This window comes from Mesoplodon mirus (assembly GCF_964341445.2).
Source record: "Mesoplodon mirus genome assembly, chromosome: 3".
Classification (NCBI taxonomy): Eukaryota; Metazoa; Chordata; class Mammalia; order Artiodactyla; family Ziphiidae; genus Mesoplodon; species Mesoplodon mirus.
The window spans coordinates 18,700,897-18,771,855 of record NC_138978.1 but is presented as its reverse complement, the minus strand read 5'-3'; the positions used below and the strand labels follow the sequence as shown (position 1 = coordinate 18,771,855).

Genomic DNA, 70,959 nt, shown 5'->3' with positions numbered 1-70,959 from the left:
CTGGGGACCAGGAGAGAGAGAGAAACCAATCAATCTGTCAACCAACCAGTAATTGGTCAACACAGAAAAGAGGAACAAGAGAGGGAGGTAGAGACAAGGGAGCAAAGTGAAATAAGAGAGGCGGTGGAGAGAGTTTGAGGATGGAGATGAGGAGTGAGGGGAGAAAGAAGGAGAGATCAGAGACAGAGACTGCGAGGGAAAGAGAACGCACCAAACAGGGATGGAGTAGTTCTGGGAAGGTCGTCTTGAGGAACGGCAGTTCTGGCCATCTGACAGCCAGGAAATGATTCCCCAGCCATTCTTGGAGGGGCTCTGAGGGGGTCACCAGAAAACCTGAGCACATCTCACAGGTGTTGAGGGTGGTAGTGGGAAACCTACTCCCCCCCAACTCTCCTCGCTGCCATCTGGGGTTCAGAGCTTCAGCTGCTGGGAAAGGATCCCTTCCCTGCAGCTTCCCAGACCTCAATCAATTCAGGATTAATTCCCTGCCTGATTGGGATGGCCTGGCCACTCCCGAGGTCTCACCTGGACTCAAGGGCCACCTATTCCTGGCTTCCATCACTGTACAGTGTTAAAGCACGTGAAACAGGTGAGGCTGGAGGTGGTCAGAAAAGGTGGTCACCCCTGGGCTCTACTTTATTTTATTCAGAACTCAAGACCTGATGTGTAGTGGCCCCTGAGGCCCTCTGTATCGGGACAGGCCACTAGGCCTGTAGCAGATGAACTGGCAGTCATCCAAGCCAGAGCTGACCCCTTATAGGCAAAGGGTGAGGCTGATGGGTCATTCTCAGTCTCCCCAGCTACTAAATGAGGGCATGGGACCAGAGATCATACCTTTAATTATTAATATGGAGCTCCTGCTATGTGTCAGACTCCTTCTGCAGACATTCTAGGACTCCATCCTGACTTGGCCATACTCACCATTCCAACCTCAGCCCTGCCACTTTCCCCACCACTCCCTGTCTTCAGCCTTACCAGCCTCCTAGACACCGAGCCCATTGCCTCCTCTGGGCCTTTGCACATGCTGTGCCCTCTGCAGAATGTCTCTCCAGGTCTTTGCGTGGCTGACTCTTCTTGTCATTTGTCTCTTCAGAGAAGGCTTGCATGATCACCCTATCTCAGTCACTTGCCATTATGTCGCCCAGTTTTATTTTTTGTCACTCTGCTTTCCCCACCCCCAGCATGTGCAGACCATTAAAGCAGGGACCTTGGCCTTTTTAGACTCAGGGGTATTCAACCCCCACCCCCACGTCTAGCTCAGTGCCAGGCACACATAGACACTGTGTCTGTTTTCTAAATAAAATGAATGAATGAAGGAATGCAGGTGGAGTAGTTGGTACTTAATTTGTGTAATTTCATGGAAATATCAGGAATCCCTACTTCCATTAGGTATCGAGGGGAATGTTATTGTCAGCAGTCTACACCAGAGGACACTGAGGTTCTGAGAGGTGAGGTCATGCAGCTGCGACCCGGACCCAGGATTCTGCCCCCAAAGCCCTCAGTCTTTCCTCACCCCAGGCTGCTCCTTTGCTGAGCCAGGAGGAGACACCAGCAGTGAGAAGGTTATTATTTGCGTTTAGAGATGGGGAGGTGGTGGCTCAGGGTTCAGTTGCAGGCTCCTAGTTGGTGGCACTCAGCACTGCCACCTACAGGCCTTTGGTGGTGATGATTTTCCTGCCTGTTCCTAGTTCCCACCTTCGGCCACTCCGTGATTCTGGGAGGCCCAGGGCAGGGCTGTGGGGAAACGGCTGCTGCGTAGTCTGGATTCAAGTCCCAGCTCTACCATTTACTGGCTGTGTGATGTTAAGCAAGTCACATAACTCTCTGAGCCTCAGTTTCCCCACTGTACAAGAGACAGTGCTTATTGAAGTGCCCCATCCACAGTAAGTCATGCGAGAGGCATCATCTCACCATCTGGCCACACTCTCACCTCGGGCCACTCCCAGCCAGTTCCTCCCCTGTACCTTTGCACACACTGTTCTCTGCCTGGATGCCTTGCCCTGCCTTGCCCGCTGGGCAAAGGTCTCATCCTCCTGCAGGGCAGGCACCTCCTCAGGGAAGCTTCCCCCAGACAAATCAGTCCGGGCTTCTCTGGCCCCCATGGTGCTCTGGGCTGATGGGGTTATAAGGGTCAGTGTCCTTGAGGACCTGGCCTGTGTTTTGTTCATCCGTGTCCCCAGTGCCCAACACAGGACTCAGCACAGAGCAGGAGCAAAAGGAATATCCCTTTAACAAATAGATGGAAGAAGAATTAAAAATAGGAATGAATTAATGTGCAAAGGAAGGAATGCTGGAAGGCAAAGAGGAGGAAAAGAGGGAAGAGGGAAAAAAGAAAAAATGAAAGAAAAGGAGAAGGAAGGACAAGGAAAAGGAGGGAAGAAAACAGAAGGAATAAAGAAGCAATGAGAGGGCGAGAAGGCACGGAGGGAGGATGGGTTCCAGGCTCGTCCCTCAGGCGCCGCTTTCTTCCTCACCCTGCAGCGCTGACACGTCTCCCCTGCCTCTTCCTGTCTGCCTGTCAACAGAGATCTTCAGTTGCCTCTGGCTCCCACAAAATATTCATTGTTCTCTTGCCTGCCCCATCTCTCCCTGCCTCTTAGGTGCCAAAAACTGGTGGAATTATCAGAGGTAAAATAGGTCTGTCACCAGGCCTGGTGGGTGGGGTGCTGCTACCGGCTGATTCCTTGAAAGATGCTCCTGTCCCTTGTCTAAGGGTGCAGAGGCGGACTCAGGCCCGACTGAGTTTTCCCCAGAGGACCCAGAGAAAGTGGCAAAGACTGTGAAAAGGGACGGTCCCCAGGGCTGGAGAATTTCTTTTAGAGCAACTGGGGCCAAGAATCCTTGGCCAGGGGGCAGACCCCAGCCCATGGGGCTGTAGGGGGCTGGGGAGTGGTCCAGCCTGCAGTGGGGAGGGGTTGGAGGAGAGTGTGAACCCAGCTGGAGATCCTGGGGGAACCCTAAGGGCAGCTCCTTGAGCAGGATCTGGGGTGGCTGGTATCTTGGAATGGGCTTGTGCCAGGGGCAGGGCACACAGGGCACAGACTCTCCAAATGGGGCCAGAGACAGGGCTGGGAGAGCATGAGAGAGTGAAGACTACAGGCTGAGAGGCAGAGGCCAAGATTCAGGAAGGCCGCTGAGGTCTCAGCCAGCTTGGGTCTGAGATGACAGCCACACAAAATCCGGCTAATTGCTTCTGTTTACCGTGTGCCTACTATGCGCCAGGTCCCATGCTAGGTGCTCTAGGGGTTTTGTCTAATCCCATCTTCACACTAGGTGTCATCCCCATGCGAGGAAACCATGGCATAGAGGTCAAGGAAATCATCAGGCCCATGGCTAGAGGATGTCAGAGTCAGGATTTGAGCCAAGAACTGTCAAACCCTGTTGCCTCCCTGTCAAGGCACACATTAAAAATGATTTATTAATCTTTCTAGAATATAATAATACATGCTAGCTGTAGAGAGTTGGAAAGTAGAAATCAAGAAATAAAATAAAATTTACCCTAAACCAAGTTTTTTTGTTTTTTCTAGGCCCTTAAAAAAAAATCATACAGCACACACCGGTTGGCATCTTATGTCTTCTACTTAACGTTAAAGCATAAGCAATTTCCTGTGTGAGTAAAAACTCTCAGTAAGGGTAATTGTTAACGACTGTCACAATATCCTGGTTGGGGTTTGTACCCTAACTTCCTTAGGAATCCCCTTACATTAGGACACTTCGATGGACTCTAAGTTTTCCCTGATGTAAGCCTCAGAGTGATGCATTTCTTTGTGTTCAAGCTTTTTTTTTATGCTTTAGGTGATTTTCTGAGCATAGATTTCTGGAAGGGGAATTACTGAGTCAAAGGAAGGGCTGTTTTTAGGGATGGGTAGATGGGAAGAAGACCAAAGATTCCTGGCAGCCTCAGGGATGTAGTTTTTTTCTAAGAGAAACCAACTCATGAGGGAAGTTGGCTTCCTTGGACTAATACATTTCTGATTTCTGGCTGTGGGAATTAGAACTGAGACAGCTTTTGATAATACTCTTTGGACTGTTTTTTCACCCTCTCCCAGGAGCTGGTAGGTGAACGTTGAGGGGAACTTCATGCAGTCACCTAGCTACAGGAGGCATCCACCAATTTTATAGACCTCGGGGATCATCCCACCCAACCCTCCCACATTCACATAAATGTGCATTTGACAGGCTGGGCAGCTGAGTCCCAGCAGGGACAGGTAACTTGTCAGAGTCACTTTGCTTGATAGTGACTTTGCTGCGGCCAGAAGTGGGCCCCCTGAATCCCAGTCCAGTGCTCTTTCCAGGATGTTAGCTACTTCGCATTTTAAAATTCCAGGTCATATAATTCTATAAGCTGAGCATAGTGAGTACCAAGCGCTGGTACCATGGTTACCGTGGCAACATTGGCCCTGAATTTCCTCCCAGAGGTGCCTTGGGCAGTGAGAAGCCTGAGGCTGGGGTGGGGGCTGACCTGGATGAGGCTGGAGTCCACTGGTGTCTCAGGCCATTGAGATGACATCACCCTGATGCCCTCAAGGAAGCCCCAGGGCTGGGCCCTGAGCAGGGACTGTCACCAGTGATGCTCCAATTTGGTGCTGATGCTCGGTGTGAGAAGAGAAGCAGGATCTGTGTTTCGGGGTTTTTTTAAAGACCGGAAGATGAGAGGCACAGCTGAGTCCTAGAGCCGACTGAGCCACCTAAGCAGGGAGGAGGTGCTGGAGAGAAACCATGTCAGGCCCTTTTGGAAGATCCAGGGAGACAGCAAGGGAGCAGCGGTTCCTGGCAGTGGTGGGTGGCAGGCAGGCTGGTTTGTTCTGGGGAAACTGTACGAAAAGTGGCTGGAGAGAGGCGAGGCCCAGAATGGGGCTCTGGAGATGGAGGGGCCTGCAGGCAGGACCAGCTCCAGATCCTGCCCCCCGAGGTGTCCTCCAGAGCACTGCCCAGAGAGGGGTCCTCATCTGGGCTGTGGAGAAGGGTGGTGCTTTCATGGAGGAGGATGGGGGAAAGTGGGGGCTTTGGAGGAAGTGGGGGGAGGACCCCAGGAACAGGAGCCGAGGGGAGGAGGTCTTTTTCTGTTCCCCCCTTTTCTCCCCTCCTTATCCATCTATGTCCTTTCCTTCCTTCCTTCTCTCTCGAGCTCGTTCTTTCTCCTCTGTTGCCCTCTTTCTCTCTCTTCCACCTCCTCTCTTCTCCTTCCCTCCTTCTCCAGCCACTCTCCTCTCCTTTCTCCTGCCACTATTTGATCAGTGAATTGAAACACAGCCCAAAGCCAGCAAAATTGAAAAGGAAAATCTATTGCTAAAATTTCCAAAGCTAAATAGACATGCATTTCCCACACTGTGGCCTATGAACTCCAGGTCCTCAGGTGGGACGTGGTTAAAGCACAGACTTTGGAGCCTGTCTGACTAGGTTAACAAATCCCTGCTCGGCAGCATACTAGCCATGTGACCTTGGATAAGTATTTGATCCCCCCGGTGCCTCAGTTTCCCTTTCTGCAAAATGGTAACAATAATAACACCTGCTTCATAGGTTGTTGTGAAGAAAAAAATGCCTTAAAATGGAAAGATCTCTTAGCTAGTGGGAAGCAGCCTCATAGCACAGGGAGATCAGCTCGGTGCTTTGTGACCACCTAGAGGGGTGGAATAGGGAGGGTGGGAGGGAGGGAGACGCAAGAGGGAAGAGATATGGGAACATATGTATATGTGTAACTGATTCACTTTGTTATAAAGCAGAAAATAACACACCATTGTAATGCAATTATACTCCAATAAAGATGTTAAAAAGAAAAAAAAAAACAAAAAAGGAAAGATCTTAGAGCAGTGCCTGGCATGTAATAAGTGCTGAATGACTTAGCTATTCCTATAGATGTTCCATGAGAGAAAGTCTGAGAAACACTGAGCACTTCTCCCCCATCATCTTGGAAATAATCAACACACAATAGCACATTAGAAGCCCTAGAAGTCCTACAGCAAAAAGATCTGTTTGCCTTTGCTTACCTTTGGGCATCTCAAAATGCTCCCTCTTCCTTCTTTGTAAGCACAAAACACCTGTCTCTTAGGACATGCCCACTTCTGAAGGTCGTAGTTTGACAAATACTGGTTTGGGATTACTCACTGTTTCCAGACAATGGTGAATGAGGTAGAGAGAGAGAGCGTTATCTGAGTCATCAGAAAGATCTGAAGTCAACCCCCAGCTTTACCCTACCAGCCACAGGGCTCAGGAAATGTCAGTCAGGCCCAGAGAGAAGTGGCTTGCCCAAGGCTGTACAGTGAGCTAGAGCGAGACCTAAGACTAATACGCCGAACTCCCAGCCCAGGACTCCTTCACTTCCCTCCTCCCTTCTCCCCCATTGTCAAGTAGAAGCAGGAGGTCTTTTCTGGGGGGGGGAGGAGAGAGAGTCCCTCAATCTTCAAGACTGATGTGATCCTCTCCGCCCCACTTCCATCAGCTTTTCATGCCCTGCTAGGCTTGAGCCACAGTGGCCGTAAAGGAGGTGTGATTTCCTCTCCACCAGGGAGAGTGATGAGGTGAGAAGTTCCACTTTTCTCCCCCTACCAAAAAAGGTAAAGGAGCTAAACTACCCCCCCCCACCCCGCCCGTACAGGCAGAGTGACCAGGCACTTTTGAGAGAGCCAACGTGTGTGTCCCTGTCCCTGGTGCTGAAATATGGCTAGTACCTGGGCAGGGGTCCCCAACTCCTGACCAGGCTGGAATGGCTGCAGCAAAATCTCTTGGGGGAGAGCCCATCATCACGGTGATTCCTAGGCCTTGCATCTCATTGGTTGAATCAGAATCTCCTAGGGTCACTGCCCAGTTTCTATACATTTGAAAATCTTTCAAGGTGTGGTTTGGGACCCCACTTCTTTGGGGAATATTTGCGTATCCCAACGCTAGCCCACCTCTCCCATGGATCATTGTTTTTCAGTGATATTATTTTCTGATTTTTCTTAATAAATTTGTAATTTTCATACTGTGGTAGAAAAACAAATCATTTTATATGCTTCATATTAATGGAACAGATTTTACGGGTGGTTGGCAATTTGAGTTTTTTTTATAGTAGTAGCAATATTTTTTCTACTCTGGGAGTTTGAGGGTGCATGTTCCCTCCTGCTCCAATATTTGTGGTCCTCTGAAGTCCACTCCATTCTTTCCCTCTGCCTTCAGGCCTGGAGATTTAGGGTGCTGGAGTGGTTTCAATTATGTTCATGTGCTCTCCGTCCCCACGTTGAAGTGCTCCAGCCATAGTGAGATGCCTTTATTGTGGTATTTACTCTTTCAGATACTTCTCTTTCCCTCTGAGACCCTGAGGAAAATCCCCAATGGAGAAATAGTCGCACTGGAGATTCTACCAAGACAGATGCCAGCAGGATTGGGCCAGAGAGCTTCACTAGCTTCTGACAACCCCCTTGGGCTCTAATGCTGTGGGAGTGGGTGGGTTGGGCCCATGCAGACTGCATGCCTCTCTTATTTGATTTCCAGATTCCAGAGCAGCTGGCTTTGAGGCTGTGAGGAGGTACAGAATAGTGATCACACGCACAGGCTTTGGTGTCACATCTGGATTCAAAGACTGGTTCTGCCTTTTGCTAGCTGTGCGATCTTGGACAAGTTGCTCCTACTTCCTGGGCCTCAGTTGCCTAATGTTTGAAATTGCGCGCTTGCTTGGTTGGCCAAAAAGGGCGTATGCGTTTTCTCCTGAATATATTCAGGAGAAAACGCATACGCCCTTTTTGGCCAAGTGGACAGCACCATTCATGCTTCGATAGGGTTGATGTAGAGATCACGTGAGAAAATGAACATCAAAGTGTCATCCTATAAGCCACCATAAGTTATTATAATCGTACAAAGGAATCTCTACCCATATGATGGCTGCAAACTTAAGGAGGGCATTTATTTGCATTTTATTATGATATTCTTGGTGTCCCGCAAACTTCCACTTCTCTCCCCTTCCTCTGGAGATCAAGATCTAAAAATGAAGTTGAGGGCCTTCTCTGGTGGTGCAGTGGTTGAGAGTCCGCCTGCCGATGCAGGGGACATGGGTTCGTGCCCCGGTCCGGGAAGATCCCACATGCTGCGGAGCGGCTGGGCCCGTGAGCCATGGCCGCTGAGCCTGTGCGTCCAGAGCCTGTGCTCCGCAACGGGAGAGGCCACAACAGTGAGAGGCCTGCATACCAAAAAATTTAAAAAAATAAATAAATAAAAATAAAAATAAGATAAAAATGAAGTTGAAGGTAGATGTTTGGGGTCACGGAAGGGCAGGGTTGTGTGTCCAGAGCAGAGTGTTGGTCATTGTCCCTTCTAAGGCATCTTCTTGAGGTGCCTCTAAAGGGCAGCTCCAGCCAGAGGAAGAAAGGAAACGGTCCCAGGGGTTGGGGAAGGTTGCTAAGTCTTCCCAGGCCCCAGCTGTGGAAGCCTTGTGCTAGTGTGGGCCTGGAGCTGCTCAGGCCTTAGGGTTGGCCTTAGGGAGCAGAACCAAAGGTCACGAATTGGGGTCCCCTCCCCACTTTGTGCAGATGGCAAAACAGAGGCCCCTACAGGTCAGGTGATTTGCTCCAGGCCACAGAGTTAGTTGGCAGCAGAACCTATGGAAGGAACCAAGTTTCCTTTCATTGTGTCGCGTGGCCTCCTGGGCACAGTGCAAGGAGTCCCGCCACGGCTTCTGTCCCGAGCAAAAAAGAAAAGACTTGAAGTGCTGTGGGTTAGTTTCTGGGAAGATGGATTGGGTTGGTTGTGTGTGGCTCCGGGGGGAGCCGTAAAGCTTAGGTGTTAGGAACAGAGCTTTCGGCATCAGACAGGCTGAAATGTGAGTTCTGACTCTGTTACTCACCACTGCTAGGGGCTTGGCCTCCAAGAGGCTGGGTTTCTTCACTCGCGCAGTGGGACTAATGAGAGATGCTGCCTTGGTGACGTTGTGAGTCAGTAAGACAGCCAGGAGCGACGTGTACGTCAGTGGTTTTACAATGATACCTCAGTTCTGTGTCTCTGCACGTGCTAAGGTGTTGAATGAGAAAGTGAAGAGGTCACAGCACAGCCAGGAACAGATAAAATTGTATGCAGACTGGTATGTGCAGACGTCCAGTGACAGAAGGAGCTGCCTGTGTGATAGCGAGCTCCTCATCACTGGAGGGCAGCAAGCCCCTGGTGTGGGTGCCCCTGGGAGGATTCAGGCATCTGCTGGAGAAACGGACCAGCGCCTCTGCCATTCCACGAAGCCCCCGTCTCCCCCTTCTCAAGTCCCTGGCCCCTGCTCACCGGGGGGGTCTCTGTTTTCCAAAGCAGCAAGCTGCCTGCATGGTAATTACTTTTGGACTTATTAAGCATAATTATCCCTAATCGCACACAACCAGCAATCACTGTGGCTGTTACTGGGGCCTACCCATACAGTACCACCCGCAGTCCTGGGGTTCCGACACCCAGCTGGGGCCTGAGGTGGAGCTGGTGCTCTCTGCCATGGGGTTGGGGGGCTCGGCAGAGATGGGGCTGCCGTATCCCCCACCAGTGCTCCTTCAGCCTGGGTACCAGGCTGGTGAGGAAGTTGCTCAAACACCCCAGCCCCAGGGCCTTCCTTCCAAGTACTCCCCACCCTGTATGCCTGCCCAGGCCACGTCCCTTTACCCACGCTGCTCCCTCCTCCTGGGACTCTCTTTCTCTCCTCTTTTATTCCCCTTCCTTCCCTCCCCTCCAACAAACTACCCTCCCTTCTTCCCTTCTTTCAAATATTTTTTTAAAATAAATTTATTTATTTACTTATTTTTGGCTGCATTGGGTCTTCGCTGCTGCGCACAAGCTCTCTCTAGTTGCAGCGAACGGGGGCTACTCTTCATTGCAGTGTGTAGCTTCTCACTGCGGTGGCTTCTCTTGTCGCGGAGCACGGGCTCTAGGCACGCGGGCTTCAGTAGTTGTGGTGCAGGGGCTTAGTTGCTCCACGGCATGTGGGATCTTCCTGGACCAAGGCTCAAACCCGCATCCCCTGCATTGGCAGGTGGATTCTTAACCACTGCGTCACCAGGGAAGTCTCCCTTCTTTCACATATTTTTGAGTCTCTTTTAGGTACCTGGCACTGTTCAAGGTACTGGAGATACAGCAGTGAGGGAGGGGGCTAAGGACAAAATCCATGCTTTCATGGAGCTTACTTTCTACTGAGGAAAGAGAGAGAGGCAAAGAACAGATAGGTAGTTATATAGCATATTAGAAGGGGTTGAGCGCTATGGAGGAATCAAGCAGAGTGATGAGGATGAGGTTTTCTTTGTTGGGGGGAGAGCACGTCACAATTTCAATAGAATGGCCATGGTTGGCCTCATGGAGAATGGGACACTTGAGCAAAGACCTGAAGGCTAAAGACTTGAAGACTTGAAGGTGATGGTTAAACTATGATGATATGCGGGGAAAGAATGTTCCAGGAAGAGGGAACAGCTAGTGCAAAGGTCCTGAGGTAGGAACAGGCTTGGGGTGTTCAAGGCACAGGGAAGAGGCCAGAATGGAGCAGAGGGAGTGAGGGCGGAGAAGTCGGGGCGGAGGTGGAGGGTAGACGGCGCAGGGCCTCATGGGCCATTTTAAGGATGTTGACTTTTCCTCCGAATGAAATATCTGAGCAGAGGAGTGGCTTAATCCGACTTGTTTTTTGTTGTGTTTTGTTTTGTTTTTTAAATCTCTATTCTGTCCATAGAGAGACTATGGGCATGGGGGAGCCCAATGAGGAGAAGCTGTTACAACAATCGGGTGAGAAATAATGGGAGTTTGGGCCAATTTGGCGGCCAGGGAGCTGGGAGGCATGGAAAGATTCCAGACCCATTTTCAAGGGAGAGAGGACAGGATTCTCTGATGGGCTGGATATGAGGTGTGAGAGAGAGGCAGCCGGAAGGGTTCCAAGGTTTTTGGTCTCAACAACTGGAAGGAGGGAGCTACCACTTATCCAACTGGGGAAGACTGGGGGGCAAAGCAGGTTTCAGAAGGGAGGGCTGATGTTAGGTTCCAGGCACGTTAAGGTCTGGACACCCAAGAGATGCAGGTTAGTCAGTGATTCAGAGAAGACAGGTCTGGCTGGAGTGTGAACGTGGGAGGCCACACACGGATGACAGTTAACACATCCAGATAGGATGCGCTCCTCTAGTGAGTAAATGAAGACAGGTAAGAGGCCCTGGGTCTGAGGGCTAGGGCCCCCCGGGGTTAAGGGGTTGAAGCCAGCAAAGGGCTGAGAAGGAGCCATCAGAGGTAGGAGAAGAATCCAAGGGAAGGAAGGACTCAAGTAGGAGAGAGGGAGCTCTCACTTCTATATCCTTGGGGCACTGGATTTTGCCTCTCGAGCTCCCCGACTTCTGTTCTCACTCCGCTTTCCGTCAATTTATTCCCTTTCCCTCCTCCCCTCCCCCCTCTCTTTCTCTTTCTCTGTCGCTTTGGATGTCTTTCTCAGCGTCTGTCTCTCCCCTGGGCCCCTTCGCTGGGGCTCTCCCTCCCCTCCTCCCTGCTCAGCCCCTGGCCGAGGTGGAGGCCCCTGGGGCGCGGGAACCCCTGGCAACCGCCGGCACGTGCCAATCTCCCGGCGTCTCAGAACCAGCTCGAGGCCCGTGCCACGCCTCCTGCCCGCGTAATGCGCTCTAATATTTATTTACATGCCTTTCAGACTATTATTTATTAAGGTATCGCTGCCAACCGTGCGCGGGCTAATTGCTCTTAATGTGCCCCCTCCCGGTTCCCACGGCGACGCCTCTGTGCCCGCGGAGTCAGCGCTGCAGGAGCGGGGAAACCGAGGACCAGAGCGCGGAGGGTGCCGGGAGTGCGGGTGCCCGCGCGGGGTGGGGGCGCGGGGGCGCGGGAAGTGCGCGGGTGAGGCGGAGAGGGTGCTCAGGGAGCGCGCAGTTGGAGAGTTGGGGACGAGGAGAGGGCGGCAGGGGGACCCCGGCGCCAGGGCATGAGAGGCGTGCCCGCGGCGCAGTTTGGAGTCTTGGAGTGGGGTGGAGGTGCAGGGGACCCAGCTGGGGGGTCTGGGAGCAGGTGGGGAACTCTGAGTGCGAGGCTGGATGGGACAGAGGTTCCGACGGGCTGCGCTCGGACCTTGCGCAGCTTGCTTGGCTGTGGGCAGACAGACCCATGATGGGGGGGGCGGGGAGGGGGGAGGGGGTCGGCCGGGAGGGGGCCGTAGCCTCCCCGCACCCCACCCACATAGGCGGTGGCCTCGCCTCGGCTGGTTCTCCCGACATCATCAGCAGCAGCAGTCGAAGCGGGAGGGAGCGGTTTAATTGGCAGGATTTTGGGTTAAGGACAGATGTGGCTTCGCTGGGTTTGGAGGCTGGGCGTGCGGGGGCGGGGAGGGTGCTGGTCGGAGCGGGCAAAACAGACTGAGAGAGACGCCGGCTAGGCGCCCCTGGAGAGAGGAGGACAAGAAAGGGGTGGCCCAAGATTGGGAGAGAGAAGCAGATGAAGAGGGACAGAAAATACAGCTGGGCAGAAACAGGCAAGATGGACTCTGCAGAGATGGCTGGAAGAGGGGCGCTGCCAGGCTGGCTTCTGCCCTCTGCCAGGTGGAGGCCCTCCCCCTTCTTGTCCGGGACCACCCCCTCCCTGTATTAGCACAGCCCCATCCCAGGCAGCAGTCTTCACTGGGGGGGACAGGGGGCTAACTTGGGGACATTTATTCATTTAATTTTATTATTGGTACTGTGTGTACAGTGTCTGCCAACTCCCAGGCCTTGTTGGTGTCACCCTAAAAATTGTCCTCTGGATTGGAGTTGCAGTTTAATAAAACCCAGGGTGCTGTGCCCCTCCCCCCCATAGAGACCGATTTAAAGCAGCTGAGCAGGGGCCTTTTAGGTCCCTCTTCTGAGCTGCACTGGGCCAAGTGCATTTCTCCCTGTGAACACCGCTGAGGTAGGTATGGTGATTTTCCAGATGGGCAAACAGGGTCTCTGAGAGGTGAAGTGACTCCCATAGCTAGTGACAAGCTGAAGCTAGAGGGAGTGGCCAGCCCAGAAACTCTACCCAGGGCCAAACCTCTGATTGCTGGTGGCTATAATTTCATCAAGCTTCTGGCCCCAAGGGCTGTTGAGGTGGCCACAGAGCTTTCCGGAACTGAACCCGGTCGATCTGCCTGGTTGGTGGTTGCTTGAGGCTCCGGGCTTGCTCTGTGCTCTGCACGTTCCCCAGATGCCCGGAGCTCATTTCTCCATCCCTGGACCAGATGTGGCCATGCTAGATGCTGCCGCCTGAACGCTGGGAGTCTTATGCCCCATGGGGGAAGAGTCCTCATCTCCAGGAGAGCTGACACAACCTCATAGGGGCTGAGAGTGGGATAGGGGCACTACCCTTTCATCCTGGAATGTTCTGGAGTCTGGAATCAGGATGTTAAACTCACCAGCTTCAGAGGTGGAGGGAACCTTGAGACTTATCCAGTCCACCACGTTCATTTAACAAATGGGGAAACTGAGGCCCAGAGAGAGAAAGGGACTTACCTAGGGGCACACAGTCTGTGCACCTGAAATGACCTCTGCCCTCACTGAATGATTGCTGGGAGGTGTTGATGGCCCCTCCCCCCAACTTATTTCAGCATCGGGGGTGTGGATTTTACTACAGAATTGGGAAAGCGGCAAGATTTGTTTTCTGTGTGTGCCAGCCTTCTTTCCAGCCCTTGCTCCCCCTCACCCAGTGCTCTCTGCTGCCCTAGGACCCGACTTCCCCAGCCTAAGTATCTAGCTTGTAGGTATTACTCCCTGAAGTCACGTGTCTCTAGTCCTTACCTACACACACGTATTTTCCCAGGGACCTTCTAATGACATCGCCTTAGAGTAGCTGTAGTGTGGGATCTTTAGACCCAACAAGGGCAGGTTTTAGGGGACCTGAGTGACCTTGGTGCAGGTCCTGTCCCTCCTGGGCCTCAGTGTCTCCATCTGTAAAGCGGGGGTGCTGCGGACATTTGGAGGTTCCTAGCATCCTTTCCAGCTCTGACCTGTCAGGACTGCCCACAGAAGGAGCAGCTGGGACCTGGGTCCCAGACCAGGGCCCATCTGCTGCTTCCCCTCCTTGGGGCAGGAGTAGGAGGGGGTTATGGGGCAAAAACAGTGGAGAAAAGGCAACGGTCTCTGGGCCCCGGTAAGCAGTGTCTGAAGAAGAGAGAAAGGCAGGAGGATTTGTCACCCATTCTCCTCCTGTGTCTGAAGCCTCCTGGCCCCTGACTGCCTTTCTGGGGAGGGACAGGAAGAGGGGGGCTATATTTGCTTTCTAGGGATGGTGTGGGGCAGAGCGGACTTGGTGGGCACAGGGGCAGTGAGCCTGCAGTCCCCGGACCTGAGCATGGCAGGGCAGTTCTTTGTCTAATGTGGGAGATATGTAATGCTCCGTAACAAACACTCCCCTCCCCTACTTGGCCTGGTTAGCCTAGCCTTGCAGTACCCGGCACACAGTAGACATGGGGTGAATTCACAGGTGGAGTGAATGAACGAATGAATGTCTTGAAGTAAAGAGGCCTGGCCCTAGAGTTGGGCCGACCTGGGTTTGGATCCTGCCCCACCAATTTCTGGCTGGCTGACCTTGAGCTGATTACTTCATGTCTCTGAACTTCAGTTTCCTCATCTATAACATCGAAAAGATACTTCTTCGAGTTGTGAGGAGCAAACGAGATGAATTAATGGGAAGGCCTTAGAATCGTGTCTGACATTTAGGACTCCCCAGATTAGAACTTCTGATTATTTTCACCAAAGAGAGAGTGACTGGGTCACCCTCTAACCTTGCACTTCAGCATGTGTTTACTGAGCTTCTACAATGTTCCAGGCACCACAGGGGGCCTAGAGGTGATTGAAGCCCAGTCTCTGCTCTCAGATTGCTTATAGTCTGAGAGGGGAGACACCTGACCACACAGCCTTGAAATACCCCTGAGAAGTGCTCATAACAGCTGTTACCTGGAGTATAAAGGGCTGTGGGAGAGGTCGAGTCTGCCCTGGGGTGGGGGTGCAGGTCAGGGAAGGCTTCCTGGAGGAGGTGAGCTCCACACTGAACTCTGAAGGACTTTCCTCCTGGTAAACACCTATCATAGGCGGAGAAAACATGGCAGACATGAACGGCTTGCTTGGGGAGCACTCAGAATCCAGTCTCTGCTCCTATGTCACTTTCTCAGGAAGTCTTCTCTAGCTGCTCTCGGATGCATAGCATCCTCCCTACTCTTTTTTTTTTTTTTTTTTGCGGTATGCAGGCCTCTCACTGTTGTGGCCTCTCCCGTTGCAGAGCACAGGCTCCGGACGCACAGACTCAGCGGCCATGGCTCACGGGCCCAGCCGCTCCGTGGCATGTGGGATCTTCCTGGACTGGGGCACGAACCCGTGTCCCCTGAATCGGCAGTCGTACTCTCAACCACTGTGCCACCAGGGAAGCCCCTCCCTACTCTTTTATCCGCTTCCCCTATAACTGCTTCATTTTTCTGCTTTACCTTTTACCCCAATATATATTTATTTGCTTTTGTGTTTCTTGTTTCTCTTTCCACTAGGGCATCAGCCCCATGAGTGCAGTGTTATGGATTTAATTGAATCTCCCCCTGCCAAACAGTCTTTGTATGTTGAATTCCTAACCCCTAGTACCTCATGATGTGACCATATTTGGAGACAGGCTCTTTACAGAGGTAATCAAGTTAAAATGAGGTCATTGTGGTGGGCCCTGATCCAATATGATTGGTGTCCTTATTAAAAGGGGAAATTTGGAGACAGGCACATACACAGGGAGGATGCCATGTGAGGATGGGGATTATGCTGCCCCAAGCCAAGGAACCACCAGAAGCTGGGAGAGAGGACTGGAACAGATCCTTCGCTCAGCCCTCAGAAGGAGTCAATGCTGCCGACACCTTGATGCTGGGCTTCTAGCCTCCAGAACTGTGAGACAATACATTTCTGTTCTTTAAGCTCCTGGTCTGTGGTCCTCTGTTATGGCAGCCCGAGCAAACTGATAGAGGCTGAGACTTTGTTCTGTTCATCGCTGTATCCCCAGTCTAGAATAGGGCCAGCGTTTAGTAGGCAACACAATTCATGTTTCTTGAAGGAATGAACCTTGGCTGTGATGTGCAGCGCGGAGGACCCGATCCTGGGTGACCGTGCAGATGGGAGAGAGGAGACGCAGGAACAGGGCGGAGGTGTGGTGCCGACAAGGGGGGCTGGTGGCTTCAGTCCCTTACAAGTCTCATCCACCCACTTTCTGTTCTTCTTTCCCAAAGTGGTGATCTTTTGCCTGATCAAATCCCATCTTTCTCTTACCCAGTGTGCAAAGCTCATGGGACTTGGGGGCAACTCAGATACCCCCTTGGGGGAGTGGGGAAGAGAGCTGTCCTCATCCGATCACCGTCTGTGAACAGAGTCCTAAAACAGGTGCTACAGGAGCCACACAAGACTTGCCGCCGAGAGTGTACAGTCTGTTGGAGGAGACAGAGCCCTATTTGAGAAAAACCCTGGTCTGCTGGAGGAGATAAGATATGTGCCCTTGGAGAGCCTCCAGTCTGGTGTGGGTACACAGCCCCTGCCCTGCGGGGAGAGATTGCCAAGTGTGATTGGGAGTTTCCAGTCTGATGGGGGAGACATACACACATACATACACTAATAAAATATCCCATAAGAAGCTGCTCCTGGGAGGCCTGGAAAGACCTCCTGAAAGAAGTGGGTTTGCACGGAGTTGGGGGAAGGAAGGGGGGTGGTTTCTATATGGTGGGGGGAGGAGGCGTGGGCAGAGAAGGGAGGGACCAAGTAGGTATCTCTCCTTTCCAGTCCCAGGTGAGCTAGCCTGGTATCTGGACACACACGGGTGAATACGTGACTGGCACAGCCTTTCAGTGGGCTTCCTAGCCATCACGAATCACCCATTTTTAGGAGAGAAAAAAGACTGTTGACAAGGGACGGGAATAGCTTCTAAAGCCTCCCTTCATCTCTGCTGCTCTTGTTTTCCCAAATGTTGTCTCCCCAGGCCCTGGATCTGGAAGGCAGTGCATGCCCACAGCGCCCTCTGCTGGACGGCATCAGAACAGGCTCTGAGCGCCCAGGCATTTGTGCAGGCAGCCCCCTGGTTTCCTGCCAAGGAAAAGAGATTCTGAAGTCAGGAATGAAGGATAGACAGGCCCTGGGTCAGTGTCTGGGAGGGTCCATATCTGCAACCTGGAGGATTTGGAACTTAAGAGTAGTGTAGGGGAAGGTTAGTTCTGCTTGTGGTGACTGAGGGAGCCATGATAGTTAACTTGCCCCCCAGATCTTATCAAGGGCTCAGGAGCTGGGGGTGGCCATCACCCTGGGTAACCAGGACCTCTCCTCCACCCCAGCGCATGGGAGGACCCCCTTCTAGCAGATTACCAATGTCTCATTATATCCTAGAGGATGTGTGTCCTGGAATTTGGGTGGGTGGTCTGCATGCTTCCAAGAGGGATTGATGGTTGAGAGACTCTAGGTGATGCTCAGATGGGACTGAGGGCCACTGTGCTGGAAGGCAGAAGAAGAGAGCTTGGTAGAGCTAGGCTGGGACTCAACTTAGTATTTTCTCCCTTTTTCAGACCAGGATAAAGATGAATTGAGTCTAAGGGAGCTCAGGGGGCCAGCAGTGCCTTGGAGTGGACAGGCAGCCATAGGACAGAGGACCCAGGAGGTCCAGAGACCCACTGGGCTCACTTCATTCTCTCCTTCTACAGAGTTCCTGGGGAGAACACGAGTCCCTGCTTTCCTGTGCGTGTTTTTCATGGTGTGAGAGACTAGGAGACCCTTACTGCCATCCCAGCAGGACGCGCACGCACACACCCGCCCCCAACCCCAGCTTTTGCAGGATGCACAATGCGAGAAGGGGACAAAGCAGCAAGTTGGAAGTTTCCTAGAAAGGTGGAGGTAGTGCCTAGCTCATGTAAGTCAGTGAGGTGTTAAAGGGACCTTGGGTCCCTCAGCAGCTTGGAGCTGTGGTGGGGATCAGAGAAAGGGCTTGTCTGTCTTAGTGAAGGCCATTACCTGGCTGAAAATCACCAATGAAGGCTGCCCGCGAACAGTATTTCTGTTGCCCATTTAATCTCAGCTTGTTGGCTCCTGGCATTTTTTTCTCTTAGGGGCTGTTAGCACGTTGTGGTGATGCTTTTGGCCTGTTGGGAATTCCTGTTTTAGTCACTGTTTTCCCCGACCGCGGCAAAGGGATGAATGATTTTGAGGAAACGAGGCAGGCTGCTAGAGGATTTCCAGATGAACCTTGTGTTTGGTTTTGGGGTCTGTCTGTGTAGATTCCAAGACGAAATGGTGGCTGGTGACGATTTTCAAAGAAATATATTTTGTGGAACCACTAATGGCTTCTGAGAAAACTCTGAAATGGGGAAAACAGCTCTGCAGAGATATTGCAGCAGGTGCTGCCAGGGCCTGGCTGTATCCCCTCAGCTCCATTCAGCTCAGTGCACAGGGGCTGAACACCTGCTGGCACCTGTCCTTTGCCAGTGGCTTTCTCCAGCTGCAGAAGTCAGCATGGCTGGTGCACCTGTGGCCAGCCACAAGTAATGCCCTTGGGAGGGAGGGACCCTCACCAGTGGCTGAATGGAGCTGATGCACATACACTCCATTCCTTCCCTGTGAGCTTTGAGATGTGCATCTACTCTTGTTCCGAGAGTTCCCCAGGGGGATGAGGGTCCACACCCATAGTAGTAAGCAGGTTAGTAACATTCCCTTTCTGGGTGTCCTTCCTGCAGCTATTTCAACTCCTCACTTGCCTAGGATGTTTCGTAGAATCACACAAATACATTATTTGCACTGAATCCTTATCTCAGGCTCTGCTTCTGGGGGAACTACTGTGACCAACTTGTCCCAATTTTCCTGGGATTGTCCCAGTTTTAAAACTCAAAGTCGGGGCTTCCCCGGTGGCGCAGTGGTTGAGAGTCCGCCTGCCGATGCAGGGGACACGGGTTCGTGCCCTGGTCCGGGAAGATCCCACATGCTGCAGAGCGGCTGGGCCCGTGAGCCATGGCTGCTGAGCCTGCGCGTCCGGAGCCTGTGCTCCGCAATGGGAGAGGCCACAACAGTGAGAGGCCCGTGTACTGGAAAAAAAAAAAACAAAAAACTCAAAGTCCCACCTCCTGGGACCCCATCCCCCACCAAGTTGCAGGCAAACTGGGGGACAGTTGGTTACCTGAGAGAGACAAACGTAAGACAGATGTAATCACACTAAGTGAGGCAAAAGGATCACTGAACCACTATTTTGAAAGCCAAGCACTGGCTTCGAGAACAAAAGAGCAGACACAAGTATAATTTCGTCCTATCATCAGGTTCAACAGTTTTTATGAGCTAAAAGCCTTTAAGAGAACAGTAGCCACCATTTACAAAGAAGCCATTCCTTTGAGAACAGGCACACGCATACAGCCCCAGGGTATGCTTTGCTAATTATTGGTGAACACTAGACGCTGGTGTCCAGGATTCCACAATGTCTACATAACTGGCTACCAGGCAGAAAGGTGATGTGTATTCCAAGAACAAGAAGTGTCACAGGCACCATGGGGACATTACAGGTGAGCAGGCAAGGAGGTGGGTAGCCCGTTGTAGGCACTTGAGGCTCTGAGGGGGACAAGCACCGGCCATGCCACTTGAGCCAAAGCCATCTGGGCAAATAGTGAAACTATGCCGCGGGTGTGCCCACATTCGGCCACAGTGAGAGGAGGCGCTTTGCCTTGGAAAGCGGCTGTAAGCTCAAGGCCGCTGGCTCTGAGCCAAAGAGATTTGCAGCATGAACAGGAGAAATCCCACTTTGTCAGGCTACCTGGGAGGCAGCGCTGTTGAGAGGCTGGGGGCCGGGTGAACACATGGGTCAGGGAGCTCCACAGTGGGGACTAGGGGCCTGGCCAGGAGATGCTGCCAAGCTCCTGACCTTGGGACAGATCTCTGCGGATCAGATTATCCAGCTGCAAAATGCCGCACGCGCCCCTGCCCTGTTTATTTTTACACTGGCACTGCAGAGCGTGCTACAGCTGAGGAATGTGCCCACTTTCATTGTTTTCTCTAGTCCTTGCTAGACTGGTGGGGAATAAAAGATCTTCCAAATGCCATGGCAGTGAACACACAACCTATTTCCTGGGGGTAGCAGAGCCCTTCTCTTTCCCTTCCCAGGGCATTAAGGATGCAGAATGCATTTGTGTCTGGGCACCACCTATACTCCAATATGAAAGTAGTGAGAGGCAGCCTTTGGACCCTGCCACGGCAGGTGCTGCAGTGTCACACAGGTTCCAGCCAGGCAGGTGAAGGAGGTGACAAGTCCCTTGGGGTAGGCTGCACACAGATCTCAGGAGACTCCTTCAAAGAAGGGTAGGGACCAACAGGGACAAGTCAGGATTTAAAGGAAACTTGAGAGGTCTTTTCTGACAGCTGTTCCACGTGAACAGCTGGAAGGGAAGAAGAGGAACCCTTGCTTTCTCAAATGTCTGAGGAGCAGGTGAAAACCCACCAGCAGGTGAAAACCCACCAGCAGCAAGCCACCAGTAGCTGGTCTTGGGACCAGCTACTCCATTCATCAGCCCTAGCAGTGGAGGACAGTAGATGCCATTGGTTTGGTCCACAGGCAAGGGACAGGTTGAGAAAACAACAGTGCTGGATGGAAACACATGCTGCTTATTTCCACGTCCAGTGTAAGTCTGCCTACGTGTGGGGTCCAGTTTTCCTGGGATCTGGAGTTGGTCTCCTCAGCCGAGGGGTCTGAGAGCGAGGGCTTTGCCTCTGGGTGTAGCCGCAGGTTGGACCCTTGAGGCAGGGACTCCCCCCGCCCCCGCCCCGCTTCCCTGGACAAGGAGGCCCACAGCTACCTCCGCCCTGGCTGAAGTGGTCAGTTTTATTCACACACCAATGAGTGTCAGAAAGCTTAGGGCGGTCTTCAGTGCCAATGGTGCCTGAGGCCACACCCACAGAGGGCAGGACCACAGGGTGGGGGTGTGGCCAGTCAAGACACACCCACCTGGGTGGCCAGGAAGTGAGGAAACGGTTCATGGAGCAGACATCCTTGAAATGCTTCTCACCAAGCTCCAAAAAGCACAGGAACACCACCTAATATGTTCACTACGCCTCCCCAGTGTGCCTGGCATACAGTAGGCTCTCAATAAAGGATTTTTGAATGTCAGTGCCTGAAGAACCCAGGGGGGATCTAGACCAGCATTTTCCCTACTGAATAACCCAGGGAGAGAGACCTGAATCACCCGATGGAGACTGACAATGCATATTTACATATTCATGGGACTGAGTTGTCCTGACTTCAAGAAATCTGTTTTGCTAGTGTTTTCCCAACATATTTGCCCACCAGACAGTTTCTCATGAATTGCTAATTCACATATCAACCAAGAAATAGTGCTGAAAATGCTGATCTAGTGTCACCTCATCCTACAAAATATGAAATGGGGCCCAGAGAAAGCAAGCAACTTGCCAGAAGTCACACAGCAAAGTAGTGGTGGAGTTTAGACCAACATTTAAATTCCCCAGCTTTTAGCTCCACGTTCTTTCCACTAAAGGCTGGGCTTTTTTGGACAACGCCATTAAGCATTTGTACCCTCCTGATTCTTCAGCCAGGCAGGGCATAAACGTCCTTCTGCATGACCTAGAAAGCAAGGGCTAGGTTAACAAAGAATCCAGATTAATCCAAATCAATCCCGATTGCTGGGGCATCGGTTCACCTACTCAAGAACCCTTGGAACCACTTTAGCTTCAATGTATGTGCTAATTACCTAAGGTTCTTCTCTCTTCCTTAAAGCAGGTCCCTTTGGTCCTCTGCTTGGCAATCCTGGGGACAGATTCCCGAGACCCATGTCCTCTCAATACCACTGGAGTTTTTAAACAATGTCTCTTACCCAGATGTCCCCCAAAGCCCTTGGGTTATCTGAAATCAAGGAGCATTTGTTCCTCTGCACCTTTGGGTGCTGAGCAGGGGAATCAGGGAGTGCACAAGTCAGCTACTTGCTTGTGCATCAGAGTTGTCCAGGGCTCCAGCGACTGCTACTGGGCAAGGGTCTGAGACAGTTCCCTGGAGAAGGGGGTGGTGTGCCCATCGCTCTGCTGGGCTTCTCAGTTCCTCCTTCCAGGGGTCTTGCAGCACTGGTTTTACACTGGGCAGGTACTGGACCACCTGAGCTCCGGTCATTGTCCACACTGAGCTTGGAGGCCCAGAAGCAGGTTAAGCAAGAGGCTGGCCAGCTCAGTTCCACCTGGTCACCTTAAGGGGGAAAGAGGCCCAGAAAGCACATGGGACTTGTTCAAGGTCACACAGACAATCAAGCAAGTCCATGGTCACTAAGAGGGAAACACCTCAGAGGCAGAGAATCTGGGAATATCAAAGCAGGGGGAACCCGCCCGCCAACCCTGGCTCCAGGGCACCCAGAGAGGGATAGCCACTTGCCCAAACTAGTGCCAGGCATTTCAGCTCTCAGCTTGACAATATTTCCATTCCTGGGGGACCAAGAAGGGGATGCCACGCCCCTTCCTCCTTCCCCTGAAGCTGGGGCTGCTGGCTGCATAGCTGCACAAGTGTTATTTTGTGGGGGAGGACGCATGCAGGGAGATGACAAGGTCTGGAGCCAGAGCCTCGAGCCATCATCCCTCCGTGTGGGCGACTGCCTGGCTGGGTTCCTCCCCAGGGTGGGGGTGGGGGTGGGGTCTGAAGCAGAACAGTCAGCCAAGCAGCAGTTGAGACTTGATCTGAAGTCTCCAGCCCCTTCCCCTCCATGCGGGATGGGTCACCGGCTTTTTGAGGAGAGCCTCAGAAGGGCTGGGGAGGTGAAATCCCCTCGTGGGAGATTTTACAGCACAGCAGGAGGGTTGGGCGGGGCTGTGCATTGGGGGCGGGTGGCGTGCGGGGTAGGGTACCGCATCCCGGTGGGGCTGCCTTTTCTCCATACGTGATGGGTGTTCTGCTGAAACACCCCTCTCTCTCACCCGCTGCTGAAGACTGGGCATTTCTTGAGTCTTCATGAGGCTTCATGAAGGTGTTTGATCCATGGGGTCCTCCACATATCCCTGAAGGGGGACATCTGGGGGGGAGGGTGCTTCTCGCCAGGGCCCTGGGGCCAGAAGGGAATCCTTTCCTTGGTTAGGAAAGGTTATGGCCCTGGAGAGGGGGCTGGGCAAGGGCATGGATTCAGTGTGGAGTCCCAAGCTGATGGGCTCCCTTGGTGAGGTCCAGACCCACCTCCAAGGGAGTCTGCAGGACAGAGGTGATGGGGCCCCAGCCACGAGGGAATCTGAGGCTGGGACACACCTGTCCCCACATGGTACACATGGTGGGCCTGAGAGAGGGACGTCCCCAGGGGCTTTCTGCTTTGAAGCTTCAAGAGTCTTTCATTTCATTGAATAAATCACGGCTCCCAGTGGAAGCTGCCATCCCCAGATGCACTGCAGCCAAGCAAGGTTCTCTTGCAAAAAAAGCCCCTCTGTCTCACAGTGTGCTGTGGCAAGGGAGGGCCCCCACTATCCCAAAATGCAGCTGACACAGGGTGGCTCTCTAGCCCCTCCACACAAGGGGATAGAGCTTGCATTACGCAATCCCTGAATGTCTGTAAAATTACTTCAGGTGTCCTCTGGTTTCTCTACTGACTTCTGTGACCATGGCTCTTCTTTGGGGACTGGTTTTGCACAGACTGCGGCTTAATGCTAACACCTTGGCTTGCAGGGTGCCTCCCCTTGTCCTGCCCGTCTCCTCTTTTTAGGTAGGAAGTCACAAATAGTCTGCAAACCAACACTAAAATATATGAAGGGCTTCCAAGCCAAAATAAAAGTTCCCCGGGTGACTCTTTTAAAGTGCTGGGAAGGATGGTTCTCCAGGCAGTTTGTAAGTGGGATTTAGGGTCCTGGACTGTCACCATGGAGACAAATGCTCATCCCATAACGCAGCTGGCAGAGGTGGTCTCCCTCTGCCTGGATGCAGGCTTGCGGATCTGGTTACTTTCAGGCTTTGGGGCCGCTCATCCACCCTTTATTTGAGGGGGGCATTGCCCATGTGATCCTCCTCCAGAGAGAACTCAGGCTTAAACTGTATGCTCTCTCTCCCCACCCCCCAGTGGCAGTAAATTCCACGGCTCTCCGGAAGGGAACCTTGGAACATTCTGGGGTTCTAGTCCAACGCCCTCACCTCCCCCACTTATTTTACAGGTGGCGAAACTGAGGCCCAGAAGGGAGGGAGGGAGGGGCTGGCCTAAAGTTGCACAGTTAGGTGGTAGCAAAGTTGGCATTGAACTCAGGCCTCCTGATTGCCAATCCAGGGCTCTTTCTAGCAACCAGTATATTGGCTACAGTTTCAAGAGTCCCCCTACCGGCCCATGTGGTCCCCTCCCCCAGCCCCCTCTCCCCCGCTACACATAAGCTGGGTTATAGCAGAGCATATTGAACTCCAGGCTCTCGTCCCAGTGTCGCAGGACCACAAACAGCTGGCGGGCGGCAGCCTTGAGCGCGCCCCGCGTGCGGCCCTCGGGCACCTCCTGCTGCTCCAGCCACGAGTTGGCCTTGGCGGCCACCAGCTCCCACTCAACGAAGTAGGAGGCGGAGCTGTGCTCCAGCCACGTCAGCGCCACCGCTGTGGCCCACAGCTGCCCTGTGCGCTCTACCGCAGCCCTGGGCCCCCAGCCCGGCTTGCCCTCGGCCAGAGGCTCCGGGGAGAAGCTGTCACAGGAGGGGTGCCGAGGTGAGGGGCTGGTGCACGTCTGGGGACTCGGGGGCTGGCGGGCAGTGAGGGACACGTGGTGGCAGGTGAAGGGTGAGGTCCACTTGAGCTTCTCCATGGGGATGTGGATGGCCTCGCAGAAGGCTTGGTTGAGCAGGAAGGCTCCGGAGGCCAGCTGCAGAGACACCTGTGTGTGGGGTAGCCCCTCAGTGGGCCTCAAACTTTTTAGCCCATGGAGCCCCAGGCCATGCCCAAGTCTGGGTGCACACAGCCCGCTGGTTCACACCTCCCCCAGCCAGCTCGCCCCACCTTCCCCGGGAGATTTGCGGGATACCCAGCCCAGCCGAGCACCGCCATGCTTTATCCCACTGGTACTTCAAGCTGATGACTTTCCAAGCCCAGCTCAACATCCTCACTCCAGACCTGCGTCTTGTCCTGGGCAGGTGGGCCCAGCTCGGCCACTGGGACCATCCACTGCCATCCAACCGACTCTGGGCAGCTAACCACCCTCTCCCTCCCTCCATGTCAATTGGTTACCAAGTCCCAACGGGTCCCACTTTCTGAACAGCTCTGCAGCCCACCATCTGCCACTTCATGTTGTCCCTGCCTCTACTTCCCTCCCCTGTCCCCCCACCTTCACTCCATCTTTCCTGCATCCTGAGGGGTCTTTGTAAGGCAGAGGCCTTGCCACTTTTTGGAGGCCACCAGCTCAGTAGTTTCAATTTTCTCCTAGGATAAATCCAAGCTATGATTTCCAAAGCGCTGGTTCGTCCTTGACTCTTTCCCCTCCACCCATTCTCCAGCCCCCAAGCTCGCTCTCTCATGTGTAAACTGTCTGCTTAACCATGTAACTTCAGCATGTAAACAATGGGCTTAACCATTACATTCTTCCAGAAGTCATGCGTCATTCCTCCCTGACCTCAAGCCTGGAGTAGGTTTCTCCCTCCCTCCCCATCTCCCCCACCAAACCCAACTGCTCCCATCACAGCACCTAATGATCAGAATTGCCCGGCTTCCTTGGCAGTGCCGTGAGCGCAGGGACCATGTTCACCTAGTTCAAGGTTGTCTCCCAGGGGCTAGCGCTGTGCCTGGCTCAACAAATCCTTGCTGAGTGAATACATGCCTCCTGCTCTATTGCCCGGGACATTTGGAAACTCCAAGTGACACTAAGCACTTGGGTGTGCAGGGGCTGCAGCGGGGCAGTGAAGCTCAAACCCTGTCCCTCCTTTCAGCACCTCTTGCTCCCCAACCTTGCTGAGCCCCCGATGTGGCAGGACCAGGCTCCCTTTCTCCTCGATTCAGAGACACCCACTCCCGACCTGGGTTTCTCTCCCTGCCCCGCATGCTGGGGCATCTGCAGAGCCACTTGCTAAACATGTTGCATGTCCCTGGGGTGTTCATTTTACTTGCCTGTGAGTCATTTCAAGGCTTATTTTTATGTATTGAAAAACAGACACACAGAGGTGGTGGAGTACAGTGCAAGATTCCCGTGAATTTTTAAAGCGAAGGTGGCAGATTGCAAAGAACGTTCACGGCGCTGGTGCTGGCTTTTAGCAACACTCCTAAACCCCAGATGGAGGGCTCAGGCAAACTCCCTCTGCCCGGCTGCTACTGCTACGTGGGCGGGAAGGTCTAGGTCTTCTTCCCTTGGTGGAGGGGCAGCAGGGGGCAGCCCCTCTGCTGAGTGTGGGCCTGAGGTCTGGGGCCTGGGGCACTCACCAGCGGGACGTAGTCTAAGCTCTGGCTCCCTGGGGCTGACTCTGGAGCCTTGGTCAGTGGCTTGCCCAGGAAGCCCTTGGCCGCTCGCGTCAGCAGCCTGGATTTGTTGAGATTCAGCCTGTGTGGGTGGAGCCGGGGAAGAGTGACCACCGCTGCGCCAGTGGTGTCCCTGGTCATCCCACCCCTGGAGAGCCCACTCAACAGCTTCTGAAAGCCAGGGCTGGAAAGGGATCTGACAGAGACCTCCTCATGTGACAGTGCATTTCCCCGGAGGCACTCAGTCAGTTAGCAGCTTCCCCGAGCGAGGGGCGAGGTAGTGTTATTTTTAGGACCCTCTTTTGATAGCATGTTCTTGTTCAGCCCAGTGGTCAGAGAGTCTCATGCTAGCCCTCTCAGGGGGACTTGCATTTGCAAAGACACCGTGAACCCGTGGGAAGTGAACTTGGGGCAGAGGTGGTTTCAGCAGGGTGATACCTTAAGACAGTGCTATCTCTGGGCAGGGGTCCTTCTTGGCATCCTTCAGATTGTTCATTTTTGTGTAAATGTCAGCCTGGGCCTGCCTTTGGCCTTCCAAGCTAGGGACAGTCCTGGGAAAACATGTGGTGGTAGAGTGAACCCCCAGTGGAAATCCCATGTACCTGGATCCAAAGAGAGTCTCTGAGGCCTTCAAGGAAGAAAGGGTGTTGGTGGCCAGACTGCGCAGGGGACCTGGAGAGCCAGAGAATGACAGTTAGGGCTTGACAGATGACCCTGTCCAGCTCTTCACTACCCAGATGGGGAAACAGAGGCCCAGAGAGGGCCAGGGGCTTGCCTACACCCCTAGGGATATGAGGTAATGATTGGGCTGCAGGGCTGTTTCCAATCCAGTTGATATGGGGAGGGGAGAAATACGTGGGTCCGTGTGTAAAGAAGCAGGCCTCCAAGTTCCCTTGGCTGGTGGCCCCTGGCATCTTCTGGAAGGTTACCTGTGAGGACAGTGACAACTTCACATCAACCCCCTTCAGCCCCGAGTAGGGACATTGAGTTTCCTCAATGGGCACATTGCTTGAAGATTCTTGGCAGAGGGAGGTGGTAGAATGGTCCCTCAGCTGGGAATTGGGATGCCTGATTCCTGGCCTAGCTCTGTCACCAACGTGCTGTGTGACCTTGGGCAAGTCACTTCACCTCTCTGGGCCTCAGTTTTCTTCCTTTAAAGTGTGGATACTCCTATTTATCGTACATGGAACTGTTTTGAGGAATAAAAGAACCAACAAGGACTTTGCTGCGTTAAGACACTCTCTTGGCCCAAAGATCTATCACTATTTTAATTAAAGGGAGAGCAGGCAGACTGCCCACTCACCTTCAGGACTAGCGTACTTCCCGCGGCCCAGGGATGTGTTCTCACTGACTGGCGCAGCGGGGCTTTCCTCCACATCTACAATAGAGGAAGCCAGTGAGGCCTGAGCTTCCCCAGCCCTCCTCCTTACCTCCCATCCTCCCAAGGAGAGTGCTGGTCTGAATTCACAGCACCTGGGGATGGGCTGGGAGAGAAAGGTCAGGGTTCCCATCCCTGCCTGGATGGGCCTTCATCTCCCAAAGATACCACCTGTGCTCCACTGTAAGGGTCGGACATGCCTGGGTTCAAATCCCACCTCCCCCAATGATTAGCTGTGTGACCCCAGGGAAAGTTACTTACTTTATAAGTTTCAATTGCAAATCGGGGATAATAGTATTGATCTGTGTTGTTGTAAAGATTAAATGAGATAATACACAGATAGTGCTTAGTGCCTGGTCCATGATAACTGCTCAGTAAAGCCGAGAGCTACAGACCCAGCAGGGAAGCAGGAGCAGGTCAGAGGCCTGAGCATGGTGTTTGGAGGTGGGCGGAAAGGTGGGTTCATGCCAGCTCTCCAGGAGGCATCAGAACATGGCATTGACATGTCAGAGGGCTCTGAGCCTCAGTTTCCCCATCTGTAAAATGGGGATAATACGTGCACATCGCTTGTTCATAATATATAATCAGGATGATTATTCTTATGACTATTATAATATTTCAATGGCTGGAGAGTGATGGACATATATACTATATAGGAATGATCCAAATTATGGAAAAAGCTTCATGCACAGATTTGTTCTGCAAAGCCTCTGTCTCTCTTATGAGACCGTTAGTAGCTTTGTGAGGGCAAGAAGCTCTGATTATCACTGGGTGCTCGGGGGGGCAGCACAAGAGTGAACCAGTGACTGAATGAATGAGGCAACCAGCAGGCAGAGAGCATGGTGGTTAGTTAACCTCATGGACTCTGGAGCCAGACACGGCTTGTTCAAACCTCCGTTCTCTCGTGCATCTGCGGTGTGACCTTGTGTAAGTCAATTAATCTCTCTGAGCCTAGGTTTCCTCATCTCTTAATGTGGAAAATAAAAGAAACACTCTCAGATGGGTGTGAGGAGTCATGGATAATTAAAGCAGTGCCCAGCACATAGAAAACCCTCAGTGAGTGTTAGCCATTGTCATCCTTGGGGAGAGAAAGGGCTTGGGATAGACTAAGAGTTTAGACGTCCTACACACTGTGTGTGAACCAGAGGACAACTCAAAAGAAGGGATTTGTGACTTTGATGGAAGCCATGGGCCACCAGTAGCTGAGCTACAGAGAAAGGAAAGAGTAGACCAGAAGTTTCCTCTAGACTGGTAAGCCAGCTTGGCTCAGGGGTAGAGAAGGTTCCCCTTGGTTTCGGAGGCTCTGAGGGACCAAGGAGCTGGCAGAACTCCTTAATTCTGAAGAGATCCTCCTCGGGATTTTCACCTCCTTACAAACTGTTCCTTTTTTAACCCACCAAAGTCTTTGAGCACTTTCTAATCCCTCAGGTAAAACATTGTTATGATCTGGGGGTCGGGGCTAGTGGCCCGGTGGGACCTCTGATGTCCTTCCCATGCACAGAAGAAGGCAGGAGATGCTCATTGTACACGTGAGGGCACGTAGGAAGGGGTTAGGACTAGTGCAGCAGTTAGGCTGTCTTTAGTAGGACAAAAAGACACACAGACATCCAAGACACAGGATGAAGGCCATCCTGTGAATTGGTGCAAGGTCACCAAATGGTCAAGTCATGGATCTTCAAGGACCCAAGTTGCAGGCACAATGAAATCAGGTGAAGGTGGAAAGGATGCTTTTGGGAATCCTGGAAGAAGCAGAAGGTGGGATGGAACCACCTCTTTGCTTTTCCCTTTATTAGGTTTCCTGGCATTCAGTGCCTGGGAGGACTCAGAGGTTGGAGGCGGGAAACAGACACTGGGGTTGGTGGACCTTGAAAAGAGAGAGGTGGGGGATGGTGTGGGCACGTGGGCAGGGAGGCCAGGCTGCTCTCTGGCACCTGGTGGCTCTCTCAGCAAAGCTGTGTAAATGATGCATGCCTGGGCCATGCTGAGCCCCGCTGCCCATCTCAGGCCTCAGAGAATCCAGGAAACCTGGCCTTGCTCTCGCCCCATAAGACCCAGAGTGAAGACTCAGAGGGAGTCCTTCGGGGCCTCGGACATGAGGGTGCAGTGGCTAGGGGCCCAGGCTTCAGAGTACACCGGAGGCGGCTCTTACTTAGGTTCTGAAATTTGCCATCTCCTGCAGCCAAGTCTTCCCCAGGCATCGTCTGGGACCGCCTGAAACCAGCAGAAGTGCCCCTCGACTGTCGGGTCAGCACCCGAGAGCTGACCATCTGCAACACAGCACCTTCATGAGGACAAGGAGAAGGGGTCAGATGGGTACAACTGTGCCAGTCTTTTGCCTCTTCCCCAAGGCTGGCAGGAATGATTCTGGCTTCACTCTGTCAATTATCTAAAGGCAGGGAGGCACTGCAGAAGGTAAGACCATGAGCTCTGAGCCAGAATGACCTGGGTTTGAACCCCAGCCCCACCTCTGACTAGCTGGATGGGGTACTGACCACTCTGAGCCTCAGTTTCTTTACCTGGAAAATGGGGAGAATAATGCTTACCTTGCCAGGTAAATTCTATTGCTGAGATAATGTTCAGAAAGCACCAATGTTTTCTAGGTAGTTAAAAGGCTGGTTTTCTCAGAAACACCCCATTTCCCTTCTCTCTCAGTTTGCTGTCTCAGAAACTGAGGTCCCAGTTTCCCCTCCCACAGGGCAGGGTCCTGAGTCCCAGAGCATCACCATCAGGGTATGAAGCTGAAGCTACAGCACCCAACAGTGTGTTTTGGGAAACTCTTTTCTCGGAGAACACTAGTTTGGAAGTTGTTCCTTAAAAAATGAAGAGTTCCATTGGAAAATAAGTCTTGAAGAAGCTTCATACTGTAGTCCATTCTCTGAGCCTCTTGATGTATACTAACACCCTAAAGGCTCTGAGAAGTCCTGCAGTAAAGAAAGCTTTTAAGTTTTATTTAATCCAGCCATTCAGAAATGTTTTTTCCTAGTCTGGTATTTCCTATTTTTGTGCTGAATGGCCATTAACAAGACACGGAACCAGGGTTCTAGTTTGGGAAGTGGAACACATTTTGGGAAGTGCTGATCCAGATCTTAGGGGGCTGTGGGACTTGGGTTAAGATATGTGCCTGGTCCTTAAAACTCCCAGACTGTGGCTACAGAAGCTAAAAAAAATGGTCAGAGATGAGTGGGAGGGGGTGACATCATTCAGGGTGACAGTGCCCAGTGGGTGAGAAGATCCAGTGGAGTGACAGCCTGGGCTGCTGGCCAGAACCTGAAATCAGAGGAACTGAGGCAGAGAGGGAGGGAGGGAGTGGGTTGTTGAATATTTTGGTACCAGATTTTTAAAAAGCAGGGTGGGGGGAGGGCAGAGGAATCAGAAAAGGCATATTTTGTTTCCAAACACAATTCTTTCAGGCGGTCTGCTTTAAAAAGAAAAAAGAAAAAGCTGCTGCAAAGAACAGAAAATGTATCGATAATTCAGGAAAGAAAAAGTACATATAGTCCATAAACATAGAAAAGTTTTCAACAAAGAAGCTAAAGAAATTCCCCGAAGATACTTTTCTCCCCTCTCAGTTTAGTAGGTTTAGAAAGATAAACAATTTTCAGTGGTGGTGAGGGTAGAAAACCTCCCTCATGAGGTTTTCTTTGGGGGCAGGGTCAGTTTGATAACATACATCACAATAATTTAAAATGGGCCAACTCTTTGATACACAATCTTAGTTCTGAATGTCAGCCCTGAGGAGATTACCAGACAGGTGCACAGAGATGTTCTTTGCAGCACAATTTACAATAATCAAAAGGGGAATAAACAGGGCTTCCCTGGTGGCGCAGTGGTTGAGAGTCCGCCTGCCGATGCAGGGGACACGGGTTCGTGCCCTGGTCCGGGAAGATCCCACATGCCATGGAGCGGCTGGGCCCGCGAGCCATGGTCGCTGAGCCTGCGCATCCGGAGCCTGTGCTCCGCAACGGGAGAGGTCACAACAGTGAGGGGCCCGCGTACCACAAAAAAAAAAAAAAAAAAAAAAAAAAAGGGAATAAACAGAAGGTCTAATAATAGGGGGCTACATTCTGATAAACCTTAAGAGGCAGTGGAGGGACTTCCCTGGTGGTCCAGTGGTAAAGAATCTTCCTTCCAATGCAGGGGATGTGGGTTCGATCCCTGGTTGGGGAACTAAGATCCCACATGCCACGGGTCACAACTACTGAGCCCACGCGCCTCGGCTAGAGAGCCTGCCTGCCGCAAACTATAGCGCCCACACGCTCTGGAGCCTGCACGCCACAACTAGAGAGAAGCCTGCACGCCACAACAAAGAGCCCGCGTGCTGCAACTAAGACCTGATGCAGCCAAAAATAATAAATAAATAAATAAATAAATAAATAAAACATTAAAAAAAAAAAAGAGGCAGTGGAGAGGAGTAGGAGGGAGCACAGACTCTGACACCAGGCTACTGGGAGTCAAAGCCTGACTCTACCCTTCATGGCTGTGTGACCGTGGGCAAGTTACTTACCCCCTTACTTCCCCCTCTGCCTCTGCTTCCCCAACTGTAAAATGGGGGAAACAGTATCTTTTTTGCAGAGCTGTTTTGAGGATTAAATGATTTAATGTATATAAAGGGCTTTGGAACACTGTCTAATTGGCTGTTATGATGATGATCGCTCCCTGCAGTGGGGTACCTGCTGCTGTTAAAATGAAAAGACGGAAAGATATTTCCCACACCCAGAGTTTGTAAGATAGAGCACATATTGGTATGATCCAGGTTATGCAAAATGATCTGTCTTTTGATTTCTCTACATGTAGACACCTGTAGAAAGAAGTCTGGCAGGATGGTCACACCAAGGGATTAATTAGTACTCATTTCTGGATGGCTGTCAGTTCCAGTCACTTTTGTTTATTTTATGTCTTTCTATATTTAATTTTTAATTTTAATTTTTATTTATTTTTTTATTGAAGTATAGTTGAGTTACAATAGTGTGTTAGTTTCAGGTATACAGCAAAGTGATTCAGATTTGTATATATATATATATATATATATGTATGTATATATACACACCCACGGATATATTCTTTTTCAGATTCTTTTCCCTTATAGGTTATTACAAGATGTTGAGTAGAGTTCCCTGTGCTATACAGTAGGTCCTTCTTGGTTACCTGTTTTATATATGTGTGTATATGTTGATCCCAAACTCCTAGTTTATCTCTCTCCCCCTTTCCCCTTTGGTAACCATAAGTTTGTTTTCTATGTCTGTGGGTCTATTTCTGTTTTGTAAATAAGTTCATTTGTATCTTTTTTTTTTTTTTAGATTCTACATATAAGTGATGTCCTATGATATTTGTCTTTCTCTGGCTTATTTCACTTCATATGATAATCTCGAGATCCATCCACATCTTTCTATATTTTAGACTTTTCTACAGTGAGCACATACCAATTGGAAAAATACAATCAAGTCATATTCATTCAGTGGGAAAAGGGGAGTGGGATGGTTTCAGAGCCCTCTGCAGAGCAGTGGGATGGGGGTTCATGTGCCCCCTACCCACTGGCAGCCAAACCATCTGCTGGGAAGCCTTTTAGCTTCAAGGCCCTTCCCTGAACCCCTCCCCACCAGTCTAGGCTGCTTTGTATCCCAGTCCCCTTCCTCTGGCCCACTTGGGAGTTGCTTGGTCCTCAGAAGAGCCCTGGCCGTGCACCTGCCTTACCAGAGTTGGGGTATCCCACGACAGTGGGCAGGTAACGGCTCTCGCTTCTGTCCACAGGCACGAAGGCTGTGTACTTGCTGATGACGTTGCAGGCCTTGCTGGTGTGCACGGCGTTCACTTGGTAGCGGCGGCTGGACCCTGCAGAGGGAGAAGGGGGGGTGGTCACTGTGTAGAGTGGGAAAGTCCTCCCTGACATGGAAGCTCTGGAAGCTAAATGGAGGGCTAGATCCATGGTGCCGGAATTAAATAAGCCCTTAAAATTAAGGAGCTACCAACTTGCCATTAAGGTCCTTTAAAAGAAACCCTCAAGATTATTAAAACCTCCACCATCACTTCATAAAATAAGGATATTTTAATGTAAAAGAGGTAAGACATCTAATAAAAAATGACAGTTGTGTTCCTTAAATATAGTGTTATTAAAAAAAAAACCCAAATCTCTGTGTTGTCAGTATCTTCTATTTTCATTTTGCAGCTCTGTGATGAGAATCTTGCTGCAGGATTTCACAGGTCCCCTGGCTGTGTGGGGACCACCGGTCTGGCCCATTGGGACAACCTTGCAGAGACAAACCAGAGAGGGAGAGTGGTGAGCATAGGGTCACACAGCAAGTTAGGAATGGACCTGAGATCAGGACTCAGGATGGTCCCCAAAGCCCAGGCTCTTCCTACTGAGCAGGTGAGCAGTCTCCTTGGCGTGAAGGATGGACAAATGTCCTGTAAACTGTAAGGTAAAGTGCTCATGGGAAGAAAAAAAAAACAACATTTACAAAAATACAAATAATATAAAATATAAACCATGTAGCATTGTTATATAAATAAAGCATAAACTATAACAAATAATGGAAATATTCTCTATTTATATCTCTATTTATCTGTTCTCCAGGTGTGTTCCATCAAGATCCCAGGAATCACTGTCTTGAAAGTTTGCCCCAATTCCTGAACTAAATTAGCCTCCCCACCATCCCTGTTATACAATTTCTTGGATCCCTGTGTTTCTTCTTAATAGCATTAGGACAAATGCACTCAATTAATTGTGTGTATTTGATTAATGTCGGCTGGCTTCCCTGCTAATCTGTGTCAAGCACTCATAAGTAAGGACAGGGATGGTGGTGGTCACTGCACTGCTCAGCCCTGAGCCTCGCCCCCAGCTGATCCGTACTCAATAAATGGCCTTGATTGGTTACTGGGTGGACCGATTAGATCTAGGGGTTCTGTGGAAAGATAGGTGTGGTCCCAGAGGAGCAAGGCAGGTGGAATAGGGCGATCCCCACGGTTCTGTCTCTGGAGCCCTACAGGGGCGCTGCAGGGAGCTGCCCTGGGAAGTGAGGAGGGGTGAGGGAGGTGTAGCAGAGGAAAAGGAGGGAGGAGAGGACTGGTCACCGGGTGGGTGTGGGAGGTGTGGAGGAGCGTGGGGCTGGGAGTAGGCAGATCAAGCAGGGGGTGGAGCCCTGAGCCGCTGTGTGTGTGTGTGTGTGTGTGTGTGTGGAGGGGACTGTGGGGGTCAAGGGAGGCACCTGGGGGCAGCGATGGGGAGGGGAGGCGGAGCATTGGGCGGTGGCAGGGCAGTGGGGGGAAGGAAGGGGGTGGAGCCAGGGGAGGAGGGCAGTCCCTGGGGGAGAGGCGGGGGAGGGGCATGGGGCGGGGCTTCTAGGAGGGGGCGGGCCCTAGGCCCTCACCTTGCTCGATCTCTCCCTCGCGCTCCGCCAGCTGCTCGAAGTCGCGGATGATGGCGCGGGCCGCCAGGTGGTGGAAGGTCTCGCTCCACAGGTCGGGCTCGCACGCGCTGCCCCTCTTGGGGCCGGGAGGCCCCAGCTCAAAGCTCACCTCCCACTGCAAAGGCTGGCTGTCGCGCAGGCCCTTGACCACGGCCTTGCCCAGCACGGGTCCTGGGCTGACGGGCCTGCGGGGACTGGCCTGCTCCTCGGACTCGGCTAGGGGCTCCCAGTCCGAGGACGTCTCGGTCTCGAAGGCGGAGGGGCGATGGGACAGCTCTGGGGGCGGAGGGACAAGCGGGCTGTGATCTGAGCTGCAGGACAGGGGGTCCATTCCCAGGCGACATCATCCCTCCCCAGGATGCAGACACCCCTAAGCAAGGACAGTCCCCCTCCCCCCTCCCACCCCCAGGGAACACACAACTCTTTCCTTAGGAGAGCAGGGGTGGCACTGGCTTGTCCCCAAGAGTAGGGCAGAGCCACCTCTCAGGAAGCCAGTACCTGAGGGGGCCAGATAGGGTGGCGGGTCACTCCACAGGTAGGACACCTGGGAGCCTCACAGGCAGCCCAAGGACCAGGTTGATTGGGAGAGAGGGATTGGTGAGGTCCTCTGGGAGGGATGGGCCACAGCAGATGCCCCCCTCCCAGGCTGGGCTACAGCCTAGGATTCCTCCCTGTCCCCAGTCAGGTCTTGGACCCTGTGGCACTTACTCAGGTCCCCAGGGCTGCAGCTGTCTGAGGCAGGCTTCAGGCCAGACCCAAGATCCAGCTCTTTCATGGGGCTCCAAGCCTGGGTCTCCTGGCCGGAGGGCAGGAAGGGCTGGCAGCCTTGGGGCAGCAGAGGGGGCCTGTGGGCCCGTGGACCCCAGAGTCTGGGGCCCTGGCTCAGGCCCGGGCCACTGTTCAGCAAGGGCTAAGAATGCAAGAGGAAGGGGGGGAGGCTGAGCTCCTGATGGCTGGCCCCCTACCCTCCACTTCCAGCCACAACTCTTCCCCTGGCTACCCCAGCTCCTCCCGGGGGACTGCCCCTGTAGTACCCAAGGACACATGACCTGCTCCCCATTCCCCATGAGAAACATCAACACAAGTAATCCCAAACCATGGATAAAGTCCAAACCAGGAAAACCGTGGAAAATCACATACCATGGATAATATTCTAAACCCACCTTTTTTGTTTTTGGCCATAAAGTTTAAAACTCTGTGTGTGTTTGTGGTTATAATTATCAGCCTTTTCCCTTATGTCTTCTCATTTGTCATGCTTAAAAAGTCTTTCCTACTAAAAAAAATTCTAGAATTTTTGTGACTCTATTTTTGTTTGTTTAAATCTTTGATTCCCAAAAAATTTGTTTTGATGTAAGGAAATAGAAAACAGCCTTTTCTTTGATTTTATGAAGAGTACAAACGTCATCACCATTTACTGAATACAGTTCATTCATTGAGTCCCTACGGCTTATCAGTTCTCTACCTCTATCCTGACAAAGCTGTCATATATATTTGGTTTTATTTCTGGACTTACTGTTCTGTTTTGTGGATTTAATCTGTTTAGTGCTAGTACAAAACACTTCAAAAGGCAAGGAATAAACTGGGAAATATATTTGCAACACGCATGACAAAGATCATTTTCAAGAAAATGCTCTTATAAATCACTGGGGTGGAGGAGAAGGGAGATAAATTCAATAGAACAATGGGTTAAGGGCATCTGCAGGCAGTTCATAGGGAGAGGATTCTATAAGCCCATGAAAAAATGCTCAGTCTCATGAGCATTGCTCTAAATTGAAATGTTATGATTTTTTAAATCTTCTGGATTAGCAAATATTTAAATGTGTGATGACAACCATAGTTGTCAACAAGAAGACAGTTTCTCATGGACTGTTGGTGGGACTGTGCACTGAAGCACACTTGTACAAGAATGATTTAGCCGTGTGCTATCTCTCAACAAGATGCACAATCTCCTTTGACCCATGGATTCCACTTTTAGGAATTTAATTCTGTGGTAATACACAAGGATGCAAATATCCGTGTGCCCATATTGTATATTTATTACGGTACTGTTTGTAAAAGTGAAAATCTGGAAACTGTCTAAATGTCCATCGCTAGGGGTTGGTAAATATGTTATGGTACATCCATGCAATGGAACACCATACAACAGTGAAATGAAAGAGGCAGATTTTTTCCAAACCAATATGGGAAGATGTCCAAGATAGAGTTTATTTCAAAAAAGTAAATTGCAACTGTTCTATATTTTGATTGTGGAGCGAGTTACATGACTACATGCATTTGTCAAAACTCACAGAGATGTTCACGGAAAAGAATAATGTTACTGCATATAAAAAGTGAATTAAAAAGACATTTAAAAAGTAAATTGGAGAGCAGTTTGTATATGTGATTGTTCAAAACATATATGTGTGTCGCATATGTGTGTTTTTTAATGTGTGTAGTATTTCTGGAAGGAAACACCCAAAACCAAGTGAGTCAGGGCACAGGGGAGGGGGACTTTTATTTTTACTTTATATTCAACTGAACTGTTCGAGAGTTTTTTTATTGAAAACTCTGAATACGTATTACTTTTGTAATTAAAGAATATTAAATTAGTTAAAAATAAATTTTGCGCCTCTGGGAACACATACATCTGCCTGGAAGGAGGAGGGGATGGGGGGACAAAGGCACTTATTAGGTGTAACAGAGAGGAAAAGTGCCTCTTAGTTTTTAGGCTAACAGTTAACCATGGGGTCTTTTTCATCTCTATCAAATATTTACTGGAAAGAGGACTGTGCCTCCCCATTAGATGGGGTCTCCTTGGGGCAGGGGCTAGATTCATCCTTCCTGTTTCCTCTGGGCCTGAGGTCCTGGGGATGGTACAAGGGTGTGGGAGATGAAAGGGACTGCTCCCTCTTAGGACGGCCTCAGTGGGAACTGGTACCCAGCCAACAACAGAGACTTTACCACAACAGAGACTGGGATTCCCCCTACCCCTGCCCCACCATCACCAGCACACTGAGAAGCAGAAGCTGCTACAGGTTCCATAGCAACAAGTTAGTCTAAGATTCAGCCCCCTTCACCCAGCCATAGGCTGCAGGGAGTGTATATGTATGTGTGTGTGTGTGTGTGTGTGTGTGTGTGTGTGTTTGTGTGTGTGTGTGTGCGTGCATGCATATACATTCACACAAGTGTATTGGAGATAGATAGATTATGGAAGAAGCCAAGCAGGGAATGGGGAGAGATGAACAAAGATGGGCCAGAAGTGAGGAGGAGAGCTGCCAAGCTGCCCAGAGCTCTCACCAAGTAGAGTTGCATTTAAAGGACACCTACCATGTGCCAGATGCTGCAGTAGGCACTTCATCTTTTATCAGCCAATGCTGCAAGAGCCCTCCACCTACAGTTGGCTTCCAGTAAACACCTGTTGATGACTGTTAGCTCAATCATCTGACAAGCTATTCTCATCATGTCGTAGATGAAGAAATTGGGGACTCAGAGAGGCTAAGCAACATGCTTGAGGAGCAGAGTCTGCCTGACTCCAAGGTCAGTATCTTCCAACTGCATCGGGTGGCTCCTGGCTAAGCACAGAGGAGAGCCTTCAGGGGCAAGGTGGCAGTGTCCCCGCCATTGGGGAGCATAGGGGGCTTATGTGTATTTGGAGGTGGGGAGGGATGGGGATTATGGGTGGGAATGGGAGAGCGAAAGGCTACTTTTATGGAACCACAGACTCACAATGACAAAGCTACATAAAGCCCATTCTTAAGAAAATGGGATAAGGCATACAGATAATAGCAAATACCAATTAGGTTTAGGACAGTGACTCTCTTTTGTCCCCCTCTCCTGGGGATATTTGGCAGTGTCTGCAGACATTTTTGGCTGTCCTGACTGGGGATGGTATTGTTCCTGGAATCCAGTGGATAGAGGCCAGGGAGGCTGCCCAACATTCCACAGTGCACAGGACAGCCTCCACAGCAAAGAATTCCCATGTCAATAGTGTGGGAGCTGAGAAACCCTGGTCTGGCCGGACACTGGATGACTGGTCCTGCTGTGCTTCTAACTCTGAGATGATCTCTGCCCTGGGTGAACATACAGCCTTGGGATTTTCAGAAGGTGCAGAAGGTGACAGAGAGGGGAAAGGAAGGGCTTTTCAGGAAGAAGATCTTTCGCTGCGATCCCCTGACTGGCTGTGTGACCCTGGGTAAGTCACTTTACCTCTCTGACCCTCAATTTCCACATCTGTATGGAGTGGGGGTGGCCGGCCCCCACATTCCCTCCTTTCCAAGGGGTGCTGTAAAATCAAATGAGAGTGTAGATGGGGGTGCTCCTTGCCAACTGGGAAGTTCTATGAGCAGAGAATGGGTGATGTCATTGACCAATGGGTATCATTATTAGGAAGTTGTCGTTGGAGGTCGGGCAAGTGAAGATCCAGAAAAAGGAGGAAGAAGTGACTCACCTCACTGTAAATTGTGGTCAAGCTCTATCCTTATGGCTGAAGCAGGAGACAGAGCTCTTCCCCATCTACGGCCACCCCCAACTCCAATATGCCCTACTTGGGTACCTGCAAATCAATCTGCCACCGCGGAGCATCCAGGCTGGTCTGCTTGGTGAGGTCCTGCAGCTTGGTTTTCCTCAGTGGGTATCTCCTGGCAGCTGTTGTGGGGTCGCTGGCCGTGAGGGCCCTTGGAGAGCGCTTGTGGTTGGTGATCTGGTTGGTGCTGTATGCCCGCCGTCGCTGGGAGAAGTCTAGACCTGGGCAGGAGTGGTGACAGGGAAGCCGTCAGGGTGGAGGACAGTGGGGAAAGAGAGAAGGGCTTGCATACCCCTTTCTTGCTTGGAAACTTCTTGAGTTTTCCACTGCTTACCTACTGAAATATGTGCAGATGCCTCATCTCACCTGGCATTCAAAGCCTTGCCTAACCTGGCTCTAATCTATCCATCCAGCTACTCTCCTTTCTGCTCATTTTTCAAGGTATAATGTGCTCCAAATATACCAGCTGTGTATGCGTTTTCTAGGTATGACACCTCCACATCTTTGCTCAGGCAGTTTCTGCTGCCTGGCATCTCCTCTCCCTTCCCACTTCTAAGAACCAGTGCCCTCATTATGTCTTTGTTAATATCCTCTACCAGATGTTCCTTTCCCTGGGATCCTTACAGTTTGTTAAACTTTCTTGTGGTCCATGTCATTCTGCTTTCTAAGAGAGTTAAGGCCTGTTGATTCTCTCTCGCTAGATGGAGAACTTCTGAGGGACAAGTGCCATGTTTGAGTCATCTTTGCTTCCCACACTGCACTCAGTACCTAGCCTTAGTAGGTCATCAATAATTACCCTCTGAATGGAAACTAAAACCATAAAGAGGTTTTGGAGGAAGACAGGTCTAAACTCTATCTGTACTCTACCTCTTTGAAGTTCCATGAGCTTAGTCACGTTGCTAAAATTCTCCAAGTTTCAGTTTCCTCATCTGTAAAGTTGGTATTATAGTACCCACCTCCACAGCTGCTAACCGTTCAATGAGATTGTAAAAAGTGCTTAACACATAATAAGTGTTCAGTAAAAATGTAGCAATCATGGCCTCCCTGGAGAAGGGAGTGAAGCACAAAGAGCAACTGACTGACCAGGACTGGTGGCGGAGTCTCCGCTGGATGGCTGGGCATCTTTGGCCTGCCTCAGGTTGAAGGGTGTCCCCAAGCTCTTGGCAGAGTCTCCACTGTCTGGGCTAGGCCCCTCATCCTGTGAGTGGTAGAAGACAGAGCTGCCGGACTCCTGAGAGTGTAGCATGCTGTATCGTCTTCTCTTGTCCTGGAGGGAGGGAGAGAAAAGAGGGCTTAGAGTGAGGCTGGATGTCAGGAAGGACATCCAAAGGGCAGCAAGGGGTGTGAGAGGAGATGGTGGAGGTTCTACCTTTGAAGAACCGAAATAATAAGAAAATTTTTTGCTTGCTTGGGGAATTTAGGCAGACTTCTGCCTAAATTTAAGGGATGGTGAATGGAGGTGGTTTTTCATATCACTTATGTTGTTTATATTTTTAATTATATTCTTTATTAAATGTTAAAAAAGTGTAATTCTAAATGCTACTGCTGTCTCCAAATAGATAACCAAAAATAACAGCATGAACCATCTGTTCCTTTCGTTTCATTCTCCATGATATAAACATATATAAAAATATAAGGGCTTTTTGGGGTCATCTTGTGCTACAAAAGCTGGACCGTATTACTTACATTTATCTGTAGCTTGAACTCTGCACTTAAAACATTTTGGAAATCTTTCACATCAACTATTCTTTTAAACATTTGGCTGTATGATATTCTACCACACTTTTTTATTAAGCATTCACTTTGTGGCCATTTATTTTTTGCCACCGTAAAAAATGCCACAATAAATCCTTGACCATGAATCTATTACATCACTTTTATTTCTATGTGTTTGATTCTTAGGAGGTTTTTCTGGGTTGAGAAGGTATATATTTCTAATTTTATTAGTTATTTCTAGATCACCTTCCGGGAGGGTAAGTCACGATTATACCCTTACCCAACAACTCTTCTAGTAGTAGGAGAAAGCGTTGCCAGTCTCATGGGTAAGGAAAGGAGAATAGATTTGACAGTCCCTGTTAGGAGTAAGGTCTGTGGATGATCTGCTACCTCTCAGGCCCCCAGGAAAGGCCTGGACTGTGCAAAGTCTTGACCAGCATTTTGTTTAGCATGTTCTCCCCGCAGTTGAACACTCTACTCTCCAAAACACTCTTACCATTGCTGACCATGGTCCTTAAGAGATTCCATAACATTTTAAAATCTGGAAATTTCAAATAAAATTCTAACTTCTCTTGAAAGATTGGAAACTCATTTAACATAGGGTCCACAATCTTGCATGATAACTGTTTGTTAGGGCCGAGTAGGGGCTGAGCATTTAGACAGAGTGTGTGCTCTCCAGTTTGCTGTATTCCTCACCACCCCTTATTTCCTCTATATGGGGGAATATCTGCTATCTCTCATGACATTTGTCCCTTTAATTTTTACAACAAGCCCATTTCGTTCATTTTATACCTGCCCAATCCCTCTAGGCATTGAGTTTGTGACTCCTGCTTAAAAACAAAACAAGATGACAAATCCTTTAAAGGGGAGTGGAGAGACTTACTAACGAGGGGAGCTAGATGAGGAAATAGCATCTCAGGCAATCTTCTACTTTTTAGCATGGATTCCACCTCCCTTTGAGAAGTTCCTCGCTTTTATTCCACTTCTGCCACCACATACAAGGGAATTATCCATGTAAATAAATAAAACACAAATTCATCTAAGGAGATATGATCTCTCTAGTGTGTTCAGGGAAAGAAATCTGAGTGCCATTGTTCTGAATTGAACTATTCACCAAAATCACTTGGAGTAGATTATGCAAAATGCAGGTTCCTGGGCCTTATCTTCAGAGATTTTTATTCAGGGGACCTGGGTTGGAGCTAGGGCTCTGCATTTTAAACATGTTCCCCAAGTTCTCCTCTTGCAGGGCATCTTGAGCACCACATATTGAGATGGTAGCATTTACCCAAGCAGTGTCACCATGACTGAATGCCCATAGCCTGACAACTATACCCCACAAGAGTAAACCCAGATCCAATTGGCTCCTAGCTGCCACAGATAAATTGTCTTTCCAGCCAAGGATGGCTTTGTGGGAAGGGTTCTGGACCCCCACTGACCCCTGGAATTTCTAAAGTACTTACTGTTCTGGGATTGGAGATGAATAAGGAGGCATCACATACAATGCCATACCCCACCAGCCGTTCTCCAGGGAAGAGGGAGCTGGTGCTGACAGGTGAGATCAGGACCTCGGTAGTCTCAGGGAAGACCCACTCCACAGTCACATCACTCAGGACTGGGGCCATGGCCTTCTTCAGGGATTTGACCATCTGTTGGACAGGGTCAGAGCACAGGTTGGGGGGATGTGTGAATGGGGATATGCACAGATGAGGAGCATGAAGACTATGTGGGTGTGAGCATGAGAAGAGGTATCAGGGAAGACGTGACAGTAGACTTTGGGCGGCTTGCTCAGCAGCAAACATGCCTCTGAGTTTCTTAGACTCCTAGAATATCAGAGTTGGAGCAGATCTTTGCTTTCACCTTCTCTAAGCTTAGCATTTTATAAATGAGAAAAACCCAAGACTTAGAGTAGGGCTGTGATGAGCCTGGGGCACACAGAAAGTTTGTCTCAAAACATGGACTGAATAGTGATCTTGAGCAAGTCAATTTACCTTCCTGGGCCTCCGTGTCCCCTTCTGTTAAAGGGAGTTAGTAATTCTCAACTTTCAGTGTAGTTGGGAAGATTACCTGTAGTTGGGAAGATACTGAATTGGAAGTATCTGCCCCATGATAGGCATTCAATAAATGACGGCTGGTTTAGCACTTAGACAGTGGTTTAACATCCCCTAGGATGATTTCCTCAAATGTACTGCAAAGCTGGAGAAAAATGATTTGAGGATTGTGGCAACCATAGAGGTGCACTCTCAAATTTCCCTTCGAGAAAGACTGTGTTCTTTTGCTGCAAGGAATGCAGTTAGATGACAGTTTCCATGTGCAGTGCCTCAGCTTTCAAACCAAGTTCACACCTCTCCCTGGAAGCCCCCAGGCAACAAATGAGCATGGCAGGGATATCCGTGCCTGGTCTTTCCACCCAACAGAGACAACCTAATGGGCATTTCTTGCTCCAGAGATCCCTGGTGGGTTGGTTGAGACCCTGTCAGACCTGCACTGCAGTCTGAGGCTCTCCCTGACCAATCCTGCTTCCCTCCTTCCCTTTCACAAGTGTTGCATCTGCACGTGGACTAAAAAGTTTTCCCTCCTGTTTCCTCCTCTTTTCCCTTCTACAGATTTTATCCCTCAAGAAAACTTTGCACTCTTAACTTCCGCTCTGTTTCTTGTTCCTGAAAAATCTGGACTGACACAGTGATTTTCTAAGTGTTGGATTATTTGTGCCAATTATGCAAGACATGGAGAGAAGACTATAACTGCCTTGATTTCTGGGTCCTTTAGATTCTTCTGAGCCATCATTTGTCATCATCAGGAACATGGCCAGAAATGACCCCAAGCGCAACTCCTATCCATAGAGGCAATGACTCCTTTGGGAACCCCAATCCTGCCCAGCCAGTGGATGGAACATATGAGCCAGTGGCTGGAGACCAGGGCATCTAGTGTCCTATACTAGCTCCAGGAAATGTCCACTCTGTGGCCTCCAACTCTGATTTCCACTGGGGTGCAGTGTAGCCTAGTGGAGTGCTCAGGCTTGGGGTGAAATCCCAGCTCCACCACTGAGTTGCTGTGTGACCAGTGTGGGCCTCTGAGGTCCCAGCACCAGAAGAGATGGAGGCCCTTCTGCCTACCTTGGGTTGCAGCCGCTCCCCCTCCACCAGGAACTCAGCACTGCCCTTGGACACAGTTGCCAACCCTTTCACCAGTCTGTGGCAGACGTTGGGTCCAATTCCAAAGCTATAGCACCTGGAAGAGGGGGACAAGAGAGGCTGCTACTTCCCATCCTCTCTGCCATTTTTGTCCCCTGATGGGGAAAGGGGTGGATCATGATCCAGCAGAGCTATCTCAGAGCTGGCCCCAGCTTCAGGTAGAGGGTGAGGGCGAAGAAAGAGGGCCATCAGTGGGCACTCACATTCACACATGGACAGCCCATCACCTCCCACCCCAGCACAGAGTCAAAGCAGGTAGGACTTCCTCTGCCTAGACTGCTCTCTGAGACCTGGATGCAGAGGTGTGGGCATCTTATCCCTCCTGAACCACTGTGGGGAAAAGGCAAACTTTGAATTTGGCCACACCATCCTGGAAACAAAGCTCTGTAGGAATTGTGGGTCCCCTCTTCTCCTCCTGGCATTTTCCACGTTGCCCCAGTTCTGACATCCCCAGCCCAGGGCAGCCCTAAACCTTCAGCCTGTGCCCACCTGGTGGAGAAGGCATGATTTCGCACCAGCTCCAGCACCTTCCCGGTATTGTTGACGGCACCATCTGTGATGAGGAAGAGGAGCCTTGGGTGGCCTCGGAGCACTGGCTGCCGGATGATCCACTTGAGCGGGGAGAGAATGTTGGTGCCACCCATGTCCGCTTGCATTCTCTGGATGTTGTCACAGGCCTTGGCCAAACTCTCCTGCAGAGAAGGGTCGTGGGCAGGGAGATCGTCCCCAGGGTCATTATATGGTGTGGAGACTCTAAGCCCCTTGGAGGATGAATCCTTTGTTTCCCTGGATCTTAGTTCAGCCTCACTGGAGCGGACTCATGTTCCCAGTTTCATCTCTGCCCCACGCCCAGGAAGAATAGGTGGCCACTTTTCGGTGTGAGTCTGCCCAATAACACCACCTACCAACGCCCCAAATGCCACCATTCATGATGTATTAACCTACTGTTGTCCTTTCTTTGTTCCTCTTTAAAAATAAAAACACCCCTGGAAAAGGTAGCGCATCAAGCCCTAACTGCCCAGCACAAATGAGGTTTCCTTTTCTGGTGAGTGAGGCAGGAGGTATGGTGGAAAGACCACTAGACTAGAAATCTTAAGACTTGAGTCCTGGCCTGACTGTTGCACTAAATCCCTATGATACTCTGAGGAAACCATTTCCCCAATCTGGGTTTCAGATTTCCTCCCTCCTGGACCAACACTGTGAGACTCAACTGGCCAAGGATTCCTGCCACTGGATGGATGTCACTGTAGCAAGGACAGATTCTCACTGGATATCAGATGTTTTCCTGCTCCTGACTCAGGAAGATGCTCTTCCAACATCCACACTTAGAGTAATGGAATATAACAAAAGTCTTAAAAAAATGTATATGTACCTTTGGAACCAGCAAGACGAGGCATTTATTCCAAGCAAATCATTAAGGATGTATGCAAAGTATTTGCTGCAAAGATAACTAAATAGAAAAAAATGGAGACAACTTAAATGCCCACCTGTAGCGGTTTAGTTAAATAAGTCGCAGCCTATCTGTGTAGTGAAATAGTAGGCAGCTATGGAAAATTATGTTGCAGATTAATACTTACTAGCATGGACATATGCTCATGATAGGCTGTTTTGTTAGAAAAATAGGTTACAGAAAGTATGGGAGGTCTAATCCTACCTTTACTGAAAATGTATGTAAATGCTTAGAGCAAGAAGGGATTTATACTAAGCTCTTAACAGTGGTTTTTCTTTTTTTCTGACTGATCATGGGAGATTTTCAAATTTTTCATTTTGATTATCTAGATTTAAAAATTGTGGGACAATCAATATATATTATTTCTGTATTTAAAAAACCGACAAATAAGTTATTTTTAATTGAAAAGTGGCTCCTATGCCCCTCTTTCCTCCCTTCCCACCCACCGTCTCTCTCTCTCTCCCTCCATCCCTCCCTCCCTTCCTTCCTTCCTGTTCCTAGACCTGGGTAAGATGTCCGCCACCCTCCCGCCTTTATTTTGGCTGTGCTTCATGGCTTGTGGGATCTCAGTTCCCCAACCAGGGATTGAACCTGGGCCACAACAGTGAAAGCCCAGAATCCTAACCACTAGGCCACCAGGGAACTCCCTAGGATGCTCCCATTTTAAACATCCTACTGGGGCCAAGGGTCCTCTTGTTACAAACTGTTACCTTGAGCCATATGAGTGCCCTTCTTAGTCCACTCGCCCACCTATTCACTCCTCTATCCCTTGCTATTCACTCCTTTAGCTCAACCTTGCATGAGTCTATCATTCGAATGAGATGGAGGCTTCAGTGAGTGGGAGGCCTAAGATATATCCTTTCCCTATCCCTTCCCTCTACCCGCTCCCAGTGTACATCCATACTTTGCCCCACATGATCTTTATTTTAAGGAGCGGGGAGGCCAGAAGACTGCCTACACGGAGATAGCCTCCCTTTGGTTCTCTGCTCCTGGCATCATCTAGGTTCTATATGTGTGAACAGGTTCTATGTGGGCAGGCCTCGGGGTTACCTCCTCTTTCCTTTTCCTTCCTTGCCTCTGTTTCTCACCACCTGACCCCTTCTGGTCCCAGGCATGCCCCCTCCTTACCTCACTGTAGGTCTGACTGGAAGGGAAGAGGGTCTTAAACGTGGATCCAAACCCAATGACGTTGAAGAGGCAGGCTGGCATGAGGCTCTTAAGAACCACCAGCATGGCATCCTGACAGGTAAGAAGGGAAGTTTTAGGACTCAGGAAGGAGTTCTTACCTTGGCCACCACACAGCATTGTTCTCATAGCAGCATGGAAGCATCCTCCAAGTGGGCCTTTCACCCTCTGTCTGCACCCAACATCACTTTCTCCCCCAGATAAAGAAATTCGCTGATGTTGACCAGAGGCTGAGCCAAAGCCATCATCATCAAACTCCTCCTCTGTGTAGCAAGTCCGATTTCTCAAAGCCATCCTATTACAGTTTTCCAGTTTTGTGTCACCTCCTACTGACCCTGAGCGGTGAGGAGAGCGGGGAGCGCGCACCCCCTTCCACCAAAACAAAATGGACGTCTAAGGGAGGCACGTGGCCTGGTCCAGGTCCCACTGGTGAGGAAGCAGCCTTCTGCTTCAAGGTCTGTGAGCATTAAAGAGTCTTAACCTATTTAACTGTGCAGCACCAGGAGACTTTGATCAAGGTATATTCTAAAAAATAATGACAAAGAGAGAAGGTGGAGGAGATGACAAGAGGGAAAATGATGATATTGATGATACTGATGATACAAGGCAATGATAAATGTCAAGCAATTGCTATATGCTAAGCACTTTGTATTCATTACCTCATTTAACCTCTATAACATGTACTATAGCATAGTGGTTAAGGAGATACACTTTTTTTTTTTTTTTTTTTTTTTTTTGCGGTACGCAGGCCTCTCACTGTTGTGGCCTCTCCCGTTGCGGAGCACAGGCTCCGGACGCGCAGGCTCAGCGGCCATGGCTCACGGGTCCAGCTGCTCCACGGCACGTGGGATCCTCCCGGACCAGGGCACGAACCCGTGTCCCCTGTATCGGCAGGCGGACTCTCAACCACTGCGCCACCAGGGAAGCCCAAGCAGATACACTTTGAAGTTAAACATATCTGGGTTTCAACCTCACCTTTGCTATTACTAACTTGACCTTGGGCTAGTTATATCACTCCTCGGAACCTCAGTGTGGCACACAGTAAACATTCAGTAAATGGTTATTATTACCAACCCCATGAGATACATATTAGTATCAATGCCTCTGTTTTACAGATAGGGAAACTGAAGCTGAGAGGGCTAAGGAATTGCACTGGATCATAAAACCTGAGAATAGGACTGAGGCTTTCAAAGCACAGCTCCGAGATCTTTATTTATGTTGGCTCTGCCTTGGCACAGGACTCAGGAATGAGTGGCTTTCCCTCATCCCTATAGAGTTTATTGATGGCACCCCAGGGACCTCAGCATGGCTTCAGAGAAACAAACTGTTATACTCCACAATCTTGAAGGAAACAGCAGCAAGTAGATCCTGACAACTTTTACACCATGTGGCCTTCCAGGCTCCGCAGCCCTGAAGCCCCTCTTCCATTCCCCTCTGTATATATTGACATTAATGTTCTGTCTGTCCCCTTTTGTTGCTTGTGTCAATATATTTGTTTTTCTGCAAAAGAAGTCAATATCTGTTTATTTTTTCATTAGTTACTGATGTGTATTGCTGCTAGGAGGAGACTCTGCTGATCCATACGGATTGTCTCTGCTCACACCTATTAGAATTTTAAAGCCATGTTTTTGGCAGCAAGTGGCAGCTGAAGAATGAGACCAGCTGCAGGAAATTAAATTGGCTGAACTTTCCCCTTTGGCATGGCTGTTTGGATTTCTATTCTCTCCTACCTCCCTAAGCCTAGTTTTTCCTAAAACTTCAACCTAATGAGCCACCTAATGACTCAAGCAACCCCTCAATGGCCTCATTGTCAGTGGGGAAAGGGATGTGTGGCCGGAGTAATTTCTGCGACTTTTTCTAAAAGGGACGTGTTTAGCATAATGGATTGTGCCAATGCAAAGCCATTTGTGAAAGGATGACCTCCAGCTCACTGAGCTGAACTGGAAAAGAAAGCAAGAGCGACTCCAAGGGGAAAGGGACTGAGACGTGAAGTAAGTTATTGTCAGAGAATTCTGACAATAGGTCTCTAGTTCAGGAGCTGGATTTCTACTCATAAACCAGCTCCATTTAACTGGTGGTAACTGCCTGGAACACCAAGGTGAGAAGGAGGTGGAGACTGAATCCAGGCTCAGCACTGAAAAAAAGTGTCATGGTCAATTATTGATGTCTGTCTGGGCTTGGAGGAGGGGAACAGAGGGATGTGTGACATATGTTTGCCTTCCCTGAATGAATCCTTCTTTCTTTTCTTACAGAAAGAATAAATGAAGCCAGAGTTGAGAATCAACTTGTCCAAAGCCACATAGTGAGTCAGTGGTAGAATGGACCCTGGAACCCAGGCATTGTTTTTCTCAGAGCCATGTAGCAGGAATGACAATCAGAGAAGAGAGGTTTTCTCAGTGGAAGAGTCTGTATAATTCCCTATTGGCAATGTAAGGAAAATGAGCCCTGAATTAAGATACAGAAGGTTCAGGTTCCCACACCAGCTCTGTGATGTTGGGAAGAACATTTAGCGTCCTGGGGACTGAGTTTCCTTACCTGGAAAATGGCAGGGAAAATGGATTAAATGCTCTCTGAGAGATGTTTTAGGTCTGTGATCCTATGATACGTTAGAGTAACTGAAGAGATGTCTTACAGATTGGTACAGCTGTGGCATGGAATATACATGGCCACACAGTCCTGGAGCATGCTTCAGCACTCCAGCACTGTGGACAGCTCCTCACTTCAATGCCTGCCTTTGATGGTGGGCAGGGATGGGGAAAAGGTACCAACCAGTCCTGCATCCCAATGTCAAGAGGCTCAAACAAGAACTTGGATCTCATATATGACTGCTCTGTCATACTTCAAGACCAAACCCAGTCATAGCAAGGCTTAGGAGATAGCTGCCATCACTGACCCCACTTAAGCCCATTCCTTCTGGCTCATTCTGTTGCTCCGGAAATAAGAGGGACAAGGTCGGGAGAGGGACAAAATTTCAGGTGACAGCAGAGCCCTCTCCTTGTTCTCTCATCCCTTGTTCTCTTGAACTATGATCCTTTACTCAGTTCAATAAACAGCAACCAAGGGCTTTTTACGCATAAACACAGAGCTAGACCCCATGGGGAGAGACAGATGAGAAAGATCTAGTCCTTTTCCTTAATGAGTGGATAATTCCAGAGGAGGAGACAGACATCTGCACAGCTAAAAATACAAGGAAGTGTTGGATAATGCCATAACTGTGGTGAATAATCTCCTCATGGAGATGGAATGCTTCTGGATGTGGGGGCAGGGTTTTATCACTCTTTCCCCTGAACTCCTTCAGAACCCTCCAAAGCATCAAGACCATGCTCCCAGGCAGGCTTGGTTAACAGGGCTATGCCCCTCACTTGACTGTGAGCTCCTTGAGGGCAGGAACTATGTTTACAAACTACCGTCTTTCCAGGAGGCCAAGCACAGGGCTTTGCACATATTAGGCATTTGAAAAAAAAAAAAAAAAGAATGAACCAAGTCATTTCTACTGGATTCTACACATCCCTTGGTGGCAGGGGCCATGTCCAATGAACCTCCAGTGTCACATGGTAGAAACGGTCAGACAGACAGATATGGGTTTAAGTTTAGACCATGATCTTGGGTACATTACTGAAACTCTCAGGATGGGTTTTCCTGTTTGGAAAATGGTGACAATTTGACAGACCTCCTAGGATTATTATCTGGATTAAACACCAAGCTGTGCATTCAGTGGCTGCACAGTATCTGACCCATAGTAGGCCCTCAGCAAATGTTCGTTCCCTTCCTTTTTTCTCTGTATCCCTCTCCACTTAGTACCTAGTGAGGTGTTTTAGCCAGAACAGGGACACAACAAAGGCGTGTAGAATGCCAAGGGAAGCTACTGATCACTTCATCCCTTGTAAACGGACAGCAGTTAACCTCTGCTCAGATCACTTCAGGGGTTTATTTTGGGAGCAAGTTGAGTTTGGGTGGGGTTTCTGTTTAAACTGACATACAAAAAAGTTGTTTGTGCTTTCTCTTAGCCATGGATAGTCATTTAAGGAACTGGTTCAGGTGTGGAAGGAGGGGTGCTTGGGACAGAAAGTGCTGAGAAGCTGGGTACCCTGGGACCCTAGATCCTGGGGGTAGGGGTCCTCTTAGAGGTACCTTGACTCGGTGGATGTTGGTCCCATTCATGCTGCCACTCCTGTCGATGAGGAAGATAAACTCGCCCTGGGTCTTTCTTAGGTTCGGCTGGACCGACTGGAGGTCAGGACAGAAGTTGAGCATGATGACCGAATGGTGGGGAATGTCCTTGTGGAGGCGTTTCCGGATGATTTCTGTCTGGAGGAGAAAGGGAAGCTCTCTCACCTGGGCGTTCAAGGGGTCCAGAGCTACTCCTGGGCGTCGTGCTGGCCCCCTATTACTCTCCGAGTCTTGTCAGGATCCCACTCAGCCTCTGTGTGAAAGACTTCCAGGTTGACCCTACCTGGCTCTTCTGCTAGACATTCACAGGTTGCAGCAACAGAAAGACCTAGGTTTGAATGCCAGCTCTGTCACCAGCCAGCTGTGTGATCTTGGGCAAGACCCTCCTCTGGGTCTGACTCTTCTTTGTGAAATGGGGCAAATAATGTCCATTTCTCAGGGTGGTCCTGAGGATGAACTGAGCTGGCATGCAAATGGGAAGGTCCTGGCACACAGGCAGGTCCTCAGTTGAATAGTGGTTTCTTTCCCTTTCACACCCAGGGGACAAGCCACGCTCTGGCTCGTTTTGGCTGTGAACTTGGCTTCTCTGGTTTACTGATTCTCTCCCACTGATAACTTCCTACTCATGCTTCAAATTTTACCTCTTTGGAAAACCTGCCCCCATCTTCCTGGTGGACTTAATTACTTAGTTTCCTCATCCGTGAAATGAGGACAAGAGTACATACCTCACTGAGTTGTATGGACTAAATGCAATGCCTGTGAGACGGCTTCCCAGCAGAGCAATTGTCTGCACAGCAACCAGCTACGCTCTTGCTGCTGCTGTTACTATTTGTCACGGGGACCCAGGCATTTCTCACACTGTGAGGTTTCGCTCATCTCTCTGTCTCCCCTCTAGCTTGGGGGCTACTTGAAGGCAGGTCATGCTTGAGTCTCTTGCACCTCCAGGGCTTAACACAGAGCTTGGTGCAGAGATGGGCTCAGTGAACATTAAAGGAAGGACAGCACCAGAGTTCTGCATCTTTTCATGTGTCCCCTTAGTTGGCCTTGTCACACCACTACTGGACTGTCCTTGACTCTCCGGTCACTTTGCACCGAATCTCATTTCCTCTCTCCTCACTCTGCCGCCCTCTCTCTCCACCCCTACTTTCTCTGTCTCTGTATCGGACTGTCTCTGCGTGTACATATCTCTCTTTGTCTATTTCTCAATTTCTCTCTATTTGGGTCCCTTCCTCAATTCAGTAGATGACGTCATCACCCGCTCAGGTGTTCAAACCAAAGACCTAAGAGTTGTCCTTGATTCCCCTCTTTTCCTCACCCCACGCATCCACTCCTTCAGCAGAGGGCTGCCTGTTCTGCAGCTAAAATACATTCTGAACATGTCCTCTTCTCTCTGTCTCCACTGCAATCACCCAAGCGCAGGACAGTACCATCTCTTGCCTGGATCTTTGCAATAGCTTCTTCCTGGCTTCATTCCTCTACTTTTATGTCCCCGTGGTCCCTTCTATAGAGAGCAGGCAGTGTGATCTTTCTTGTTACTCTCTTGCTTAAGCAATAGTTTCACCTCACACTTTGTACCAGGGCTCATGAAGCCCCCCTAAGGACTGACCCCTGCCTACCTGGCCACCTCATGTTTGCCCTGCATTTCAGCCATTCTGGGCATCTTTCTGTTTTCCAAACACATCACCATTATTCTGCTTCCAGTTCTTTGCATGTTCTTCCAATGCTTCACAACCCACCGGGTCTCACCTTCAGACAGATTTTCTCTAAACACCTGGCTAAACAGCAGCCAGTACTCATCACTCATTATCATATCGTCCTGTTTTGTGTTTCACAGTCCCCAGCCCTCACCTAAAGTGATCTTGCTCGTGCATTTGCTTCTTGTCTGTTTCCCTGCGCTAGAATCTAAGCGCCGCGAGGAAAGGATGTGTCATTCCCAGTGCTTTCTTCCTAGTGCCTAGAAGCTATTGGGCACTTAGTGTTTGTTGAATGAATAAATGAGAGGATGAATCTGTGTGGGTCTTTTTCTCTGCTGCTGACCTATGTGCATCAGTTTTTTTGTCTCTCTGTCTCTATTTGTCTCTGCTTCTCTCTGCATCTCCATCTCTCATACATAATGTCTCCCCCTGTGTCATTTGCCCCCTCTTTGCTAAATCGCAGTTTTTGACAGCTCGTCCCACTCATGCTTCCTGATTGACGCCTCTGGATGCCCTCCTCCCTCCCACCGGGAGCTCCTTTGCCAAAAGCCACTGCCCAGCCTGGCCCTTTTGACAACAGAGCCCAAGGCAGCAACAGCCACATCTAGTAGTGACAGGAGCCCGATTTTTGCCTCTCCGAGGCATGGAGTGGGGGTCCGCGCTCAGGATCCTCTGATGTCTCGAGCTCCCATTATCCAGTTACAATAAACTCATCACTTCTTAGCAGCTGTGGGTTGATGGCTGTCATCCCTGGAGCTCATGAGAATACAAGGTATTTGCATAACCAACCCAAGGTGGCAAATTAATTCTCATTTGCCTCAGTGGTCCCAGAGCTAATTGATTTAAGGCTTGGCCGGCAGGCCTGGGAGGCTCATTGCCGACACCCCTTGCCCACGTGCTGCAGTTCTCAGAGCTGAGTGGCACCCCCGGCATTCCCACTACCACTCTGAGAGCCTGTCTCCAGCCTCTTCTCCCAACTGACTCATCTGGGTGAGGGGGCACCTCTGGGAGGACAGGTGTTTCCAGTGGGGTCTCTAACGTGGGGATGGGCATTGAGCCACCTACATCTTCCCTTCACCATCTCCCCTACCCCCCACCAAGCACGGGCTTCCAGTGGGATCTCTACCAAAGGGAATGATGTCATCAGCTGTAAGTTATGTCATCAACTGTAAGTTATCTCCGCGTTCTTGTCTGTTCCTCTGCCAGTCAGGCCAGCAGGAACGGGGTGCCCTTACATCCAGCACAATTGCCCCACATGAGCAAGGCAAAGTCCTTAGCCTCTTTGTCACCAAAGCCAACTCCCTTTTCCCAGTTCACCAGTTATTTTGGGTGCTAAACCTCAGTTTTCTCATCTCAAAAGGGGAGACAATAAAAAGAAGTATCCCGCGATTCTTAAGCCCACCTTGGCACTCAGGACCCGGCTCCATGTGTAGGGTCACGAGCAGGAGGGAGACTGCGGGGGTGGCTTGTGGCTGTGGCTCAGCATCCTCTTACCCCCCTTCCCCACCCCCAGCCCCTTGCTGATGATGCCCTTATCCTTTCACTTCTTGGGACAGGGGCGGGCAGAGGGAAAGGATCTTTCTTGGGCTTTCCCTGCTCTGCCTTTATTCTTTACCTAATAGCAAGCAAGGATCCCAGAGGCAGGAAGAGCAAGAGACCCATTCAGCAGGTGGGAAAAGGGAGGCCCAGGAGTAGAGATGGAGCCGGGAGGGCACCCAGCTGTAGGGTCCTTGATGCCTCTTGGGGGTGGATTAGCCTGGAGGAGACCAAGGTTGTTTCTGCCACCAGCCTAGAATTTTGCCTGGCTTAGGCACCTTGGTGACACTAGGAGCAGGTGACCTGGCAGGAGGCAGGAGGGCAGTGCCAGGGTGACTGCCGCATCTGGACATCCACTTTCCCTCTGCCACCAGCTTGCTGTGTGACCTCGGGCAAGCCACACCCACCCCCAACCTCAGGTTCAGGCTCCTCATTGGTCCAGCCAAGACCAAGTCCCCAGTGCCACCCCGGTTCTGCCACCACTGATGTTGCTTCAGTCACCCTCACCTTTCGCTCTGCACTGCTGTCCTTCTTCATCCCTTTAATGAAATCTGTTCTTCCCTTCAAGTGCTGGTCAAACTCTCCCAGGGTCATGTCCCCTTTCTCCATCAGGACATGTGGCATGTAGGGCTCTGCAGAGATGAGATCAACTCTTGGCACTTGCCCGAGGGTGAGGGTGATGCTGGGGGCCTCGGTGGAGTGGAAGATCTTCACAGTGCGGAGGACTCCCAGTTGGAAGAGGGGGGATGGGATCCCTGGCTGCTTGAGGCAGTGTGGGACCCTGAGAAGACTCCTTAGCTGGGAGGCAGGAGAGCCTAGTGGCTGTGGGTGATTCACTGCCCCTCCCTGGGCCTCAGTTTACCCATCTGTAAAATGGGAGTGATTCTGGGCTCTGATCTTTTTGCATCTAAACATTCGATGAATTCTTAAAGAGACAAAAGAGTTGCTCCCTGACAGTTCAGAGCTGCCAGGGGCTCATGGAGCTTAGGGTTTCAAAGATCTCTGCTCAGCTGGCCTGGGGGCAAAGTGCACCACTGGGTGGATGAGACCCTGGGGTCTCAGGAGCTAGAATGGGGCAGGAGACACTCAATTCTTCCAGTTAGCGCTAAGTTTCCCAGGAGGCAGGTAGTTGGTCTCCTCTCCTCTGTCACGCGCCCCTACCCTCTCACTGGCCACTGGGTGGGGGGCCACGTGTCTATGCCCCATAGGATCAGCACCTCCTCCCTCCCACAGGCATCCTGGGGTCCCTGCCTGGTGCACAGTACCGCTGGGGTGGATGAGGATCTCCACGGGCCGGTCGAAGGTGTGCCTGTTGGCCAGGGTGATAATGATACTCTTGGCGGAGCATGCAGACGGGGCGGCGTCGGCTCGGATCTCGTGGGTGGGACTCTCCACCCCTGAGTGGCACAGAAAGTGGGATAGGCTCAGGAGTCCCCGGAGGGAGAGGGGCTTGGTGGGGGACCCTGAGACTCAGGCCAGAGATGACTGGCACTCCAGCCCCCTCAGGGGCTCCTGACCTGCTGTGTGAAACCATGGACAGACCTTCTCAATTTCCCCGTCTGCAAAAGGGGGGCTTAGCTAGATGGGGTCTAATGGCCTTTCCTGCCCTGACCTCAGGATCCAGTGGGGGTCAAAGGAATGGCTTCCTCACAGGGCACAGAAAGACAGAAAGAGCTCCATGCTCCATCGGCGGGCACTCCATAAATGCCTCTTGTGTTGGGATGTCCTGTTGCTCTGGGAGAACCCTTGCTGACAAGAAACCACATCCTAGTGTCTCTTTACAACCTTGACTGGGTGGGGGAGGGGAACCATCAGAACAATGGTACCTGCCTCTGGCTGCTTGTTAGAATCGCCTGGGAACTTTTAAATGTTCCAATGCCCAAGACTCACCCCAGACCAATGTCATCAGAAGCTCTGGGTGGGGGGGAATCGCCTGGGAACTTTTAAATGTTCCAATGCCCAGGACTCACCCCAGACCAATGTCATCAGAAGCTCTGGGGTGGGGTCTAGGTGGTGGGATTTGGAAAGTTCCCCAGCTGATTCTGCCATGCAAGGGGAAGAGCAGGAAGCAGCTCTGTGGCTGTGGCTCCAGAAGAAGACCGAGGACCACGGACTTCGGATGGCCGTGTCCTTGTGGGCATTTCCCCAGGGAAATTGAGGTGAGGGTGGGGACAAACCTGTCCTTGGGAAAGACTCATCTTGGGCCGCATGCTGGGGAGCAGGAAACGGGGTGGGGGGCATGAGCTTCAGGCTGTCTTCCATCTGGGCTGGCCAGCTGTCCCTCCCTCCCCTTCCTTTCCCCACCCCGCCGTGGCCTCGAATCTTCTTTCCAGCCCCATCCGGGTCTAGGCAGCTCCCTCTCACCTGCGAGCAGGCAGGGCCCACGGATCTCCAGCTGGAAGTTGAACTCGTATTCCATGGGGTTGGACACATCGGTGTCCAGGAGAGTCTCCAGGCTCAATTTGCTCCAGGAGTCCAGGGCCCGGGGGCCGAAGCAATGCTTGTCTTTGCTGGGAAGGGGGCCGAGAGGAGGAGGAGGCGGCCAGTCAGGGCTGAGGCAGGGGGCCAGCAAGAGAAGACATGGAGAAAACAGCAAGTCCCAGGCAGCCCTGGCACCCCTGCAGCCCCACCCAAAAAGGGGCTGAGGGGCTTCCTTCCACCCCAGATGCTGACAGCCCCACTCAGCCTGCCTGCAGGGAGAGCCTGGGTTCAGACGTAAGGTACCACTACCTACGATGGATGGGCCAGGCACCAGGCATGTGGGCTCACACTGTTCTCACCACGCCCCCAGAGGAGGGCCTCAGAGCCCTCATCTCCCGCCCCCCCCCCAACGTGGGGAAACTGAGGCTCAGCAAGATGAGGTCACTAGCCTAAGTTGCCACCCCTGGGACTCGGCAGAGTGTGCATCCCCACCCGGGTCTCTCTGGCTCGGCCGTGGAACATTTTACACTGTGTCACATCACTTCTGGAATACCTACTCTGTCTCTGCAAGCTGGGAACCTTTGCATAAAGCCACTTCTCTGAGTCTTGGTTTTCTCATCATTGAATGGGGATAATAATGACACAGCTGTCTTGAGCAAGCGCTTAGCAAAGTGTCACCTGCTGAACGCTCAAGTCTCTGGCCCCCTATCTTTGTCATCCCTCGCCCTGTCTCTGATCCTGCTCTATTTCCCTCCCCTCTGTGGTCATGCCTTCTGAGGTCTTTGATACAGGTTCTGAATATGCACATATTTTTGTAAAACACACCATGACTTTTGGTTGAAAAGAAAGCATTGTATTAGGAACCTCATTCAATTGCTCCCCTTTTCTTCACCCAACACTGTGTCTTTAAGCTCTGTCCAGGTGGCTGTCTGCAAAGCGAAGTCTTTGCTGCTGATGTGCTATGGCTTGGGGCCATCTGTTATATTGTACTTAGTTGTTCCTGCCTTCGCCTCCCTGTGTTCACAGATGCCAGCACCATGAATATCCTCATCCATGTGTTATTTTTGGATGTATAAAAGGATTTCTCTGGGATCCCTAGGTCAAAGGGCACACACCGAGTATTGCCCGAGATTGCTTTCCAGGGTGGCTGGGCCAGTTTCCACTTCCACAAGCAATGAACGAGAGTTTCCTTCTCTCATCCTCACGAACACTTGGTATTATCTATTTTTCTTATTTTTTCTCATGTCACTCTATCTAAGCAACTTTGAGGTTCATCAGAATTTGATGCAGGCATCTCCCAAGAGCATCTCTGTTAGCTCTGCCTGCTGGAACAGGCAGGAATTAGCTTATCAGGGCCACCTCAGGGGCACTGGGGACTCCTTGGCCTCTTGTTCCCTGATCCACCGAGGTCTTGAATGTCCCCAGGTCGGCTAGGTCCTGCCTCTCCCATGCACCTGGCTTGGCGCCTATGGCAGCATTTTCATAGATGACACACGAGCTGGTGTTCCCTGGCCTGAGACTGGCTGGTGCCACCAGCTTCTCTGTTGTACCAACAAGTGTCCTCACTCTAGATTTCGAGACCCTACACAGTCTGACTCTCCCACTTTGCTAGAGTCTTACTAGCCTTCCAGCTGCTCTTCCAACATACCAAGGCTGTTGCTGCCTCAGGGCCTTTGCACTTACTGCCCGCTCTGCCCCCCTGCCCCGAATGTTCTTCTTCCAGTATACTTCCACGGCCAGCCCCCTTCATTCAGATCAGGCCTCAAATGTTGCCTAAGACCTGTCTATTCTAGCGAAACTAGCACCCACCCCATCCTGTCCCCCTCTAGCCTTTGTAGCATCTATCTCCATAGAGTTCATCACCCAACATATGACATGTTTGTGGGCTTATTACTTTATTGTCCCTTAGAATGCTAGCCCCACGTGGGCAGGGACCTTGTCTGTCTAGTTTACTGCTGTATTCCCAGCACCCAAAACAGTACCTGCCCCATGGTAGGTGTTTAATTACTATTTGTGGTGTGGTTGAGGAGTGCCCTCTGGGCTGGCCCCACGTGGGAGACTAAAATAACCCCTCCCCGTCAGGTCACCTTGAGGTCAGCACTTTAACTGGTGGTGTCCAGGGGTTTGCTGTCACTGTCTTCTGTGTCCCAGTGGGCACGTGCTCCCAGCTGTCCCCATAGCCCAACCAGGGTATGTATGAAACTCCTAGATACATATGGTACATCTTCCCAGATTTCAACTTGGCTCAAAGATTCAGGCCCAAAGCTGGGGAGGGGGAGTTAAGTAGTTTAACTGGTAATTAATTCAAGTGTTATTTTTCTACCACAGTGGTGCTAATATACTGTGGAACAGATTTTTTTTTTTTAATGACATGAATTGAATGATAAGATACACGACTTCAGGGGCTTCCCTGGTGGCGCAGTGGTTGAGAGTCCGCCTGTCGATGCAGGGGACACGGGTTCGTGCCCCGGTCTGGGAGGATCCCACGTGTCGCGGAGCGGCTGGGCCCGTGAGCCGTGGCCGCTGGGCCTGCGCGTCCGGAGCCTGTGCTCCGCAACGGGAGAGGCCACAACAGTGAGAGGCCCGCGTACCGCAAAAAAAAAAAAAAAAAAAAAAAAAAAGATACACGACTTCAAAAGACATCTCCTGTATGCATCAGGCTACTTTAAAACTGGCATCCTCTCTCCCTGCAGAGGAAACGCTAGTCCCCCTGGGCTTATAGGTGGGAAAATGGGAGGAGCCCCGATCTCAGCTGCAGGTGCCTCAGGCTGTGACCCACCCCCTCTTCCCTCCTCCCCCACCGGGGGAGTACAGAGAAACTGTCCTGGAGTGTACCCTCCTGGCCTTGCTGAAAACCCTTTTTAATGATTTCTTGTTGCTTCGGGGAGAAATCCAAAGTCTGCCAGGGCCACCGGGTGTCCTGTATCTCTGCAGCCTCATCTCATGTCACCTGTCCTTCAATCCCCCTCGGTGGCCCTGTCCTTGCTGCCTCAGGGCCTTTGCCCCTGCTGTTCCCCCCTATAGGAACGCTTCTCTCTGTGCCTATATCCATCCCCCACCTGGCTCAGCCCTCAGCTGAAATACCACTCCTCAGAGAAGCCTGACCAGGCCCCCAGACCCCCCCACCTCCACCGTTGGGTCCCTCTTTTATACTCTTAGCCAATGAACGTCTCCTTTACTGAACTTTTCACATAATTAATTATGCATGCAAGTTCATAAACAGTTCACATTTGTTGTGTTATCTGTTGGATAATGATCTCTCCCACCAAGTTCCAAAAAGGCAAGGGACCGTGTGGGTTTCGTGTCCTCCGGGTCCCTAACACCCCCTCCCCAGTGTCTAGCACCTAGGTGCTCTGAAAATACCTGTTGAGTGCATTAAAGAAAAAAGCCTGGAAATTCTGATACCAAGCTGTCCAAATCCTAACACTTTGACCAGTACCAACACAGAGCATTTCAGGGAGATTCTTAAGTGCTCGGAATGTGAGCAGGGGAGGGACAATTACTGAGACGGGGGCAGCTACAGAGCTCAGCCTCACCTCCTATCCTTCCCACCCGCCCAACTCCCTGCTGCACCCGGGACTCTGGCCTTGTTTGGGCGGGGGCTCCTCACCCGTGGGTCTGTTGGTTGGAGGGGCCAGTGATCTCGGTACAGAACTGAGGCACGGTTGGGACGCAGACAGCAGGTAGCAGGACCCTCACAGCCCCGCTGGGCAGCGTCGGGAGCTCCGAGGAGGTGCTGACAAAGATGGTGACGTTCTCCATAGGGGCGATGGTCCCCAGGTTGACCACAAAGAGGATCCGCTCCAAATCCTCATCCAGAGCCACCTTTCCTGGTGTGCAGGAAGGAGGGACGATGCAGAATGTTTCCTAAGTGCCAGGCCTGGCGTCAGGGACTGTACATACATTCTCTCCCATCCCCTCTAAGCTTGCTGTGTGTTAGGTTAGAGCAGTTTGTTCTGCTGATGGGAAAACTGAGGCTCAGCGTGTGGGTGCAACTTGCTCAAGTTACTCAACAAATAACTAATTTATTGAACAAGGATCTGAACCTACGTGGGTCTGATGCCAGGCCTGTGTACTTTCCACTGTATCCTGTGGGGATTGGGAGACTGGGACCCACAAATCCCCAACAGAGGGTCACATCTCTATCCGCAGACTCTATGTCCCCCCGAGAATCATGTTGGAGCATTCCCCCCTCCCCCAGGATCCATGCTCTCTCCTTTCATCTGAAAGGCCATCCCTCATTCCTTCTTAGCCCATCCTACCCATCCATCCAACCCCTTCACAAAAACCTCCCTGGTCCCACCTGGATGGCTCTTTCCCTCCTCTGACATTATCTGGACCGCTTTTGGCATAGCCACTGTCAACTTCCTATCGTGGTCCCTACCGGGCATGTCCTAGCTATTCTTCCAGGCTGGGAGAAGTCCTAAAATCTTGGGGGAAACCCTGCATCTCACATCGTGAGTGTTCATTAAAAGATTCTTGAACATCTCAATGATCAGGTGAACAAACTTCACCTCCATCATAAATCCAATGGTAAGAATCTCATATCATATGATCCTTGGTCTGGACTCAAGCCTTGGCTCTGCCACTAACATGCTGTGTGACCTTGGGCCAGTCACTCACTCTCTCTGAGACTCAGTATCCTCAATAGCAGGCATCAGTAGCCATGCTGTGAGTACTTACTCTGTACCAGAGACTGTGATGAGTGTTCTGCATGCTGTTTGTTGAGATTTGGATGCATAGGATTATTAGTTACAGTTTACAAATGAGGCTTAATTTCTTATCTAAGCTTGCAAGCAACAGGATAGGCAGTTAAATCCTGGTGTGACTCATTCTACAATCTCTGAGCTTAAATGACATGCTCTTCTGTTTCTTAGAGATATCTTAACAATCCTTCTGTTGCCTCCTTTGAGCCTTACCACTCTTTCTAGGTGAGAACAGAAACAATTACCTCTATTTTCCAGATAGTAAGGTCAGGTTCAGAGAGGTTAATTATTGGCCTGAGGTCACACAGGATTCCTGACTCTTAGTGTAGTGCTCTCTCTACCCTATCCCATTGCTGCCCTTTCAGTCTGCCTGAGACTCCAGCCATACCCAGGCCCTGCCACAGCCTTTCTGGCCTTCTTACCTGTGAGAGTTGCAGCTCGGAGGCCAGTGGCATCTAAGTGGCCACCCTCCATCTTGGCTTTGTCCTTGATCTGTACTGTCACGACTCGGTCGGCAATGACTGCCTCAAAGCCGATCACCGTGGTGTACTCATCCAGTGGGTATACAAAGAGACCTGCCAGAGCAGGGCCCAGCATTGCGGGGTGCCCCAGACCCACGCTGCATGCCCCACCCCGGAGAAGGAACTGGAGCCTTTGGTCTGCCATTCGAGTGGATGGTACTCACTGCCACTTGGAGGACTCCAGAGAGAACTTGGGCTGGGGCCTCCTGGTTCTGGGGGCTGGGCAGGAGATGCACAGCAGCAGGCTCTGTGTCAGCTGCAGGGCAGCTGGAAAGGGACGGCTGCTCCCCTGTCCCAGCCAACTCTTACTCTGCTGGCCTGTGAGGCCGGTGTGACCAGGGCTTCTGATTTTTCAAGAGAGAGTGGAAATCTGGATTTTTTTGTGACCTGATGTGTGGAACTAATAAGACAGCTCTGTGTGGTGGTCCCATGCATGGCACCCAGGAGCTGGGGCTTTGGAGGAATAGGGCTGTGGTTCTTGTCCGGGCCCTGCCCCCTTCCCCAGTCTTGTGACCTTGGATAAAAACATTTAGCATCTCTACGCCTCGCAGTCCCATCTGTAAAATGGGAATAATAGGGTCAAACTCAGGGTCGTTATGAAAATGGAAAAAACAGCCACCACTTATTAAACTATATCCCCCATAGTGCGTGCCCTACGTCTTTATATCTCAGTGCTTCTCGAACTTGAAGAGCACATGAATCACCTGGGGGTCTGGTTAAAATGCAGATTCTGATTTAGTAGTTCTGGGACAGGGCCTGAGATTCTGCATTTCTAACCAGCTCTGGGTGATGCCAATGGCTGGGGTACCACACTCAGAGGATCAAGGTCGTATCTCATTTTATCTGCCCACTAACATGAGTGCAGCACAGTGCTGGGCCCATAGTGAACTTTCCACAAATCGCAGCTTCCCATCCCTCAGTTTCCGCATCTATAAAATGGGGGGACTGTTCTTTCTGCACATGGAAAGTCAAAGGACTGTCCCAGAGCTGTTCAGTAATTTAGTCCCTGGGTTCCTCGTGGGCCTCACTTTAAGCCACCCTCTATAGGTTTCCTTAAGCAGAGGAAAAGTATAGTTTGTTCTGCCCAGGAGATTTCCGCAGGAAGGAGACTTTCCCTTGCAGGTTTCTTTTGGGAATTGAAAGAGTTTCAGAAGCTCAGGTCAGGCTGGAGGGTGGTGCCCCAAGACATGAAGTTTGGGGGTTAGGAGGCCCCCATCACTGTGGATGAGAAGGGGTGCTATAACCATAACGAGCCTTTATGCAGAACCCTCCTGGCCAGCCTTCCCATAACTCCCTTCCTTACGTGCAAGGAAAGGAGTGTAATTTACAAGCGTCTCTTGCAGGGGAACGCCGGTCCACACTCCTGACTGCCTTGCGCTGATGACTCATATTTGCAGACTGTTTTCCATTCCACGCTGTCCTTCCTCATGTACTACCTCATCTGTTCCTCCTGCAAACCCTGGCGTCCAAACAGGTGCAGGAGCACCCTCATGTTGAGAAGGACAGTGGCTTCCCCAAGGCCACGGGGACGAGAGCCACACCTACGACTGGGAGTTGGGAGCTCCTGGCTTCCACTGAGTCTGGACGCCTCTCCTACTGTGAGGCTCACTGGGGAAAGTGGAGGACTGACTATCTGACACAGGTGGGCATGTCTTGTGAACATAAATAGGGCTGGGACAGTGGGCTGGGGCCGAGCCCCAACCTGGGTTCGAATCCTGACATGACTTGCTACCAGCTTTAAGACCTGCAGGGCAGAGTGGTATTTCTATTTCGCAGATGAGGAAACTGAGACTCAGAGAGGTGACATGACTTGTCCGGTGTTATTCAGCTAATACATGTCAGGATGGGGATTCTGCTTGGAGGAACAGGTGGTCCCAGGGAAGCGCCAACAGGGATCCTTACCCTGGAAGGGCTGGGCTTCCAGGTTGCCATAGGTGAGGGAGGCGGTGAGACCCAGGGCGTAACCACTGACAAAGGAGGTGATGTCAGATGAGGTGAGGGGCAGGGCTGCCCCTGTGATCTGGTTCAGCAGACCAGGCATCTTTGTGGCTACTCAGCCTTCAGGGCCTGCAAGAGACAGGAAGGCAGGAGGTGGGGAGAGACCCCCCTCCCTCCCCAACTCAGTTCTCCCACTTCAGCCCCCACAGGAAGTCAAAGCATTGTTCTCTTCACTTCCCCCAACTACTTCTCACTCAGTGACCCACGGTGACTCTTGACCACCCCTCAGAAGAGAAGGAGTGGTCATTCCATTTCTTTCCATTTCACAGTAGAGAGACTGAGGCCTAAAGACACGTGTCCTGCCCGGATTCACTCAGTGGGTGGGAGCACAGGCAGGGTTAGAGCCCAGGCAGGCTCGTGTCCACCCTGAGCTCCTCCATGGCCAGTGCTCTCCTAGCTCCGGATGGGAGTCCAGGGGCTCTGATCCCATCCCTTTGTCAGTCCTGTGATCTCTGAGCCTTAGATGCTTTCTCTGCAGAATGAGATGATTGGAATAGCTCAGCAAGCCCCTCCTTTGCTGACTTCAGTGAATCTACCCACTACAGTCAACACTTGGGGTGTAAGGGAAGTGAGAAACACCCACCTCTCCAAAGATACTAAAGTGAAAAGAGCCACCATCCCTCCAGGTGTGCAGACCAAAAGTCTGGGGGCCGTTCTCGGCACCTCTTTTTCCCACCCCCTCACCTAAGCTATTGCCAAAGATCATGATTTATCTCTGGGAAGACCCTGGCATCCTTCCATGCCTTTCCTCCTCTGTCACCAGCATCCCTGTCCCAGCCATCACCATCTCCACCTGGACCGCAGCTCCTAACTGGCCTCTTGAAGATATTCCTCCCCCCTCAACCCCGGAATCCATTCTCTACCCGGTGACCAGAGTGAACAGACCAACACACAAGTTGGACAGATGTCCATCACCCCCGCCACCTTCTCTCACCCACCAATGGTTTCCTATTTCTCCTAGAATAGAGACCAAAACCCTTTTAAAATTTTGGCCTAGGGCCCTGTGTGATCTGGCCCCGCCTGCCTCTCTAGCTGATCTGTTATCATGTTCCCAACCACACTTTGTGTGTCTCCCAGCTTCCATGCCATTCCTCAGATGTGTCCTGTGCTCTCTCCACCTTTGTACTTGCCACACTCTACCTGGAAGGCTCACCCCGTGACCCACTGTAAACTAGTGACCTCCTATTGTCCTTCAGTGTCAACTCAGGACCCCCCTTTGCCGGGAAACCGGTCCACGCATGCCCAGCATCCTTTCTCTGCCTCTTACAGAGCCGAGCTTCTCTCCCTCTGAGCATTTTCATTGGTTTGTAGGGATGCATCTTGTTCCCGTGAGATTACTTTTTTTTTTTTTTTGGTGGGGGTGGTTCACGGGCCTCTCACTGTTGTGGCCTCTCCCGTTGAGGAGCACAGGCTCCGGACGCGCAGGCTCAGCGGCCATGGCTTACGGGCCCAGCTGCTCCGCGGCATGTGGGATCTTCCCGGACCGGGGCACGAACCCGTGTCCCCTGCATTGGCAGGCGGACTCTCAAGCACTGCGCCACCAGGGAAGCCCCCGTGAGATTACTTTATTCATGTCCGCCATCCTGTTTGGAGTGCACGCCCCTGGAGGCCAGGTCTATTTTTGCTGCCCATGGCATCCTCAGCGCTGACTGAATACATAAAAGAATGTATGACTGTCATCATTCCAACACCAAAGACTTCGGAGCGCTTCTCAGGGCAGGGTATCGATTCTCTTTGAGGTTCCTGAGACCCTCCCAGGCAATCACCTGCCTTCATGAGGTGGGGTGGGAGTGGGAAGCAAAGTCAAACAAAGGGTGTGGAATACGAATTTGAGATTCTTTCTGGGTCTTCCTCTTGGTGATGTACGTGCCAGGCAAAGCTGCTGTGGGCTGGTAGCCTGTTGCCATTTATTTGCAAGGCTGTTCAGTGAGTGCTGATTACTCTGCCTTTTCTCTGAGAAGGGAACTCTTTGCTTCTATGTCCTCCTTGTGTCCCCAAGCAAGGATCCTCGGGTGCTCCCTCCCTCGCTGCTGGGCCAGCAGTGTCTTTTTAATTATGTTCTCTCTGGGGCTCCGGCCCAGACAGCTCTCAGCCCTGGCTTATCTGCAGTGGGCTGACTGACAGCAGGAGGAAGGTAAGGGGCTGGGAGGGAGCAGCTGTATCCCCAGCTGCCTTCTTTCGGGAGTTCTCGGTCTCAGGGGCGTGGCCAAGCCCAGAACAAGATGACGGAGGTCATTTCCCAGCAGAGCCTCATCCCCTGGCATCCACACTCCTGCCCTCTTCCTCCTGGTTCCCTCCTGTCCAGAATGCTGATTGGGAACCAGCACCCAGATGTGTGGTGGACTTGAACGTAAGCTTCAGTTCAACTCGAAGTAGAGTTTTGCCAAGGGCATCTCAGCCAACCCACTCATCCTACACTGCCCCTGGGCCCACCCCAGCTTCCTGGGGTGACTCTCACCCAGAGAGTAGAGCTTGGGTGAGTGATGTTGATAACACAGGCAGACTCACTCAGCACTGACTCTTTTTTTGTGTGTGTGGTATGAGGGCCTCTCACTGTTGTGGCCTCTCCCATTGCAGAGCACAGGCTCCGGATGCGCAGGCTCAGCGGCCATGGCTCACGGGCCCAGCTGCTCCGCGGCGTGTGGGATCTTCCCGGACCGGGGCACGAACCCGTGTCCCCTGCATCGGCAGGTGGACTTTCAACCACTGTGCCACAAGGGAAGCCCAGCACTGACTCTTTAACAATGTCAGCCCTCTTGGGAAGAGTAAACTTGAAATTCTGCAGGGCCTAATTCATGCAGTCTCCACCAATTCATCCAGCACTGATAAGCACTTAGTGCGATCCAGGCCCTGAATGAGCCGCTAGGCATACAAAGATAAGATACAACTCCGTCCTTAAGGAACTTACAATCCAGAGGCAGAGGAGTTGGGGAGTGGGGGAAGATAATGGTAACAGCAGGTGGAATTTGTTGAAAACTGAAACTGTGCCAGGCACACATATGATCTCATTTAATTCTCACAACCTTATAAAGTGTATTGTTTTGCAGGTGAGGACATCGAGGCCTCAGATGCGTTTGGTTTTGCACATGAGTTTGGGGTGCCCCGAGGACATACTGGTACCCAGGGTGCGTGTGTGGGACTTTCTCCTGGAGGAGCCCAGGGGCATCCCTGCGAGAGACGGGGACCAGAGCAAGTACTGCTGAGCATCCTCCCTCCAACCATCCCAATCTGGGCCTCCAGTGGGCATCAGGCCACAGGAAACTCCTAGGAGAATCTTAACAGGGAGGAAGCCACCAGCATCATCCCCTAGACAGTGTGAGAAGCCAGGCTTGGCCTCAGGAACAGTGTGGTGTGAGCGGGGCTGAGGTGGTGACAGGGGATGATCTTAGTGTGTCAGGGTCAATATTTCACTAGGCGTTTACCCGCCTCACCTCCTTCCTGATCGGCCAGACCACCTGTCTTTTCCCAGGTCCTTGACTTTTGGGATGCAGAATCTGGGCTGGTGAGGTGAGAGACAAGAGAAAGGGGAGTGAATGCGCTGGGAGAAGGGATGGAAGGGGCCGCTAGACCTTAGGGCAGCCAAGGGGAGAGTGAGGGGGCGGGCAGGAAAGAGGATTTCTAAGAAGTGAGTGAGCCACTGTAATCCCTGGGTATTCGTCCCCTCCTTTATAAAACCAGGTGAGTGGAGGGGCCAATAGCTCTCATCTCATCAGCACTGTGAAGATTAAGTGGAATAATGTGTACAAAGTACCCAGCACAGTGCCTGGCACACAGTAGGAGCTCAATAAATATTTGTAACGTGAAATGCATGAATGAATGAATGCCGGCAGCCTCCCAGGCACACTAACCTTTAGCAGTCACCTAGGCACTGGGAGACAGGCGAACAAGGCAGAAGTGACACATAAACTAATGGAGGTGACAGATATTAAATGAAGCTGCAAAAGCCAACAGATTCAAAACCTGACCCCTTCCTGTCACCTCCACTGCTGCCACCCTCTTGTCCCCCTACAGTTTATTCCCAATGGAGCAGCCAGAGTGATCCTTTGAAGACATGGATCCAGTCACGTGGTTCTAGAGTTCAAACCCTTGCCAGCTCCCCTCGCCCCTCAAGACCCCCTGATCTGGGCCCCATGCCCTTTCCTTTCTGATCTCCCCATTGGTGACTCTGCTCTGGCTCTTATGCCATAGAGCTTTTGCACTGGCTGCTCCCACTTCCTGGAATGCTTTTCCCCTCACTATCCACGTGGCTCTCACCCTCACTCCTTCAAGTCCTTGCTCAAATGGCACCTTCTCGGGGCAGCCTATCCTTAATACTGTATTTCAACTTGCAACCAGTTCCCCCAGCTTCACTTCCAATCACTCATCCTGCTTTTTTATTTTTCCCCGGGCACATATTACTAACATACTCTATATAAAGCATTTATTATGTTTATTGCTTATCACCTGTCTCCCCTCCACAAGGGCAAGGATTTGGGACCTGTTTTTCTCAAGATATATCCCAAGTGCCTTGAGGAGTGCTTGCATTATTAGCAGGTGGTGAATAAATATTGTTGAATGAATGAATGGATCAATACATCTAATCACAGTGCAAAGCTGGCCATTTCTGGGTTTCCCATTTTTCTAGCTGAGGGCACCTCCCCAGGGAAGATGTCAGAGTTAAATCCATCATTTAGGTTTTCATCCCAGTATTTATCAGTCAGCAGCCCAGATGCACCCTCCCTGCCAGCACGGAGGTCCCACCCATCTTCGAACAGACCATCCATCCATAGGGGATGCTCTGTGGTTCTGCGCCCCTGAGCCAGCCCCTGGCCCTCTTCCTTCTCTTCTAACCTCCCACTATGCCTTCTGCAACCACCACTCGGCAGCCAGCAGGCTGCCTGAGAGGATCTCTGTGTCCTTGCCTGAGGACTTGTTTCCCCTTCTTCCAGGAGGGGCTGCTATTCCTTGCACCCCTCAGGTTGGGAGGCTGATGTCTTTTAGCTACACCCCACCCCCCGCTTTGTTGCTTGCCATCTTCAAGGTCCCGACCACACCCTCCTTTTAGCAAACACTTGGCACCTGACTCCTGGCTTCCCTGCTCCCCAAGCCCTGCCATCACCTGGGGTGACTTCAGCATCCATGGGAAGGGTGCACCCAACTCAGTGAGCTGTGATCCCCAAACCCCCACATCTCAGTAACCTCTGCTACCCTCCAGCTCAGCCTCCAATTTCCACTCATTCCTTGAACTTGAGATGCCATTCATGATTGCTCCATCTCCAAAACCTGAGTCACTCAGGCACTTAGGTCACTCTTAAAATTGCAGCCTCCTGGTGGCGCAGTGGTTGGGAGTCCGCCTGCCGATGCAGGGGACACGGGTTCGTGCCCCGGTCCAGGAAGATCCCACATGCCGCGGAGTAGCTGGGCCCGTGGGCCATGGCCGCTGGGCCTGCGTGTGTGGAGGCTGTGCTCTTCAATGGGAGAGGCCACAGCAGTGAGAGGCCCACGTACCACAAAAAAAAAAAAAAAAAAAAAATTGCAACCTCTCAACACTTCCTAGCTCTCTTTTCCTGTTTTTTCCTTAGCAGTTACCACCATCTGATAGACTGTATATTCTGCTTATGTATCTTGTTTAATGTGTCTCTCCAACTCTCTAGATAGAGTATAATCCCCAGTGAAGGCAAGAATTTTTAGTTTGTTTCTCGGCTATATCTGCCACCCATAGAATAATACTGGGGTATAGTAGATGCTCAATAAATACTTGTCAAATAGATTAAACATCATTCCATGTCTTTACATATAAAATTGGGTAGCACCCCTCAGAGGTAGGTACTCTTACTATCCATGTACTACAGATGAAAACACCAAAGCTCAGAGAGGTGAGGTAACTTATCCAAGGCCAGCCAGCCAGTAAGTGATGGGGCTGGGAGTTAACTCAAGCAGGAGGACCACAGAGCCCATGTCCTTAACCATGAGGCTACATTGCTTCCTGCATTAAGCTTCTCCCCAGGCCTTGACATTTCTGCCCGAACGCTCTCCCAAAATCCTCCTCTGCTCTCCATCCCCGTTGGGGCTGCTACTTTGCTCTCTCCTGGGCCACCTCTACCCACTCATACCTGGTCCTTCAACCACCAGGCTGTTTCCCTTCCCGTCCCCTCTGTCACCCCATGTGTAGGCACATGCATGCACAGACACACACACAAACACACACACACACAGCAGCCTCCCCTTCCCCTGAGCTTAATGGTTCCCATTGTTTTTGTCCAACAGGGCAGGTTAAACTCCTAGCATGGCATTCAAGGTTCTTCCCCATCGGTTCCCTATCACCGTTCCGTGTCACCTCCTGCCATGTCGTACATGTTCACTTTGCTCCAAACACATTGACCTCACTATGCCTTTCCCACACTGGAGCCTTTTCCTGTAATGATTGTGGCCTTCTCTGCCTTTCAAAGTCCTATTCACCGCTTAAGACCCAGTTCCACTGTCACCTCCTCCATGAAGCCTTCCCTGATACCCCAGCCCATCAGACACGCCCTCCTCGGGACCTCCACAACCTCTTGTCTGCCACATCACACATCACAAAGCTCCGTAACTGCCCATCTGGGATGCCTTGTCTCCTCTGCAGGGCTGTGAGTGAGGTAAGGACAGGGGGTGCCCCTCCTCCTTTGCCTGTGCCCCAGCTCCCTGCCAGGGCTCAGTTCAGAGGAGGGATTCGAAATGGAGGCACCTACCAGGGTCTAGTGTTTTGCAGTCACTGCTAATGCTCACACTCCCTC

General features: G+C 51.1%; 1 protein-coding gene across 1 annotated transcript; it reads right to left on the bottom strand.

Moving 5' to 3' along the window:
* Positions 1-24,274: 24,274 nt before the first annotated feature.
* Positions 24,275-64,250, bottom strand: VWA5B1 (von Willebrand factor A domain containing 5B1; the record flags this gene model as incomplete). The annotated part of the gene is made up of 21 exons (XM_082612882.1): positions 24,275-24,769; positions 26,302-26,419; positions 26,940-27,009; positions 27,641-27,715; positions 29,865-29,996; positions 33,407-33,544; positions 35,080-35,394; positions 35,827-36,028; positions 39,650-39,840; positions 40,703-40,886; positions 42,796-42,981; positions 44,449-44,563; positions 45,016-45,218; positions 47,105-47,215; positions 51,293-51,469; positions 55,069-55,193; positions 55,827-55,958; positions 56,926-57,071; positions 60,593-60,812; positions 62,111-62,263; positions 64,112-64,250. The coding sequence occupies 21 exons, from the start codon at positions 64,248-64,250 to the stop codon at positions 24,275-24,277; spliced, it is 3,627 nt and encodes a 1,208-aa protein (XP_082469008.1).
* Positions 64,251-70,959: the final 6,709 nt, after the last annotated feature.